The 72089-nt window shown below is 46.0% G+C and overlaps 1 protein-coding gene across 1 annotated transcript; it reads left to right on the top strand.

The window, feature by feature from the left end:
- Positions 1-33497: 33497 nt before the first annotated feature.
- Positions 33498-70624, top strand: LOC119448696 (dachshund homolog 1). The gene is made up of 11 exons (XM_037711920.2): positions 33498-33839; positions 38193-38401; positions 51031-51197; positions 52504-52708; positions 58367-58464; positions 60064-60180; positions 64045-64269; positions 66205-66288; positions 66498-66638; positions 67123-67188; positions 70321-70624. The coding sequence occupies exons 1-11, from the start codon at positions 33498-33500 to the stop codon at positions 70377-70379; spliced, it is 1713 nt and encodes a 570-aa protein (XP_037567848.1). The 3' UTR covers positions 70380-70624.
- Positions 70625-72089: the final 1465 nt, after the last annotated feature.

The raw sequence follows: 72089 nt of genomic DNA, 5'->3' as shown, positions 1-72089 counted from the left end.
ATTGATTAATTAGATAAGCAAGCAATTTTGAGACACTAGAACTAAAATCTGATAAGGCTGACTGAAGTCTAAAGAAAACACCCACATACTGACACATACTAGAAAAGCAATGTATAACTTGTCCTCCAGTCATAACGGATCAATTGCCAACGACTGCCGGACACAGTAGTTTTCTTTTTCAAGGTAGTCTTTTTTTTTTGGGGGGGGGGGGGGGGGGGCGAGTTATCTCCCCTTTTCCGAATCGGGTAGGTGTGTTTTAGCCTCTTTCGTGGGCCGATCCCGGTGACAATGCAGATTTAAAACGCGCTGATACCGAAGATTGATCTGGTTCCGGTGCTACCGGTGCTCGACCCCGGTGGTATCGGCACTGGTGGCACCTGTGCTACCATATTATTTGGCGGTATCAATGGTACCACCGTGCAGCAGTACCACCGCCAGGTGGAGGTACCGCCTTTCGGTGGTATCGGTAGCATGGGGAGCGTTTTCGCATTCCTAGTTCCCTCGTGACAGCGAGCGTTTTGAGGCAGCTGTCGTTGAGACGTTGCGCCTCTGGTACGTCGAAGATGCAGACGCTGTCGTTTGAAGGCGCTGCGAGGCGCTCAGAGTAACGTACATGATTCATAAGCTCCATTCTTACCCCCAACTCACTGAGGAAACCTTTGCCTCTCACCAACGTCAACTAGAGGGTGCGTAGCCTTCCAACTTTGTTTTAACAGTAATGCTAAAGAACACTGAATCAAGTTACACAACAAGCAGGAAAAAAATAAACATTAAGTATCTGTTAGAGTAAAAGGCGCCGCAGAAGAGCAAGCGTATAATGTGCCAGCTGCGAGGCTCAAGGGAAACGGAAAAAAAAATGTTACAAGCGGTAACATTTCTTAATTTTCTCACTCAATAACGAAAAAAAAAGGTGCATAATATGGATTCTTCAATCGAGAGGGCTTCAATACCAAACCTCTCGCACGTCGCGCTACACTCAGGGTGCGGCCAAGAAATATAAACAATGAAGAGATAGCAGAGAACAGCAACATTACGCCGATCCCAGGCGCCCGATCCATTGTGAAAGTTTTATTTTTCTTTCACGGGCACCGTGCTAGCGTGCGGTCCATTTAAAACAAAGGGACTCATAACTACCGGAACCGAACTTATCGCATTCACACGCGAACAATCAACTCGAGACGAGGGAACGAAACAGAAAAAAAAACAAAAAAAGAAACAAAAAGAAGGTATAAGAACGGACCGACCACGAGAGATCTTCTCGCGTCACTAAACTCGCCGGTGGGGTGAGCAGCGGCGGCAGGTGGAGACCCTCGTATTTACCTTTCCTCCCCCGCAGTTGTCGCGCTGTCTCTCGCGAAACAATTTGTTCTTCGAGCCAGGTTACTAGAAAAAACAGGGCCCGGCTCGACCACCGCATTCGGCTCTGAACCTGGTCCGAGAGCCGCCGTCTCTTTCGGCCGCAAAGCAAACACAAGACGCTATCTCTCGCCAGTGGGACTGAACATTTGAAAGAACCCACCGAAAAAGCACAAGACAAAAAAATGGAAAGAAGGGAAAGGCGAGGAGGCGAAGGGAAACATGGCGTTGCTGAGAACTATGGGTCGCGTAGGGAAGGGCTGTGAAGGGGACGACAGGTTTTCCGCCGACAGAAAACAAAGAACGAAAAAAGAAAACAGGGAGAACCGAAATAAAACAGCACCAATCTCGACGGTGTTTGAAATGTGAAAAGACAAAAGAGCGAAGGGGAGTGAGAAACAAAGGGGGGAGGGGGAGGGGGGGTTGCGATGAGAAAAAGCTCTCAGAAGTGGCAGGGTCGGGGGGGGGGGGGGGGGGGGGAGGGGGGAGGTATGGGAAGGCGCGCCGTCGGTGGTCGAGGGCGCTGCTTGGAGGACCGTTCAGTTGATTGTGAGAGGCGCATATCGTTCGAAATGTGAGCGCAGAAAAATCGGGGAGGAGGAGGAGGAGGAGCAGCAGAAAGAACACGGCAATAAGTATCGCGCCTATGGCCGCCGCTGCGGCGCGTATTCTTCGACTGGTCGCGAGATAACCGCCGCTGCCATAACAAACTGCCGCCGACGTCGAAGAAACACCACGAGTGTGCCAACTGCCGTGCTTTTGTTTCGACACGGGCCTTCTTCCGAGCGCGCGTGCTCTCCGCGCATTGCTATTTTTGTTTTTATTTTTATCGAATCATCATTTGTACATTAAACTCGATTATTTCTGTCTTCTCCCTGTTTATTTTACTCGACGCTTTTTTGCTTCGAACCTGTGGCGATAATGTTTGGGGGAACTGCACCGATGCGACGTACCAAACGTGTCGATCTTTCCATCACTATAAGGTTGAAGATTTATTCGAACAATGCACATAGACTATTTAGGGCGTTCGAATAAGAAAAACAGAGGAAACTTGTGCTATAATGATTGCAGCATTAATTTTACGATAAAACACCGCAAAGAAAGCAGGGTTCGCTCATTGGAGAAGCACCACGTCGACGCTAATGCTATACTATATTGTAGTACGTAAGAGCTACTAGGAACGAACAACAAATACGAGATCAACCTAGTCACGCACTAGACCACACTGCTCTTTCTTTATTCCAGATGTGTCCCCTCCGTTATTAAAGAAAGAAAGAAAGAAAGAAAGAAAGAAAGAAAGAAAGAAAGAAAGAAAGAAAGAAAGAAAGAAAGAAAGAAAGAAAGAAAGAAAGAAAGAAAGAAAGAAAGAAAGAAAGAAAGAAAGAAAGAAAGAAAGAACGAACGAACAGTAAGCATTATCTTCGTCCAGTATTTACGCGTTTCCTATTGCACTCTTAGAATGAGCCGCTTCGCTTTTGATGCGATCGGAGGTTTCATTTGCTGGCATAATGATTCGCATTCGCCATATTTTTTTCATTGATTGCCTTCTTTCTCACAGCAAACGATTACACGCGTTCTCGCGCTATGCACATAGGGTCTCCTTTTGGATATCGATGAACACGCGTGCACGCACCACATATACACGCACCACATATACACGCAAGAAAACGCACGCGCAATAAAAAGAAAGAAAAAAAAAGAAAAAAGAAAGTGATGCATCGAAGGGAATCAAGGTATAGCGGTGACAGGCGGAAAATAGAGGCAAAACGCGAGCTGGAGGTTTCCTTATCGCTCAGTAACTTACGCCAGCAATCCAGAGTTATTAATGAACTCCGAACAAACGACGGCAGCGATAGGAGGAGAGAGAGAGAAGGCCCTTCCCCCTCACCCCGCCCCCTCCCGCCAATCCGCCGCTTTATTTTATAACCCGACTGGAAACGAATAAAGAGAAAGCGGGGAAGAACTCGGAGGCGAACTCTCTTATCGGGCACCTCGTTGTCCGCTCGCATTATGATCGAAAGTGGCGCAGGTAAACAAGCTCTTCTCAGCAACCCCTGACACCACGTTCGCGATTTTTTTTTACCTGCAGCCGACACTGTTCGGTACAGCGGATCAAAGGTGAGCCGAAAATCCTGTAGTCTAAATTTTATTTTTTCGATCTTCTTTTCGTCTACCTCTTGCTCTCCTTCTAGAAAATCCGAACGGGAGCGCTGTTTCACGGCGGCGACCGACATCAACATAACCGGCCAAACCAGTCCGGCAGTATACGTTAAACGGGGTTGCCAGCCCCCGTCGGAAAGCATCAATAATCACCAATCTTTATATCCTTCGGGCGTGCCAACGCACCCGCGCGAACACGGCGATCATGGAAAACAAAGCAGAATCCGGCCTACTCCTCCTTCGGGAAGCGACCGTGCTGTAGGCGATAAGAAGATAACGCTCAACGAACACCCGTGTGTGTGTGTGTGCGTATGTGTGCGCGCGCGTTCGCGTGAGCGCCTGGAACGAGAGACACATTCGTTACAAAGTCACCTTAGATAACGGGGGTGAAAAACAAAAAAGCTGCGCTGAAAAAGCAACGCGCGCAAGAGCCCAGAGAGCAGGCTGCTTGCATCGCGTTCATGCAGCCGCACTGACTAACGAGAGACCGACAAGTAACAAGTCAAGCGCGAAGCGACGAACGCCAGCCGCTGTACGCGGAGTGGGCGTCTCGATAAAACTATGGGAGTCGCCCATAATCCCGCCAACTGCAATCAATAAAGTTTAACGGCTGCCTCGTCGCATCGCACGTGCTGGCGCATTGCAGCCGGGACGGAGCTTCGAGCGAGCAAGGACGAAGGGAAGCCCATACGCGAGACCCCGAAGCCTATGCACAACGCTAGGTGAATACGTTCAGCAAGCCAGAGGCGCCAACTTTTAAAGGAGCAAACATAACGATTAAGAAAGAAAAAGTGCGCGACAAGCGCTCGTGGCGCCACGTAGGGAAAGGAAAAGGAAGGAAGGAAGAGGGACGTGTATAGGTGGAGAGCGCTTGCAACATTTACTATTGTTGACCTATAGCCGACGCACAAGCTATAGCCCTCCCTCCCTACAGGACCGGACGGCCGGGGCTCTTTATCGGGGTGACAACAACGCGCACCATTTTTGCCAGCGCCGACTACGCACGCTGCTGGAGGGACGTTAGACAAATTAATTAAGTTCCGAACGTGTTAAATGGAGCGAAACTAAATGGTCCGTGCGCTCGCGCCCATAATAAACAGGAGGGACTGCGGCGGCCCCAGTTGCCTGTCTTCTTCACTTTCCCCTCTCTTTGCTGGCAGCCACACCGGCAGCACCGGCAGAGGCCGGTGCCGTTTTAGGAACGAACGAACATCGCGAACGACTGTTCGCTCCTGGCCAGGGAAGCAACAATTCCTTTGCGGTCGCGTCGCCGAGTCCGGGCAGCGTTTCCGAGAGACTGACTTCTTTGCCAGCGGCGTGATTTGACCCTTTCCGCCATTCCCTTTTGCATATTCGAGATGCGGCGTAAAAGAGCGCGGTCCGCGTCTGCGAGACGAAGTCATTTCGGCGTTCCGCTCGATTTTTTTTTTTGCGTTAATCTTTCGCGTTGGGGGCGGCGGAAAGCGACGCAGGTTTTGAGGACGGGGGAAACAAAGCGTGCGAATGCTTATCTGTTGGCGCGGGGACCCTGCAGCGGGGCGTGTACTAGAAAGATGATGGACGCTCGAGCTGGAAGGGGAGCAACAAAGTTGAAATGGCTTTTACGTCGACGTCCTACGCGTCCTCTTCGAGCCTGTAGCTACGTGTTTTAAGTTCGTGCCTTTGGTGCGAGTACCGACGTTAGGGTAAGGTGCGAGTACCCATGTTAGATAGAAGGAGATAGTTGTTTGCCCACGGTTGAACGACTGGCCTGACTAATTGAGCTTTCCTCAAGCAAATGAATTCGTGCAATGAAACATCGAGAATATATCAAATATAACCAATACGGTCGTTAAAAAGAGAACGAAAGGAAAAGGCTCGTGTGTGAGCGTTTATGAGTGTCTGCGGTTTCTCGTAATTTTTGCAACTGGATATTCCTGAGTAGAGCAACTGTTTCATTCAGCGTCTATTCAATATTTGTAATTTCTTATTTTCCGGTATTGTAACGGTAGCACCGCCTATATCACCACCACAAATAGCTCGTCAGCTTGGTGGATGGCCTCGATGCTGGTTTAGTTTTGTCTTTTGCATGCGCCTGCGTGCGGGTCGTAACTATCCTCTAGTCGGGTAACGCTGCGCGTAAATGTTGAACTTGATACGCTTTTCTTTCTTTTAATTTTTTTTGGCACAGTTACTCTCAGTGTGAATTATATAAAGTGAAGTAAAGGAGCTGCGTTCGATACCAACTAAGGCGCATTTCATCTTTTCATCATTTCAATCCCCGTGTGTACAATTTGTTCTGTTCTGTTCTTTTTTGTCAGTTCTGCCCAGTTGTGTAAAGAAAAAAGAAACCATGGACATAGAGCTTCGAGTAAATTGATCCCTCTGCGTACTCAACCTGTAACTGTTTCTCTTCAATGTGCTTAGCATTCCTGCACATGACCACTTTCCTGCAGATAATGTCATGTTTGCAGGTATACTCCACGTGCCACACTCCGTCAGTAATGGCAAAAAAAAATTTTTTTTTGTTTTTGGTTATGAATGAAGCATAGGCTTAACTTGTTCACTTGCTTGGAGCTGGTGATCTAATTATTAAAAAAAACAAAAATGCACGGCACATATTTGAGTGTACTATTATTATCATTGCTATTATTATCACTCTAACTATTAGGAATCACTACGTAATACACGAAGTATCACCCTATTACTTGGTTCTCTTTTGTTGCAGCCTTCTGCACTTTATGAAAAAATATCCGAGGACATCTAAGCACCTATAAGTTGTAAATGCGAAAGCATGAATGTCCAATTGAACGCAGCTGAGCGGTCCTTCGAGTTAAGAACTCCTCGCGGGCAAACGAGCGCGTTGAGACGCTTGGCTCACGCCTTGCTTTGGCATGCTTTAATTTGGCCTTACCGAGGCGCAGTTAGAACGCAGGCGAGCGCTTGCGCGGACAAGGAACGCTCGGATATCACAGGCTTCCGCGAGCAAGAGCGAGGATGCCCTCTCCCCTCAGGCAAAACCTGGCGCGCTATCACTCCAGCAGGTGTTCTCTTTTGGCCGCTCTCCTCGGTCTAGGCGTGCTTGTGACGTGGCGTCGCAGCCAATGGGAATTAAGGTGTCCGCTTTTCACTTGTCCAGACGACAGACGTCGGCTTTCATTGTCATGAGAAGATGACATGTTCGTGATCATTGTCAGAGAGCTAATGCAACAATTGCTCATAGCTGCTTCTCTACGTATTTAACATACGGCTACGCTGTCATTGTGCCTAATGAATTTTATATAGCAACTATCGGGTGCAAAATGAATATAAGAATAAATAGAAAAGAAATGAAGCCCTGGTATGAGAGGTAGGGCATACGCACGTGATGACCGTGATTAAAAACAAAACGCCCGCGGCACTTAGACAAAAATAAAAAGAAAAACAACAGAGGCGACGAGCAACACGGACAGTCAAGCGACAAGTCGGTATTGCAGGACGCCTGTATTGTTCCCTCTGCTTTCAAATCTAATATGCACTTGGGCAGCGGTCGGGTCTGTCACGACCGATAAAGGCTAACAAGCACCGCGCGTCTATATTGCGGCGCTGACAGTCGAGCGAAATAATTACGCTCAGCATCACACAGACAGGTCAATAAAGACCTTGGCAACATAAACAGTGCGCGCTGAAAATGATTTTTTTTTTACTACTTCTACGAGACCACCCCGCTTTCGTATTTCTGTTTTGAGACCTCACGCTCGTCTTATATGAGTATGCTCTCTTAATATTGCTTCCTCTGCTACTGTTTTCTGTGAAAGTTTTAATCACATTCTGGGCAAATAGAGATGGCCGATAGTTGACGTTTAAAAATCAGGTATCTCACTTCGGCTTGCACCTGCGCCCGTACGATCGTGTCCTCTGTGACAGGATGGTTTCGAAAATCGAAAACTTCCTTCGAACTAATTTTTTTGCGTTTTCGCATGAACCTATTTTTATTAATATCTACATACGTTTTTTTTTTTCTGTCTCACCCTGTATTGCTGCAGCGGCATGTCTTCGTTAGTTCAACAAATCAATTCCCGATAAGTTGCCGCCGTTTTCCTTCCCCGCAATACGAGGCATATTGCAGAGGTGCACCCTTTACAGGGTCAAAGCATCGTTCACGGCTCCCGACCAACTGATGCGTTTCAGTGGCTATCGCGTTTTCCTGCTGAGTACGAGGTTTTGGGTATGAATCCCTGCAACGACGACCGCGTACTGATGGGTGAGAAATTCCAAAGTGCTGCAATACTATACATTGGACGATCTTGAACGCCGCCATTGTACGCATTGGACGAACACCAGGTGGTCGGTGTTGAACGGGGGCCTTCCTCCACTGAGCCGTTTTTAATAGCCTGTAAATTTCTTTGGGACGTTAAACCGCATAATTTAATTTTAATGTTTTAGGAAGGATTTTTTTGGAAACTTTATCCAGTTTGCAGCATTTCTGTTTGTATCTAACCTCTATCACCCAGTGACCCACGTTGTCTACTAGCTTGGGCGACTAGGTACGTGCCGGCGGCTGTGTTTACGAGCAGACAACGTGGGTAATAACCCATGTTGTCCATGTAACCCATGTTTGTTATGCGGCTGAATAGACAACTTGCTGCTGGCTGCTGTCTGGCCTAGAAGATAACTTGGATAGCTGGATAGGTGCTGCTGGGCATGTGCCCGAACAGACAACTTAGCTACTGCGTATGTGATATTGGTATGTGTCCATTCCTGGCCGATCCCCCAGAATAGATGTGCCAAGATAACACAAGGTTTACGTAGTCTTCAATATAATTAAAGCGATAGCGCCCCATTCAGGAAAGGTACCTCAGCGTCGAGCGCGGCCGCTTGGTGTAGATTCGTTGCAACGAAGTTGCATTTAGGATATACGAGAGATACTACGGAGTTCCAACTGTGGTACAGTGCTTACAACAAGATACTATACTGTGTCGTGGTACCATGCGGCATTGTGGTTGGCAGCGAGATTGCCACTTGGTGTGTCTGCGGTGGAAATGAGGTGCGTCGCTGCTGGATGTTTTCGAAATGGTTTCCATGGCAGACATATCTGACTAATTGATACGACGCGATATATTGCGCAGCTTTGAGCGCTCGCTAATGGTACGAATTCAAAACGAAAACATAACGACGGCGACGTGTGGTGCTTCTCAAGACGCATCTACACAACCCCAATGTTCAAGCGGTCTCTGTCCAGGCGCGATAAGGCGTTCCATCTGACTCTCTCGCTCTCCACTCCCGATATTGCTCGTTTGCTAGGCAAATATATTTTGCTTAATCACAAGCAATTAGGTGGACGTCTGTTACACAAAAGCAAACGCATCCATAGGTGCGCTTCAAGTAACAGCGAGCGGGCATCAACTGCCAGCCAACACCGGCACTCCTGTGGCGTTTTCGGAAACGGAAACCCCTCCGAACAAAACGTCACACCACATCGCGCTTCTCATAGCTCACTGTGCTCATCAGTGCTGGCAGGTTGCGGGGGTGAGCTGTCCGCGCACACGCTACGGGCTCCGGCTTCGATCGGCACCCAAAGTAAAACGCGACAGACCAAGCGAGGCAGGAAATGCACGCACATGACATCGTCGTCATTTGCCTTGCGGTGGTCGGGCATCGCGGCGTATTTCATCGAGACGGAAGATACGAAGTTAGAATAATAGTAAAAGATGAGGGTATGATCCCACGTCACGTGCCCCATGCCGTTGCGGTTGGCAACGCTGCTAGTTGCGCTTCTCATTATCGTGACGAATATTTTTTTTTAGGGCGAGCTTTAGGTGTGCTCAAGAGAGTGTGTAGTAGTGAGACAAGCTTAGCATCAGAAAATCCCGGCAGGTTATTCTCTGATTCTTAACCAGAACCATCGGAGAACAACGAATTCGTCATTACATGACCTCGGCGAGCAGCCTATATATACGCACCTTGTACTTACACTCGCGCTGCCAGTATGCCGCTAGCGATACCAGAGGTAGTACAGTTGTCTGAACCTAAATTTTATAGAAGATACAGTGAATGTCGCCTAATATAAATAAATAAATAAATAAATAAATAAATAAATAAATAAATAAATAAATAAATAAATAAATAAATAAATAAATAAATAAATAAATAAATAAATAAATAAATAAATATTAATCCCGTCAAGGTCCACAGACATTAAGAGGGGAGTGGGGCAATTGAGAAATAGGGTAATAGGAGGAAATTACTGGTTATACTGTGCTCGCGAATATTTTCCGAAAACAAACAAATTCTTGAATGGAAGTGTCCTCAGTCCTGAGCTACGCTGACGAATCTCCTCGAGGTCGACTCGCCGAAACCCGCTACGTGCCCTTCATTTTTCGGTTTGGTGACTTGAGTCAGCCGCCCCACCCGGCGTTTGGGGTAGAGTCAGTTGTGTGGGAGTTTGGTATGGGTTTCATTATATGTGTTGCTGGTAGTTTTTCACCCTTTGCCTACGACGTTCGGCGTGTTTATGTGAGTCCACGTGTTTGGGAATGAGAAACGAAGAGCCTTCACGGCATCGCTTCAGGCTTATCACGGTCGATTAGGCCCCCATTGTACTGAGCAGCCGCAATATCACAAAGAAACCGGTGTGTTAGTGCTGGGCAATTCTTTCAGCCGTTTATGCGTACTAGATGCGGAATATCTCAGAAAAACAACTGTATACCGAAGATCATCCCTGTAGACTATGTGCCGGCGAATACAAACATACATACATACATACATACATACATACATACATACATACATACATACATACATACATACATACATACATACATACATACATACATACATACATACATACATACATACATACATACATACATACATACATACATACATACATACATACATACATACATACATACATACATACACACACACACACACACACACACATACATACATACATACATACATACATACATACATACATACATACATACATACATACATACATACATACATACATACATACATACATACATACATACATACATACATACATACATACATACATACATACATACATACATACATACATACATACATACATACATACATACATACATACATACATACATACATACATACATACATACATACATACATACACATACATACATACATACATATTCAGGGTTGCTCCAAGGAGGTCTTTCTGCCTCGCTCTTTCCTAAAGATGACTTCTTTCCCTGGAATATATTGCGCATGAAAGAGAGTGACGGCACTGGAAACGGGATCGCGAAGGCTAAGTCAAACTCGAGCTATTTCCGCATCACCGATTAAAACAATTACCGACGATCTTTTAGCTCCCGTCTTTATTGCTGCTCTTTCTCGACGGTTGCCCGCAGCTGTTTCTCTATTGGCGCAGTCACGAGTCTTAAGTACAACTTCGGTTTGATTACAGAGAGCCCCCGAGATGGGGCTATACACTGAGAGTTCAGCGTAGCTTGCCCATAGCACGAGAAAAACGGCGAAGCTGTTTTAATCGCTGTTCATTATTTCGAATAGAGACCCGAATGAAGCGAGCACTGGTCGTCCATGTGGCGCGGGTCTTTATTTTTCTTCTCAGTTATGACGGAAGGCAAACGTTGAGGGGTTGAGTGAATCGAAGTTTATATCGAGAACATATGGGGTCTTAATTACGGCTTACTGCGGAGCAAAGTCGAAAATCACGCCAGAATGACTCGATACGGACACTTTTTCGTCGTAAATGAAAAGAAATCTGTGATTACGCTGAACCTAGAGGGACGAAAAAAATGGAGCTTTAATTAACTTGAGCGGGATATTTGTGCAGCGGCAGTTCGGGGAGGGCGCAGCCATCTCGGTCCAGCACAGGACGATGGTGTGAGAAAATTTTGACAATGCGATATATAAACAGAGAGGGGCTATTCATCTGCGTGGTGACTAATGAGTTTTTCTGCTCCATATTTCCTAATGAACAACTTTTAGATATTACCATTTGTAACAAATTACAACTTGCATCTGTGACTGCAAGGCTGACGAAATACTGCTGAACGCTTGTTTATTGCTGCTCAGTGCTAATGAGTGTTTGTTGAATGGGATTCGTTTAGGCACCATTATATGATGTCGCCATGTCACGGTCGATACCACGTCAGTGTATCGGTCGTGACATCCCAGTGACCTTCCAGTGTCTGCGGTACCTTCAGTGAACGTAGCAGGTTAAGTTTTCTTCACATCCTTATCTCATCACAGCGAACCTGCTGGAGCACAGATAGATAAAATTTATTGCTGGGAAAGACAAAGAGGTCGACCTGAGCTAGTGTTCTCTAGTCTGATACTCTGTACTGGGGAAGAGGGAAGTGGAGTGAAAGTACTGGGATGGATGGATGATGATAAGAGGAGTGGTGAGTGCTTATGTACTATCGACCAAGAAGTTCACGGACCATGGGATCTCATAAAACGCTAAATATCCGAGCAGCCTTTAAAAGTAGTCAGTAAAACCGTACATCACAATGTTGTTCGCATATACCAGTAGAGGCTGGAAATGAGAATACCAGGCGGCGTTTTGAGGCTGCGGAGATATTCAACCTTTTGTCATTAGATCATTTGGTCCCTATACTTTTTTGGGCGATAGTACATTAGACGGTGGCCCTACTAGAGCCGCTCGTCTAGCTTCGCGTCCTGCGGAAACTTAAACCGCGCTTTAGTTGCCCGCATTGAAGCTCCAGTGTCAGGCCATGGGCCGAGGATAGCGTCCTCTGACAGTGGTTGCCTGCCAACGCTGGCTAGGGAACCTTCCAACGTCCTTCGCTCCATCATATAGGCTGGGCAATCACACAACATGTGTTCCAGCGTTTCAGACGTCTGGCACAAAATATTACACAAATAAAGGCGACATGACAAAGCTCTCACGAGTAGTACATTGTCGCTGTACAAGGATTACTTGGTGGATGCGCCTAAATTAATTGCGGTGATAAGTAACACCCAAGGGATGGTGATAGGGCTGAAGCTTGGAGTGCGTTTATAATTGAAAATTCCCGGGTGGCGAAAAGCAACACATCGTATGCGTTCTAACAGCTGGGTTTGCCCAAAAGCTATGACGTTGTGCTGCCGAGCACGAGGTCGTGGGTTCGATTTCCGGCGTTCGAAGTGCTTTTTCGTAGGCGTTCTGCGGTCAATCGTATACAACCTTCTCCTTTAGCTTTAGGATGGGGCCAACTGAGATGCCGCCTATTCAAATACATGTAAAACGCAGAAATTCGTGTATACGGGTCCCAGCTCTAGTTTGCCGACAGACGCTAGCGCCACTCCTTCAGCTGGTGGACAGTGGCGTCAACATGTATCGGTTCGCCGGCACAGTGAGGCGCTCGCGATGACCGCGATCTTTGTAAAACTGCTTCTCGCGTCGCCGTTGTTTGGCAATTGTTCGGTGATCGGGTAGCCAAGGTGCCCGGTACTGTTGCGTAGGGAGCTTCCACAACAGTGAAAAAAAAATACACCAGGGGCCTGCAGCCGCCTGTCGAGTTCTACAGTTTCATGGCCAAATGGTACGAAAATAAATGCAGGCAGCTATGGATAATCGCCGTCCGCAAATCAAGTAAGTCGGAATGCGAAAGTTCGCCGTTTTGCTCAATGCTTGCTATCATTCGAGCCAGCGTTGTTGCCATACATTGAAGCTAGGTCATGGCAGTTTGCTGGTGACGACGAGAATATCGCTACATCCCTACTTCAACGTGCTTTGAGCGACGCAATCAGCGTCAGTGGTGGTGGTGGGGAAAAACGTTTATTAACCATCAAATGGTTGCAGAGAGGTGATTGGGTTAGGAACCTATTGGCCTCTTCCAATCAGCGTCGGCATATTTGCGCGTGAGACGCACATTGTGATTTTCTCAGGTTTATTTGATAGCGCGCGCTTGATTGGTAACATTTCTGTAGTGGCAAGTTGCAAGCCGTTGACCGCTTTATCACAGCCCTATGATTAGATAGCCCATTTCTAAACGGAATGCTGACCGGACTGTGTGGCATCTTGACTTCGCGAGTTGCGTTGCGAGAGGAGAGCAGCGGCGGTCTGAATCGCTTTGGCTCTCTGTCGTTCTTTAATAACGATGCAACACGGCCACTTTCGATCGCAAAAAAAAAAACCTATACGAATCAAAATGTTTGGCCACGATCAAGAATGGTAGCTGTTGCGCGGTCCAACAAAACGGTTTGAGTTGATTGAACTCACTCAGCATTAGGGTGCGAAGACACCCTACGATCGCGATCTACTGGATCCGGATCGTGCAAAATCCTGGTCAAAAGTGCCCATGTAGATCCGGATTGGACTCGACAGCGCTCCAAAGTGCTTGCGTGGCAGGGGTGCAAGTTCATCAGGGGATTTGACGCCTTTGGGACGTCATAGACGTCGTGTCGTGTGACGCTATTGTGAAATCATCTCTCTTGGTACTTGTCAGGCGACTTTCCGCGCAAGTTTCTTCATGCTTTATATGGACACTCCAAGCGGATTTCTGCCGTCGGCGTCGCCGTTGCCGTGAGGTTCCGTATAGAGTCCAACGGCGATGAAATCGCCGCGCGCCATATACTGTATGTGCGTGTGGAAGCGCGCGAGGGACGCACGCTTCCGCGGGGAGCGAACGCATGGCGGAGAGCAAACACGACTTCTTCTTTCGCGCGAATGAATTAAAAAAATGTCACAGTTTCGCCCTAAGGGCGAAGCAATGAATGCGATAGCAACACAGCAATGTCATACGAAGTATGGTGAGCGGCCTTGGTAGCAATATGAATTGTAGTAAACATGAGCTGATTAAGTAAGCAGGTGTGCTGCGGCGTAAGTAGACCGACATGAAGAGACTCGATGACCACGAGAAGGCGCGTGTGAAACGGTGGTGTTGATGAGAAGCGCTTACCGTGGGCAGCGCGTGCGAAGGGACACACCTGTAGTGCTGCACTGCCGATCTGGGCAGCATTGCATGTGTAGCGTGCGTTGGAAAATGTGGCCCGACTATTACTAACTGAATGAACAAGCGTGGTGTGAGCGCGCACAAACAAACATGAATAGATCACACTGAATGACTGCAGCCAACGACTGTCAAAACGCTGGCAGCGAGCGCATACGCCGCGCAGCGGGCGGAAGGTACGTGCGGTCTATCGCTTCAACGGAAACTGAGCGGCGAATGCACGGCGCATAAAGGTCAGAGCCGTGTGGAGATAAGAGACGGTGCGGTCGAACGAACGATGAGCGCGGTTGTTGGCAGCGTAGAAGTGCGCCCCCCCCCCCCCCCCCCCCCGCTCCCTGCGGCGCTGGCTTCCCGCTTCCTTGCTTGCGCGTGGGAGAGATAAGAGACTGTGCGGACGAGCGACGAGCGCGTTTGTTGGCAGAGCAGTGCCCCCCCCCCCTGCTCACTCCGGCGCTGGCTTTCCGCTTCCTTGCTTGCGCGTGGGAGATATAGTGCGTTCGCTCTCCGTGATAGCGCGCGTCCCCGCACGCTTCCGCTGGGGCATACGGCGCGCGGCGAATATTTTATCTATACGGAACCTCACGGCGACGGCGACGGCGACGCCGACGGCAGAAATCCGGTTGAAGTGTCCATATAATTGCTATCGCAATAAAACTATTTATTGCGATAGCAATTAGATGGACACTCCAAAGCAGATTTCTGCCGTCGTGGTCGCCGTGAGGTTCCGTATGACGTCAACGGCGATGAAATCGTCGCCGCGCTCCAGACGCTGTATGTGCGAGTGAAAGGGTGCGAGGGACGCTCGCTTTCACGGGGCGCGAACGCACGTCGGAGAGCAAACGCGCGTTCTGCGCCGTGCTCCCTGAAGGGCTGCAGAATTAAGCGTCTCTTTCCTCCTTTCCACATATAGAGAGCAAACGCAACTTTTTCCGTCGCGCGAAAGGCTGTGGGGGGACGGGAGGGAGGGAGGGAGGGGAGGCGACGTTTAGCTGCGGCACCAAATCTGTATTTATATAAAAACGCCGCGCGTGTTCGGTGCGAACGCGGGCAAAACGCCGACGGCGTCGACAACAGTTCTTCGCTTTGCTGGTGCTGCTGCATGTCCAAGTTTATACCGCTGATAAAACTACTATCCTTACTCCGTATAGCTCTCTACTAATTTGCTATCGCAATTGGTGCTTCGCCTTTCGGGTAAAACTGCGACAAATTTTTTATCCCTCTTGCAAGGGAAGGGGGCAATGAGATAGAGGGTGGAAAGCCGTCGGGGGACGGGAGGGAGGGAGGGGAGGCGACGTTTAGCTGCGGCACCAAATGCGTATTTATATAAAAACGTTGCGAGGCGAGAATGTGGTAAAGACTTCCGACGCTGCTCGTCGAGTGTAAAAACCCAGGTACAAACCCAGAAAGCACATAGTTCCTTAAATCTGACCTTCAAGCTCAGCCAAGGTCAAACTGGGACTTAGCCTGCCCCTACCGGCGGCTGCTGCATACGCCGCGCGGGCGCCCATATCTTGAAAGCGATCTGCGATGTGGACAAAGTGCGCCGTGTGCTAGTAGCTTCGTATGAACTGTGCTTTCGACGCTTAGTTCGTGTTGAAGTGAGACGCAGCATGAAGGTCAATTCGCTCGCTACTGCTGCTGCGCCGAGCAGCGTCTGTACGTTGTCTTCTAGTGCAGTTGTAGATGCTGTAGTTGCTGACGGCGCCGAGCAGCGTCTGTGTCCTTCCCCAAAGGAAGCAAGAACAGGCTATCACTCGACAAACTTAGTTTAACCGCGTTCAACCCCGGCGAATTTTTAAGTGTGGAGTGCTTTAGGGGCCCGGGATGTCGCCCCTTGTCTGTGGGTGTCACGTACAACAAAAGGTGCGACCGCAAAGAACTGTCACTCTTAAGCCGCGCGAAAATAAAAATTCCCGGCTAGTTGCAGGATTCGAACCACCGATTTCAGGGTTTGCGAACCACCGATTTCTGGGTTTGATTTCAGAGTTGTGAGACCACCACGCTAACCGATTCAGCCACTGTCGGCTCGTCATGTGCTCCCCTAAATGCGGGGCTTTATATGCACAGGTGGTCGGCACGCGCTCGTGCTCGGCACGCGCTCGTGCCACTGCTCCCACGTTCGTCATCGTCGTTGCCGCTAATAATTCCAGCGTAAAATTTCAGTTCTCTTCTGTCGTCGTAACGGAGAGGCCTGTGTTTACGGGTGTATGAATTATTGCTTAAGGGAGTATGAGCCATTTAATTAATGTCTTATGTAACGGAAAGATTTAATTTTGTAGAAATTTTATGGAAATTTGTCCAGTATGAACGCGCTCGGAAAAGGCCTCGTCGTCGACATGCCGATTCTAGCGTGAGGGCTTTCGAAGTCCAGGCGAAATGTCATCGAAGAGCCGCGGACCCCGAGTTGAGGGAGAGCGATGTTGCAAGGCCAAACGTCAGCGAAGAGCCGCCGACCCTCAGTTGAGGGAACGCTATGCTGAGGCCACATGTCAGCGTCGTCTAGCCCTCCAGGGACCTGACAAAGGTGTTGCACGCATTGGCAAGCTAGCGCGAACTTCTACGGTGCGACGGCCAGGTTTCAACGCGAGTTTTTCAACCAGAACTTCGGAGCCAGCTGCAGTGCGTGTGACCGGTTGTGGTTCGAGCACAACGTGGTACTCGTCAGTGCAATTCGTTCGGAGGAACACCGAAGAAACCCACGACCAAGCTTCGCTTACTCCCATTTCCTCGAAAGGGGAAGCGCTACTACTTTTTTATCATACCAATTTTCTTAAACGTTTGTAAAGAAAACTCGAGCTGTCAAATCGAAATTTTGCTTACAGTTACTCGATTTTACCGTTTTCTCTGAAATGCAACAAATTTCATTCAAATCGGTCTAGGGGTTGTCTCATAAAAGCTTTTCTGCGTTTTACATGTATTTGAATAGGTGGCATCGGAGTTGGCCCCAAGCTAAAGCTTCCTCTTAATGGAGACGTCTTGATCGGCTTATTGTGCGGAAAGCCGAGAACAAGAGATGCAAATTCTGCTTTCACATATGAATTTACGTGTTTGCTGCGTGAATAATCTGTGTACTAAAACGCGTCATTGAAAAGAGCTAATTAGTGCATAACGGAATTCAGCGAAAGCGACGGTGCATTTTTTGATGTGCTTACATTCACTGACAACTGCACTTTTTTTTTTCTTTCTTTTTTCCCTTATACGCTGACGAACGCGTTGTCCTTATGATATTTTTTATGGCCTTCGCGAGCCGCTTAGCAGAAAGTTACAAAATGCAAAAAAAAAAAAAAAAAAAAGCCCTGCCGAGCTTTCCTCTCAAGCTGCTACAATGGACAGCGAGTCTGAATCCCGAACGACTTTCCGGTTTTGATGAAGTTGTTTTTCCTTCAATGCCACAGAACGCCCTCGGCAATCTCCGCAAACACTGTTTATATTGTTTACCCGAACACAATGCAGCTTTAATGAACGGCGTTGGCTTAATGCCAGTTGCATTCGCGGGGCACATTGTAGGACTCAGAGAGTTATAGGCCTTCATTTAAAAAGGGAAAGAAAAGAACGAGAAATTAATTAAAGCCTTGTCGCTGTCGAGTCACCAGTTGAAAAGAAGAACAAACAAACCTGTGTACCAAGTCGCCAACCTGCAGGGTTTTCTGTGCCGTCGCTGAGAAAATAGGACTAGAGGACCTCGCAGGATAAAAAGGACAAGAACAGAAAGACAGCAGGTTCTGTAGGGTTGAAAGGACGAAGATGAGTGAAAACAGAAAAATCCCCCCCCCTCCCAATCTTCCCTTTCTTCTTTCTTTCCTTCACTCTTTCTCTGCCTCTCACTGAAACAGAAACGAGAGAAAAACAAATTTTCTTTCAAATATTGGCGGGAAGGGGGGGGGGGGGGTTAAAAAATTGCAAGAGAAGTCAACAGAAGAGAGCACGAAAAAAAGCAAAGCAGACGTCCATCCCTTTTGGGAGCTCAACAAAAGAAGTGTTGCCAACGGCTCGCGAGCATTTCCAAACAAAAGGGAGCCGAGCGCTATAGCTCCCCGAGCGTATCAGTCGCCTGCCTAAAGGGTCGCCAGAACAACGAAATATTTTAACTAATTAACGAGGAGTGTTGAAAACTAATTAGTTCTCTGAGACGACGTAAAGCTGCCTTTGCCTCCGCGCACCTTACTTACTTCCCGTTGCCCTCTTACCTCCCGCCCTCCCCTTCTATTGCCAGAAGGGTGCGCGCGAACTACATAGGCAGCGAGACTGGGTCACTCCTTCCATCTCCGCCTGTAAAATCGAAACGGAAAACACATCAGGAACACAGGCAGAGCTGTGGCTCCCGGTGGAAGGAAGCGGTGATCGAGGCTGGTGTGTTTATGTGTATGTGTGGCGGGAATCGGATCAGGGAGGGGTAGGCGCGGGAGGGGGAAGTCAAAGAAACAGCAGCAACTTAGGTTGGTGCGGCAGACACCAGGGGGCATGCACTCAGCGACGAAATGTTTGGAACAATTGAGTGAGCGAAGAGAACGCCGCCGTTCTTCAAGCCGAGGCGGAATGACCCCTGCGGTCTCGTCTTGTTGGCGTCTTGCCCCACAGCGGATTCGCCCAGTGTTGGGTCCAGGTGAAACTTCCTTTGATGGTAAACTATGTATGAAGGAGAAGACTAACACAAGATAAGATTCAGGGCTGGAACAGACACAGTCACTTGACCTTCTTTTGTTTTCATCCGCACGAGAGTAGGCCGGCTGTGCGTACACGCACAGTGCTGCATGCGCGGATTTCTTACGACTAAGTAAGCCTTGAGGCAGTTAGATTATGTCTTGAATTTGAAGATGAACTAAAGTGGAGTTGCTGGGAGAAGGTAAAGGACAGTCTACAGAAATGAAATAAAAGGACAGAACACTGTGAGAACGATCGGCGTCGACAACCTCGGTATGCGTAAAACCTATATAAGTTTCCGTTGTAGCTGTGCTACTGTCAGGTGCATGCCAATTTGTTTTCCCTTTAATAACAGGTCTTCCACATTGCGAGTTTACGCAGAGCTGATTTGCCAAATCTTGGGATAGCTGCCGTATTTATTGTGGGGTTGGCCAGAACATCAAAGCCCAGTACAGTAAAACTTAGGCAGGACTGCAACGCAAAGCTGAGACGCCTGTAACTTACTTAACTAGGCAGAGGTTCAGCAAGATTAAAAGGTTACTTTTTGTTCAAGTGACCTGATTTTTGTTTCGCTGAGTTTGTCACACTTTAGGACGTACATTTTCTCCGATGCGGCACTCGAGCAACAGTTCGGAAAACATTTCGCGGTATTTAGGCTGACGCTGCCAAGATGGTAGCACCCGCAGTACGCCTCATTAAACTTGAAAACAAAATATTCCTCTGATGCCGTCAGAAACATCAAAGCAGACAATTTTTTTTTTACAATGAAAGTTTTACTCTGGTCTAGTTGGTTCATAGCGCTAACGAATATGTCAACGGTACGAAACAAAAAAGAGGCTAGGGCAAGTGTAAAAGCCCATATAACAAAATTCCGACGCAACTCGTCTCGCAATGAATGTAGAGATTATTGCGATTATCTTCGAAGCATTGTAGCAATACACTGCATTGTCGCCACCGACACGCTCCCTGCATTGCAGCCGAACTCGTAGCTCTCTCGCGACTCCCTCTGTAGACGCTACGCCTGAATACATGTGACGTGGATTCGATTCCACACAACAACAGATAAATTTTAAGGATTGGTTTATTGCATTGAAGAGGAGCACATATTCAGTGCCACAGACCAAGCGACCCAAATTGGCGTCAAATAGATCCATTGAAGAGCCGCACGCATCCACTGTGACACACCCAGTGACACACGTTGATCCGACGGTTGGTTTCGAACTCGGTTCACTCAGCAGAACAGTCCGATGCTCTACCCATTGAACCATGGACTTACCAGTGGTCCAAGTTGGCTGAAAGAGGTGAGGCGAGGACAAACGGACAGACGTATACCACAATGTGGGCGAAGTTCCCAAACAATGCTAATCGCATTTAAAACACGCACACGGGCTCCAGCTGCCAGCTCTTCTTTCGTTTCTTCAAGACTGCAATCATACCTGTACCCTGCCGCCGCTGCAAGCATGCCAAGATGAGCTTCAGTGATTTGGCGTTTTCGTTGTCTTTTTATTGCGACCGCAATAAAGTGCTCGAAACTGGGTTTGCCTTGTCTCTCTCCGTCCGTTCTTTCCGTTACTCCGAGGGCGACCGTCAGTCACTTATTGTCTCATCGTCAGGCCACCTCGTTCATCCCTAGACTGCCAACCGCCAAAAGGAATGATTGTCCACAATCAATGGATTCGAACCCTTGTAGCAATGTGCATTTGAAAGTCGGCCGCGCTCACCAATGCAATATCACGCAAGCTTTTTTTGTTGCAGTGAAGCAATGAAGCACATTTCGTAAACGTGCTTAAACAGTCAGTATATATGTAAAAAAAGCAAGAAAATAGCACATTCTGCATTTTCTGCAATTAATTCGAATTAATCAATAAGGTCAACATAATAATACAAAATAAATAAATAAATAAATAAATAAATAATAAATAAATAAATAAATAAATAAATAAATAAATAAATAAATAAATAAATGCACAAGGATATGCTAATTGTCACATAGATACAATATCGCTTTCAGTTAAGGTTATTAAAGCTTGCAGAGCTGATCGCTGTGGTGACGCGTTATATTAGCTTTATACAGAAAACTAAATCATACGCAGAAGACTAATCTTACGGCCGACACCTGGAGCAGTTTGGAACGTTCAAGAATGTTAAAGGTGGAGCCACACTCATCACGCAACCAGCCCCCTGTAACGAGGACGCGCCGATTCTATGTCACAAGAACTGTACATCTCCAAAGTTAGCTCCCTGTACGGCTTGTACAGGGAGCTAACTAATTATTTTTTTATTACTTGAGTCTGCTTCAAATTATGCATACTAAGATTGGCACATCAACAGGCTAGCTGATCTGTGAATTAATTGAATGTCTTGTTGCGACATTGTCTCGCTAGCCCACGTCTCATCGTTATCCAATCACTGGACTCTGTGAAACAAGATCTAAAATTATTTCATTCCTATGAGTAAGTCCCGCTTTTTCTATCTAAACGCACGCAGAGAAATTCTGAACTCTAATAAAAAAATAAGCAGGGCAGAAGTATGCCACGTGCACAAGACGGGAAAAACATAAAGGAACATACAGCGCTAAAACAAACGGAAACAAAACGCGAGCTGAAATTTAGAAACTCATATCGAGTAAAACTATTGAAACTGCGACTAGACTAGCGCATCTGCTAATCACTGCAAAACAGCCACGTCGAGACATTCACCTCCAACAAAGCTATCGGTAAGACGGCTCAGGAAAGATTGGTAAACGACGTTGCTCCATTATCGACAGGCGGTGCTCTCATGGACGGTACACGTCAAAGGGGCGCTTAGCGCTTGGTCGAGCAAGCACAAACCATCGCGTATACCCTCGCCGACGGGAGCCTGACGCCTACACTATAGCGCTCCGAAAAGTTGCGTGCAGTACATGAGAGACTGCAGTAGTGGCTTGTCCAATCAGGAGAGATAAGTAGCGAGCAGATTTGATCATCATCTTACGGTGGGCTGCCTTTTTTTTTGTTTTCTTAAGTTATCTTTATGAAGTTTGAATGTGTATGATAAGAAGGCGACACCGAATGTTTCATTTCGCTTGGGTTTCCGAAAATAAGCGCGGTTTAAGCTACTAATAAATGACAAAAAAAAAGATCCTGTCGAAAATCAATGCATTCCTACACTGCGTCTTATAAAGTCCGCACAACGCTCACTTGAGAACGCACATCCTCAAATGGGAAAACGCAAAATCCATAACACGATCGTCGAGACTCGTACAGCCAGCGTCGCCACACGTACGAGATACGAACTCGTGCTCAAGCAAGAGCCGGGATAAAGCAAACCCAGTGGACCTATCTGTTACTTACGTCGTATCTAAAGATTGGGCTGACGCCGCGTAAGCACCTCAGGCTAATCTCCATTCCCTGCAAGAAAATATTAAAAACAGAAAAAAAAAGAACGCTGCTAGGCAGGGGCATCGAAGAGGTGAGTTTTGTGATCCCCGAGTCTGTATCTGCATATACAAATGATCATATAGTTGTTATTAGGATGCCCAAGAGCAGAAATATTTTAACTGGCGCGTAAGTTGATGGACGAAGCAAGCTCGCACCACAGGCTTGGGGCAGCACTGCATCGAATTAATGAGAGGCAGCTCAAAAGAGCACTTTGAGCCACCAGGTGCTGACTGAAACAGAGGCAGTAAAAAATAAAATAAAGGAAAACCCACTTGGCGTAGGAAGAGAAAGAAAAAGCTACACATATAACAAGGCGCTCAATCATAAGGCTGTGCTGAGTGTGATCATAGGGGCGCGGCGGAGAACGTTACCTTTGCGCAGTCTGTAGGGACACGAACAACGAACGTGTCAATAAGAGGGACTCGAGGAGGGGAACATACCTTAATCTAGCGGCCTCATTCACAGTAATTTCCGGTTGAAGAGCAGAGAGAAAGACCCGAGAGACCTCGAGCAGATTGATTTCCAAAAGCTGGAGTTCGGATAACGGGGATAATTAACGTTACAGTTGCACCGTCTATAGAATTCGTTAGGCCGCACTTGTTTGACGGCAAGAAACGAAGTTCGGGACGATGTTCACATCTCGGGCGCTGGCTTGACACATGCGCCTGTCTTCCGAGATCTCGTTGGTCAAACACGATACCTCATCTCCGGACGATGTGAGGATGGGAAAACGGCGAAAGAGCTCGGCTTCATTCGCTTTAAAGATGTGTTTGAAATTTCAGAAGCGTTTACTTTAGGGCGCAGTGTATTCGTTTTGTTGGTCAAGCAGTTAGTTTTATACACGCCGGCATTGAAACCGTCATTCTTGTGACTCGAGCACTACCTGATTTTCGTGTTACTTAAGCATTAAGCATAGCAGTGTCAACCTCTTTAGAGTTTGTCTCTTTAATGAAGTGGTGAGGGATGACTGATGGCTAGCTATAGCTCCATGATGGAACGGTCGTTGCAGCATTTTTTTTTGTGTGTGTGCGAAACTCAGGGGGCCGGTTAAATGTATTGCTAAGAAAAGGCATATTTGGCCTACAAATCGAACTGCCTGTGTGATGCGTCCGCGATGTGACTTCAACCTTTATTTGCTAAGACCAGAGTAATTATTATAAAGAACTATATCTGGCATTAGTGATTTATGTTTTACATCGTTACAATGAAAGAGATGACTACATAGAAACGTATCAGTTTTCGATTTCAGTTTAGTATGTTTAGTTATTTCTTTCACAAAAACAAAGGAGCAAGTGCTTAAGATTGTGAGGCCTGATAGAGTATCTCGCTTCTGTGGACGTTCTACATGCAGGTGCACATACATTTGATATACGTCGTTTGATAGACATTTTGCACACATTCCGCGACATACATTTTACATTCACGTTGCACACGAAGAACATTCATAGGAAGTTGCACGTTGATTTTATGGACTTCAAGCGCCGCACAAAACGATATACAGGGTTAACTGTATATCGTTTACTTGGGCCAAACTTTTTAAATATGCAAATGCTTCGTAACTGGACAGAACCAAGGTAATGTTGTTTGCCTTCGCTCAGAGACTCAGATCATTTCTTGCATTCTGCCTAATTAGATGATTACTCTTAAAAATTAATCAACTTCTCAATTAATATAATCAGATGAAAAGTGTTAATGAGAAAATTGTAGCACAACATGAAAAAACTACCGATACACTTTTTTTGTTGTTCCATACGTGATACATAAAAGTGTTTTTCCGAGCGTGAAAGAAGCCCGTGAATAACGCAAGATTGCCGCGCGACTGGCCGCTCTAGGCAGGAGCTTGATGTGGGCGAGTTGGTGTAACATATTTGCACATACACGCACTTTGCGTGTATTCGCGGGCATCTTTCATGCTCGGAAAAACACTTTTATGCAGCAGGTATTGAGCAACAGAAAGCTGTATCGGGAGCTTTTTATGTTGCTCTATAATTTTCTCATTGACACTTTTTATCTAATTATAATAATAGAGGAGTTGACTAATTTATTAAGACTAATTATCCAATTAAGCGGAATGCAAGAAATTATCTGAGTACCCCCAAGCGATGGAAAACAACATTACACCTTGGTTCTGTCGAGCTACGCGGCATTAGCATATTTTTAAAGTTTGGCCCAAGTTAACGGAAACACCCTTTATACATTTCATAGCTGCAACGAGAGTTCTCTTTCTTTTCTTTTTTTCTACCAAAAAAGTTCAGATAGCATTGTTACTTGCAGGGAATGTTGTTATTTAGCAGAAATACGGTTGTAGTGTATAAATTGAGGTGCGCAAAAAACAATTTTCAGCTCAACAATATTTAATAACCAATATATGTCATAGCCCAAGTCTTGAAGTCAATGTATTTGTTGTGATGAATGGTTTTCGTATATGTCATTTGCGAAATAGACACTGTGATAAGTAACGGGGCGCGTTAATATGAAGCATATTGTTTTTATACGTAACGGCAATCTATAACGGTATATCTGACTGGCTCGGAACAATGAGTGTGTTTTGAAGAGGTTGTATGTCGATGGGTGTTTTGGTTTACTACGATAGCTTTCAAATATTCGTATTGCCTTTTTTTATTTTTGCAAAGTGATATTTCTGTAATTATTTGTGGCAGTTGTTCCTCAAATTATTATACAACCATAGTTTTCCGCTAAAAATAGCCTTAAATTGCTTTTCAGTGCCTTAGGGGAACACTGTTATTGTTTGTGTTCACACAGCCTACAATTTTACTAAGTTTATTTACTAATCTTTTGCTTTGAGTATTTATTTATTTATTTATTATTTATTATTATTTATTTATTTATTATTTATTTATTATTTATTTATTTATTTATTATTATTTATTTATTTATTTATTTATTTATTTATTTATTTAGAAAACACCTTACGTGTTCTGCATAGGGCATTGAGTAAGGCGGCATCACAATAATAAGCAGTAAACGATCAATAGGGGCAAAAGTACCAAACGAGAACTTCAGTACCTACATACGTTTGTACAAAAGAAAAAAGAGGAAAAAAAACATCGAAGCACATGCGTGGACGTGGATATGCACCACAGAAGAGTAATTGCAACAAATTATTTACAAAACAAAAAAGGACACCCCCACATGCAAAGCTACAAATAATAAACACACAAAATGAAAAGCACGCTAAGGTGAAAAGCACGCATACGTGATCGCGGAACGTTTCACGATCTGTTGCGGAAACAACTTCCTCGGGAAGACCATTCCAATTACATATGGCACGAGGCAGAGTATATAAATTTAACTCGCGTGTCTTTCGGGAAAATGCGCTTGAAGCTCAGATCATTATGTAATAGCGATGACATGCATGCAGAAGTTTCAAGGGTAGCGTGCATGGTCTATATCAACGTGTTTGTTAAGTACAGACACAGCACAGCGATTGTACGACGAGTTTCCAAACATTGCAAAGAGGTATATTAAGGTTAATTGTGTTATGGTTAATTTGTAATTAAGGTTAATTTGTGTTATGCCAGAGTTGACATTATAGTTTCGGGAAATATACCGGGCAGCTGTATTCTGTATGCATTCAACCATGCTAGTTAAGTCACTTTCATATGGTTACCATGCAGACGACGCCAATTACACCTGTGGGTGCACAAATGTTCAGGTATGCTAACGAACCAAGCGTTTTCGATGCAGTAGCGCAGATGGGGGCGATACGTAAAGACCAAGAAAGGTTAGCTGTAAGATTGACGGCCAAGGTATTTGTAGGATGTGGCATGGCGCGCAGCCATGTTATTTAAGCTGTAGGAAAATATGGAACTGGTATGCTTACGAAAGAACGAGAGTATTTTGCATTCGGATCAATTGAGAAACATTTTCCAGGCATTACACCAATTGTCAAATTTGTCAAGGTCATGTTGGAGGGCTGTTTGGTCCTTAGTGCGATTAATTTCGGGATAAACAATGCAGTCGTCAGCAAAAGTTTGCATGCTAGAGGAAAGTTTGGCAGGTAAATTGTTCATGTATATTAGGAAAAGTAGAGGTCCTAAGACACCCCCCTGGGGTGCACCAGATGTGACACCAGAAGTAGAAGAGGAACAGTTGTTAAGCGCAGTAAATTGACGGCGAAGTGATAAAATGTTCCGAAGCCATGATAGTGTTAGTAAGTCAATACTTAGAGAAGATCATTTAGAAATAAGACGGCAATAAGCAAAACGATCAAATGATTTTCAAATGCCAAGAAAAACGGCATCCATTTGTTGACTGTTATTCATATTAAAATTTACATCAATGGCGAATTCTTGTAATTGTGTTTCGCAAGGGAGGCCCTTCCTAAAGCCATGTTGTTTCGTAAGGAAATGATTCGTTTCAAGGTGCCCATCAATGTGCTAGGCGATTATGTGCTCGGGTCTTTTGCATGAAACGCATGTCGATGATATTGGGCGGTGGTTTTCATAGGTAGCTTTCAGGCGCGTGTTTATTTCCATTTTCAAAATGAGGACAAAGTTCGCGATGTTCCAGTTAACGGGTAACACACCAGACAATAAAGACTGCTTGAAGATCTGATACAAAAGTGTACTCAAAGTAGACACAGTATTTTTTAAAGACTATGTGTTAATACTATCAATACCACAGGTGGGTGATAGTTTTAGGTTAATAATGAGTAGGGTTCTGCGTTTTCGGATAAATTTGCAAAACTGCAAAAAACACTAACCAGTAAAATCTTACCGTGTTACCTTGACCAAGTTTAGCACGTGGTCAAGGTCCGTCTGTAAAGCTGGTTGGTCAGAGGCGTTTGTAACGATGCGATAGATACTCGTAATGCAGTCCTCAGCAAAAGTGCAGATGCGGGAGGATACGTGTTGAGGCAGATCGTTTATATACAGGGCGTTTCAGCGAACATGTTCAAAACATTTTGAAGGTTGCCTGTGGCAGATTGCACAATTCTTGTTGATGAGCTGGTCTGCTCGAAGAAGCGGACATTACTTGCACAACAAACGAAAATTCCTAATCAACCAATTAAGCAAAATTCTCTCATTCAGTTTTTGACTAATTAACTTATGGCCCATATTGCAAAAAGTCGTTTTATGCATTGAAGCACAAAAGTAACTGGAACGCCAATGCATTTCTCCGCAAAGTTCGGGAATTAATATATCGAAATTGCTGTCATCCTAAGAATTCGTTCTAAGTGGATCCTTGCGAATTCCACGGCTAGAATTTGTAAATTGCAATAAGGGCCATAAGGTAGTTAGTTAAAAATTTAATTAGTGAATTTTTGGCAATTAGTCGATTATGCATTTCAGTTTTTTGTGCAAGTAATGTCCACCTCTTCGAGTAGACCAGCTCATGAACTAGAATTGTGCTGTTTGCCACAGCCAACTTCTCAAAATTTTTGGAAGTGTTTGCTGAAACACCTTGTATATAAAGAATAAAAGGGGCTTGAGTACGGGTCCTTGAGAAACACCTGACGTTACTGAGAAGGAATCAGAGCTGTTGTTGTTAATACAACGATTGTGGACGGTCATGAATTCTTTGGCCCATGCAAGAATGTCAGAATGTATGTTCAACTGACTAAGCTCTAGTATTGGTCGTTGGAGTGGAATTTTATCAAACTCTCGCAAAATCTAAAAAGATGGCGTCCGTCTGCAGATAACTATCGATATTAGCATGTACAACGTGCAGAAAGGTGGCCACTTGTGTTTCGCACGACAACCCCTTTTGAAATCCTTGCTGTGAAGAACTAAAGAAGTGGATCGAGTCCAGCAAGTTCGTGATGTGGGAGCAAATGACGTGGTCCATGTTAAAGAGATAGGACGGTAATTTGTAGGTGAGTCATTGTCACCTGTTTTGTAGATAGAAACTAGCTTTCCTATTCGCTTTTTTTTAATTTCTCAGGTATGCAGGCGGTAGCAAGGGACTGTGGGTATAACAAAAATAGGTAAGCAGCTTAAATGAATTTGGTATAGTTCTAAATTTTGAGTTAATATTGTCTATACCAGGTGAGGACGACAGCTTAATATTTTTAATCTGGGATTATATAGTGCAAATATAGAGTACAATTGACGACATTGTTGGACGAATGAGAGGAAACAGAAAAATAAAACCTCGTCGGATTCGTTAGTGAGATTTACACTGCGCGTGCTGTGAGGATTAATTACCCCCCTCCCTAAAAAAACTTCCTAGGATTGTTTTCTAATAGTTTAGGCATATGAACATGAAATAATGTATATCTTGCGCAACAAATTGCTGCTAAGCAAGCTCTCTCATCGGCATAGTATTTTAGTATTTCTCCCACGCGTGCGCCTAGGTTTTAAAGTTTGCTGCGCGAAAAAGACGTTTTTTTTTATTTTCTAATCTATTAGGGACTTGGTAAACTATGGCTTTTGAATGCTCGCACGAAAGGTAATTTTATGAAAGCACTTACTTGTTAGCTCGTTTATCTTGCTTTTGTATAGAATCAAATTATCATTAATGAATTAGTATGTTGAAGTTTGCTTCAAAAATTGGAAGGAACCTAATAATTTGTTCTAACTACATAATCATCTATCTCTTAGAGACGAGTAGCCTTTTTGAGTTCTGGCGTGGCGCCGTCATGAACACAAATACAGCGTGAATAACCTTATGGTCATTGATTTCTTCGAGGTAAGTAATTGACGAGAGGCTTTCGGGATTGTTTGTTAGTATTAAATTCAACGTGTTTGCCGATTCCTGTGTGATGCGTGGTGGTTCTGACGCTGTTTGCGTGAGGTTAGAATTAAGGAAAACGTCAACAAAATTAGTTGCTGGTGCTTATTTGTTTCTTCATTTAGATGTGAAAACATGGGAAGGTAGGTGACGTCAGAGCCGGCTATCCCAAAATCCCAAATTCGTTACTCAAGCAACAATAAAAAAGTAAAAGAAAGAAGAAAGCACAAAACAAAAATCACGATATTCGCACGATTACAAGCCCACAAGTATTGTCTCGTCTAAGGGAACTAGCACCGAAAGCACAGTCCAGTAACTATAGGATGGTCACTCGTTACACAGGAGCGTAGGAGACAACCCAAGTCTCTTCATATATACGTGAGGATACCACGACCGGGATATCAGCTCGTTAAAGAAGAAGCACAATGTAGCAGACTAAACAGTAATGTCGCTTATGTAATGTAAACAGTAACGGCCTGAATAATCGTGAAGGGCACTCACGGCACGCCTTTGGTTATCAGGCCATGACCACTGGCCAAGCACTTTGCTTACTGTAATAGTACGTACATACACCTGTCAAAGATGTTCAAACGGTGGCGCAGATGAAACCGCTGTTGGTCATATCGAGGACATTATACGATAATGTGCTCCTCTGAAGCATCGCAGTAATCACAGTAACTACATTATATTTTACAGTGTAAGCTGTTATGGGCTCATTCCAATAGCCGTTTCTTGTCGCGATGATGCCGCCGCCGCCCCGTAGCCGCTATCGCCGGAAATGCGAAAAAAAGTACCCGCTCTCCGCCGGGATCGAAGCCAGGCCCGCAGCGTGGGAGTCGGATACTTCACCACTGAGCACATTATCAGTGGTGGAGTATAGGCACGCAGTGCATAGGCACGCAGCTGCCTATGCACTGCGTGCATAGGCAGCTGCGCGCCGACGACCCGAGCCTCCGCCAGTATGGTGGTGCCATCTAGTTAACGTTCCTGCAACCACCGCGTGCGACGAGATGCGATTCAGGCGCGATGCGATTCAGACGAGGCGCGCAATCAACGCTATCCCGATGTTAGATGTGCGCCACGTATTCTGGGTACCTCTTCGGTACACGTTATGGCGTCTCCTCGCAAGGTACGAACCGCTGCTCAAGAAGCGAATCGTAGAGCTACGTGCGCGGCTACAACCAGGCATCATCGGGCTCAGCAGACTGCTGTGCAGAGAGCATTAGAAGCCGCAGCTCGCCGTCGACGCCGACGGCGGGCGGACAGTTCACATCGTTCTCGTCAAAACCGAGGCGAAGACACTTTGCCGCGAAGACCTTGTTGTGCGTGGTGCCGAAATTGGAGCTACTCTTGCGCCGCTCAACCAGCTTACGCTGTGACTGTGCTGCGTGTGCCGCGCAGGGATGTGACTTTTTCTCATCACAAGATGAACGTCGCCACATTGCAGTTACTTCTGCGTTACTTACTAAGAAAACCTGGAAACCTGGATGCACTGTAGCAAGCTAGCTTAGGATGTTAATAAGTTTATATGGAAAGTCTGGGGTTATGATGGGGTAGTCTACATCAAACGTCCCACATGACTGCTTCTAGTGTTGAGCGAAATAATAGCCATAACCAGACTCAACGTTAATAATGCAACATGACAGTTGTTGGTGCGCAGCGATGAGAGCGCCCCTCCCCCCCCCCTCCCCCTCCCGCCTCGCGAGCCTTTGAAAAGGTCGTACCGATACATAGGTTGTCCCAGCTAACGTTAGCGTAGCTGTACGACGACAAAAATAGAAAATTTTAAGAAAACACTACTGTGTTCGGTTGTCAGAACTTTGGTGACCGAACACTGTAGGTCTTATAGCTGTATCTTGCACGGTCCTTTATAAAAAAAATCGGGGTAGCTTACACTAGTGGCGCAAGGCTAAAGACACAGCGGAGCTGATCGGTATCGTTCGTTCTCGGCTTCTCTCACGTCGGGATCTTCTCGAAGCCGACGCTTTCTCTCCCGTTCCCTAGCATTCTCTCGCTGGACGTACTTGGGGTCTTCGGCTCGCCGTCGTCGTTTTGCAGCGGCTTCTTCGGCTAAGCGTGCTGGGTCCTATCGGCGTCGACGCAGGCAGTTTCGCTTAAGGCTGATTCACACTAACCCGACACGGCACCAATTTTAGGTCTGCCGACTGTCGGCGACAGCGTTTTCCTTCCTTTAAACCGTTGGTCACAGCGTTTTCCGTCCTGTAAACTGTTTGTGTCATCAGTCGGCAGACCAAAGTCGCTCTCATGTCGGCGTAATGTGGATCAGCCTTTAGTAGCGCGCCGCGATTCTTGGTAAGCGGCTTCTTCCTCGGCAGTTCGAACCTTCCTTGGTCTCCCCATGTCTACGTCTGGCGCGCCGCCACCGCGCACCGGCCTTCATACGGAACGAAGGAGCGCATTCACAGTTGGCCGTGACGTCACGTCTGACTCGCGGCGCATGCGCAGTAGTGCGCAGCTGGTGGCGAAGTTGTTTAGCGAAGTGGGGCGAAAGCTATGCACAGTGTACGAGCGGCGAGCGCAGACGCACCGGGATGACGTCACGACGCATGCGCTTTAGCGCGCAGCTAGCGGGAGCTCGGCGGAGCCGTGTCTGTGTCGGGCGAAGCGAGCGCGCACCTGCGCCGGCGGCTACTAGGCAACGCGAGGTGACGTCATAGCTCGGCACAGTTTTTTCGCGGACGACTAACGGAATTACGGATAGCTTAGACAGCTTCGCTGTTAATATTTTTTTTTTTCGTTGAACAGCTTGGCTAACGTTAGCCGGGACATACGGTAGATTAAAGTTCGGCGAGACAGCTAAAACTTCCGCGTCGCTGACGGCATTAGTCAGCCATGTTTCTGTCAATATCCAAAGAATACTTGTGGATCACAAGACAAGGTTAGACACGACCTCTCGCTTGGGCATTAAGCGGCGTATATTCGAAAAGATGACGGAAAGAGAGAGTTGATTTTGAGGGATGGTACTGGTACGACGAGGTGTTTTCGGATTACGACGGGATTGTTAGGCGATATACTCTACTCTTTGCCCCAATGCGTAAAATGCATAATATTTTGATCACATGAAAGGCATTTTTAACGTCAAGGAAAGTGGTACAAATTTGCTTTATGCAAACGCAAGAAGCTGTTTTCGATCATTCCGGACCGATCGAAAAATATTCACCCACAATAAACTCGGCTCCCCTGAATGTACGACCACTTGAAAGCATTGCGTTTTAGTTTTATGAAAAGCGAACTTAACTATGATGGGTCGGCGTTTGATGTCACTGTATTTACTAAGAGGAAAGAAAATGGGAAAGGGGAAGAAAGAGGAGACAGGGTAAATGTAATTTAGAACATAGTCAATGCCACGCTGAATTTTGAGCGTGAATACGCGATAGCCTGAGCGAAATCTCTTTGGTCCGACGTGCAAGCCGTTAAACGCTTCAAGTTTGACACCAGCTGCCTGTTGCTGCCGTTTGCCTGTTGGACTAACTCTAATCTACAGTAATTTTTCGTTGCAGGCAACCACGTCAGTGTGATCGAAACAAACGTGGCCCCGACACCACACGTGCATCATGGTAATTTCGGCCCCGAGCGTCCTTACTCAAACTTCCGCTTCCCCTTTTTGTTTCCATCTTAGAGCACACGAACGGCTAAGACGGGCAATTCAGCCGCCCTCTTTTCCGGGAGCATCCGCCTCCTATCCAGCTCCTCGATACGGCCGCCCCGAATGAGAAAGATAAGAAGGGGAGAGAGAGAGAAGAGGCACGCTCCAGCATCTCGCCATCATTCCGTGGCGGGACAGCCGCCCCTCAACTTTGCCGACGCTCTTCGAGAGAGAAAGGGTGGCAGATAGAAGAACCCCCGACTGCGAGCGCGAATGACGACTGGTCGCTTTCCTTCTCTCCCAATGGACGGCGCTCGAACGGGACGGACTGCGCCTCTACCACGGTACGACAACATCGGATTTCGTCTCTCCCTCTGCACCGGCGGAGCTCGAACTCTTGGACGCGGAGCATCCCTGTGAGAGCGTCTCCCTCCTTCCCTAACGAAGGCCCGCGCGGGACGGCGAACATCCCTACCGGGAGGAGAAGGAAAGGAAACGGTGGGGGGGATCCCGCGCGCCCCGCCCCTGGGCCGGCCCCACCGCCACGCGCACACACGCGCGCAGCCAAGCCGCGGCTCCGAACCCCGGGCCCGCCGCCGCCACCACACGTGCCGCCCGCCCGCCCGCCTCGAAGTTTTCGCCGCCGTTGCCGCTGCTGCTGTTGCTGTGAGTGTCGAGCGCTCGGCGCCGATGGAACCCACGGGCCACGCCGCCGTCGCCGCTCCTGTGGACCTGTCGCGCTCTGCCGCGCCGGCGGGTCTGAGCGCACCCGGTCTGAACGGCTCGGTTCCCGCGGGGACGCTAAACGCGCCGGCACTGAGCGCGGCGGGGCTGACGACGCCTCCCGGTTTGGCCGGCGCCGGACTGAGCCTGCTGCCGAGCCTGTACGGCCGTGCCGGAGGCGCCGGTGACTACGGTGTGCCGGCGAGCAGCGGAGGGGACGCGACCGAGTGCCGCCTGGTCGAGTACCGCGGCGAGCGAGTGGCGGCCTTCGTCCAGCGGAGCGGGGAGCTGCTCCTGTGCCTGCCACAGGCAAGCGAGACGAATGTCACGTGACAATCGCGTCAGCAGTCGGAGTAGATAACGAAAGAGCTAGCCACCCACTTAAAGGGACTCTATACAACACAACGATCACCCAATTCCTACTTTCGAAATATCCCTAATGTTTCGTTGGCATACGTGCGTCGGTGCCCAGAAAGTGTAATTGACGATAAAAACAACGGCAAGGTTTTCTTGAACAGGGGTACGCAAGATTCATGCTGGTACTTGGGGAAAAAAGAAGGGAAACCAGCCTGTTTCGCCCACGAATTGCAGAGTTTGGCGGCCATTGTGCTTACAGCACGAAAACGGCTGTTAAATTGTTAAATACCATCATCATCATCATAATCACCATCATCATCATCCTATATTTATGTCCACTGCAGGATGAAGACCTTTCCCTGCGATCTCCAATGACCCCTGTCTTGCGCTAGCCAATTTAAACTCGAGCCTCAAAATTTCCTAATTACATCACCCCACCTAGTTCTCTGCCGTCCACGACTACGCTTCCCTTCTCTTGGTATCCATTCTGTAACTCTAATGGTCCACCGGTTATCCATCTTACGCATTACATGGCCTACCCAGCTCCACTTTTTTCTCTTAATGTCAGTTAGAATATCGGCTGCCCCCGTTTGCTCTCTGATCCACACCGCTCTCTTCCGGTCTCTTAACGCTAGGCCTAACATTTTTCGTTCGATCGCTCTTTGTGCGGTCCTTAACTTGTACTAGAACTTCTTTGTTAACATCCAACTTTCTGCCCCTTATGTTAGCACCGGTAGAATGCAATGATAGTACATTTCTCTTTTCAACAACAGTGGTAACCTCCCAGTCAAGATTTGGCGATGCCTGTCGTATGCACTCCAACCCATTTTTTATTCTTCTGTCAATTTCCTTCACATGATCAGGGTCCCCTATCAGTAATTGACTTAGATAAACGTACTCTTTTACAGACTATAGAGGCTGACTGGCGATCCTCAATTCTTGTTCCCTTGCAAGGTTATTGAACATTATGTTTGTCTTCTGCATATTAATCTTCAACCCCACTCTTACACTTTCTAGCTTAAGGTCCTCAATCATTTGTTGTAATTCGTCCCTCATTGTTGCTGAATAGAACAATGTCATGTGCAAACCGAAGGTTACTGAGCTATTCGCCGTTGATCCCCACTCCTAAGCCTTTCCTGTCTAAGAGCTTGAATACTTCTTCTAAGCATGCAGTGAATAGCATTGGAGAGATTGTGTCTCCTTGCCTAGCCCATTTCTTGATAAGTAACTTTCTGCTCTTCTTCTGGAGAACCAATGTACTGTGGAATCCTTGTAGATATTTGCCAAGATATTCACGTATGCCTCCTGAACTCCTTGATTACGCAATGCCTCATGACTGCTAGTGTCTCTACTGAATCAAATGTTCTTTTGTCATAATCAATGACAGCCATAAAAACAGGTTGATTGTACTCCGCAGATATCTCGATTACCTGATTGATGACATGCATATGATCCATCGGAGAATATCCCTTCCTGAAGCCAGCCTGTTCTCTTGGTTGACTGAAGTCAAGCGTTGCCCTGATTCTATTGAAAATTATCTTGGTGAGTATTTTATACAATACTGAAAGCAAGCTAATGGGTCTATAATTCTTCAATTCTTTAACGTCTCCCTTCTTATGGATTAGTATAATGTTGGCGTTCTTCCAGCTCTCTGGTACACTTGAACTTGTGAGGCATTGCGTATAAAGGGCCGCAAGCTTTTCAAGCATGATATCTCCTCCATCTTTGATTAAATCAACTGTTATTCCACCTTCTCCAGCAGCTTTTCCCCTGGTCATGTCTTTCAAGGCCCTTCTAACTTCATCGCTAGTTATAGCAGGAGCTTCTGTATCCGGTTCCTCACTATTTCGAATGAAAGTAGCTTGGCTGTTTTGGGAACTGTAGAGGTCAGTATAGAATTCTTCCGCTGCTTTTACTATGTCGTCGAAATTGCTGATGATATTACCATGCTTATCTTTCAGTGCATACATCTTGCCTTGTCCTATGCCAAGCTTTCTTCTTACTGATTTCATGCTGCGTCCATATTTTACGGCTTCCTCAATCTTTCCCACGTTATAATTTCGAATATCCCTTACTTTCTTTTTGTTGATCACTTTTGACAGTTCAGCGAATTCTATCTGATCTCTTGAGTTTGACACTTTCATGCTTTGTCGTTTCTTTATTAGGTCCTTTGTTACTTGGGAGAGATTACCTACTGGTTGCCTTGGTGCCTTACCTCCCACTTCAATTGCTGCCTCTGAGATCAGCCTAGTTAAATAGCATAACGAGCTTCAAATGATGAGAGCGAGCGTAGCCGCAGACGCTTCTGTGTGCCCGATTGGCACAGCATCAGATATTTTTTTTTTAATTCTCGGAAGTGGTCAACGTCATGAGGTGCCGACAATGAAGAAAACCATAGTGGTGGAGACGGCGAAGTGGCCCTACTGAAGGTGGTGCACGTCGTGCGCTAGTAAATGCTAGAGTGCAAGCCTGGTTCCACCGTGTGGTGTAGCACAGCTCGTCCAACTAAGGGTATGGAGTGATGATGGAAGGAGGGCAAGAACAGGGGCATAGGAATGATTTCGCTCAAGAACTGATCTAATAGGTATGTAGGGTGTAAGTATGGCCTCAACGCCAGGTACGACTTGACAAACCCGTGTTTTGTTTTTGTTTTTTTTCTCCCATAACTACCACTTTCACAAGTCAATATAACTGAATATAAAGTGATATTACTTTAAATTTCTCACTACCTTCACATCCGTGTTGTAAAGCGAATGCTGTTGTGGCCCGAACCGTGTTTTGCCGCAGTCAAGCAAAGCTCAAGATGCAGGTGTTAATAGACTTGCGAGAGACCACCGGCACAGTGAAATCAAAAGCCGACGTGTGACCGTGTGGTCTATTCAGCAGCTTCGATCAAGGGAACTTGACAAAATCAGAGTGTACGTCGCGTTCTGCAAGAAATACTGTATGAAAATCTGTCCTTAAAAGGCTATAATGGGTGAACGAAAACATAGGTGAACAGATAAATAAATAATACTGCGCTTACTCCTAACACGCTCGTTCTCATTGAATATGAAGCGGAAATGGCCCACCTTAAAAACATCGCCATAATATTTGTAGGTTGTTACTCTCTGCGATAAACTTTCTTTCTTTTGCGGAGATTTATAGTGCGCAGAAATCCACATACACCACTGTAACAAAATAATTTCATAATTATGTAACATTGAGCAAGTCATAGTCTATTTTACACGCAGAATGGCCGCAACTGATGCTGAAAGCCACGTGAAACAATCTCATTCGCAACTTCACACGTTTTCTCTTCTGTTCGGACTCGTTCAGTTAACGCTAAAGCGTGAAGTGAAATAAACTGTTTCTTTTCATAGGTTTAGGTTTCCACCAAATGACAATACCACCAGGGCTGCAATCAATCAATCAATCAATCAAGTAATCAATCAACCAATCAATCAACTTTACTCAGCGGCGAATATACCATCGAACTTCTCGCCTGATAGAACAATAACCAGATTTTTCTTCCAGTATTCGAACACACAATTCAGTAGCTATCTTTATTGGAAACACACCATTCAGTAGCTCTCTTTATTGGAAACGACACGGGTCGTACTTCCCACGCGGACAAGCAGATACTCATTTCACACTGGCGATCTTGCAAGCGATTGAGGTTAAAGCAAAAACCACGTAGAATGCATTAACAGGCCCGTGATTCCAGGGCTGGCATGGTCAGACGCGGTGATTCCGCGCATGGGTGCGTCGTAAAGTGTTCCACGCGGTTTCCAGTTTTAATTTCTATTCCGTTCTTATTGCTTATTCTTACCGTGTTATAATGGTCGATAAATCAACGTGCGACGCTTGTGGATCTGAAGAAATCATCGAGCACTAGATTGCTGCACATCTGCCCTCAGTACTACGTCTAGTGCATGCCTCTACAGACGGCACTAAACCGGCTATACTTCGGAACCTTTACCGAGACGAAAATGCTTAGACCGTGGCCGCATCCATCCCTGGCGTAGAAAGATATTCGTGCGCTGCTGCAGTTTTTGACGTACACTGACTTCAATGATTGTTTATAGTCCTGTGCATCCTTCCACGTGTACGCCGTGTTCACTCTCTCCCCTTCTTCATCTGTCCTTAACCCTTACCACCAATGAAGGGTAGAAAACCGAGTGATCGTCAAGTTGACCTTTCCTCTCCTTGCTTTCTTTCGCTCTCTCTTGTTTGTTCAATCTACCGTTGAGCAAGTGCAGGGCTCTGATGACGCAAAATCCCTCTCATAAGTGCTGCTGCAAATCCTCTTCTACCGTGCTGCAGGCATTCGAGCTGTTCCTGAAGCACTTGGTGGGCGGCCTGCACACCGTGTATACCAAGCTCAAGAGGCTCGGCATCAGCCCCATCGTGTGCAACGTGGAGCAGGTGCGCATACTACGGGGACTGGGTGCAATACAGCCCGGCGTAAACCGCTGCAAGCTGCTCGCGTGCAGGGACTTCGACGCCCTCTACCGTGACTGCACCACTGCCAGGTAGGCACGGCACATCGTTTAAGGTTGTCCTGATGCATGCCAGAGCCTTCACGCCGAGTGAGCAGGAATCGAATTCACATAGTTTTTTTTTTTTTTTTTTTGCGTAAGAGCTGTTTGCCATTGACTGGCCGCGTTCACTAAAAACATATCTGACGTCATGATTGGCTGGAATCTCCTCTCACGAACAGTCCTAGCGTAAGAAAATTTTTAGCATTACATGCCCAAATTCATGCCCTCGAAAGCGCCAAAAAGGCGCTGTGATATATGAGTCAACTTCCAACTCAGCACATCTACATCTGAATATTCGACTTGACAACATTAGTGTATGAATAAGAAGACATTAAATTTTAAAGTGAAGCTTGTTTTGCTTCGCTTTTTGCTGATTCTGTATCAATTGCCGCTTATGTATCTGTCGAAAATCCAGCTTAAGCACTTGGAAATCGTCCGCAGGAAGGCTCATATCGTTTGGCTTTGGATGTCCTCCAACTGGCTTCAAACACGAAAGTGCCACACGAAGCCGAATGTTCACCGCTGCATTTTCTAGCTTCTCAAGCGTTGCTGACTCAAATCCTTCGTCTCAGAGAGCCTGCCTCCAGAAACGCCTTTCTCTGAAGATTATGCGGCAGCCTTTGATCTCCTCTTCACGATGCCTTAAGTGGTCTACGCATCCGCGTCTTCAAATGTCTCAAGAGAAGACGTCAAGTTGGTAAACCGTGGTCCTTCACTGATATCACTCGGACTTCAACATTCGCTAGCTCCACCACAACCGCTCGGTTCCCTCTGCAGAACGCCAGTCCTTGATGTTGGAGCACTTGGACACTGCTTACGGATGCCGCCTAGAAGTCTACAGTGACACATCAGTAAATACAGACGCTGGCCAAACCATAGCTGCACACTGGATTCCTTGGTGCTACATGGTTCGATTGTCCAGTCTACCCAGTCTTATTATCAAATGCAGTATGTACCGCCATATTCAAAGCCCCGCAAACTTAGAATTCGACCTCCTCGGGACGTTGTCGCTAACGAATTTTAAATCTGTGCTTCCAGAAACTATGTCATAGACTTTGTTCCAACAAGTTTTGTCGGCAGTCGCTGGTGCTGATTAATTAGCTCGGCTGGAGAAGTTCTTTAATATCACATTCCTGCGAGGACCTCTCGAGGTTCTAATACCAACCGTCTATCCTATCCTGACGGCCAGATGAGGCAACACCGAGGAATGGACTCCAGAATGCAGCAGAACAGTGCACCTTCTCTGACCAGTATACGTCCGAGTAAATCTGCAGGTAGGTGCCGGTATGCCGCGTCGAAATGGTCATGAAACAATGCGCAAGTTTCCACTGGTGGAACGGGCCATGCATTCACGATACTTCTATTCCGGAGACTGTTTCTTTATTGGCTTGAGCCCGTGCGCTCTCCCACACATGATAGCGATCCGTGAGATGACGAGACAATGCACCATCGCGGTAATGACCAAATGCAGACTACAACAGAAGGTGCTTAACTGGGCTGTAACGGGGGAGCAGTGAGATTAGGACTTCTTTCGCCCGCAGTGGTCACTCGGTGGCTATGGCGCTCATGCTGACCACGAGGTCACGAGTTCAATTCCTGACCGCGGCGGGGCCTCATTACAAAGAGACTTCTTCAAGCAGCTAGGGTGGGCCAACTAGTTGTCAAACATTTGTATGTAGAAAGCCGAGCACCTGCTAGGTAATGAGCGCAGAATCGAAAGGGAAGTGAGAATGGGCGCTGACTTTCAGGGGTGGGATCGCTGAGCCGAAAGGAGCTGTACAAGTAGGCCGGAACGCCTAGGTGATGGAGAATAAAATGTTCCGTTTGGTTCATCACTTTTCTGCTTACACTGATTTGAGAAAAATCCAAAGCCTGAGCGAAGACCCTTTGCAATGTTTTTGTCTTTCCGACAATGACACCAGCGGCAATTTCTCTAGCACAAGGAAAAGTTCCATTAGAGTACAGTTTGTACTCATTCGGTGTTTTCATTTCGTCGCATACACATGTCAAAAGTCTTAGCTGCCTCTCGAGCACGTATTTAATTACTGTTTTTCAAAGATACATGCTTTGTATATACGCTTGTGTATTACGTTCTTAAATAACGCGTAAAAATTTACGTATTTATGTGAACACGGGCCTAGAAGCTCACAAAACATTTCTATTGCAAAACCTCTTGCTCGTTTGCCGACGTTTGTGCGCCTGCCGCTTATGATAGCGATAAACCACATAACTAGACGATTGCTGCGGCGTCAGCCAATCGCCGAATGCGCTCATGTATAAACTTTTGAGAACGTGAGCCTTGGTTTCCGTCGCTACTATTCAAGCAGTATCCCAGACAAGTTTTGTTGAAAATGTTCTCCGGCAGCGGGAACTAAACCGCTAACCTGGTTGTCTCACAGTATTTCGCTGGGCCTGTTGGGGCATATCGACCAGTTCGGCCGGCATAATGTTACACGTCTAAGGCAAGGTTCTTGTTTTCTTTATGGCGTGCTGTCATTAATGTGTAACGTTATGCTACAGAACGTGACTGTCTGCGCCGGTTATAACCCATTCGGCATGCTAACCACTGCGACACTACCGCATGTTGATTGCTGCATTCATAACGTGCACGATTACCTAACAGAAAATTTCCTACTCACAAAGTTTCTCTTATGCAAAATCATTTCTTTATTGATCGAAAACAAGATGGTCAATGTGGCGAAAGCCAATCGCAGACGACACTTACGTATATTAAGTTTCAAGAATACGCGAGCCCATGGGATGGTAGGAGTTTCTATACAAAAAACTCTCGTGCAAATACCAGCCGTGATTGGCCATGACCGCAATGGTCGTCTCGTTATGAAACCTATATAGCTGTTATGAGCAGCGGGTGCCCGAACACTGGCCAATGAAGAAATGCTTTTGCATAAGAGACGTTTTGTGAGTATGAAATTTTCTTTTAAATAATCATGAGAATACCTTATGGATGGGGCAATCGACATATTGTGGTAAGTTAATGGTAGGTAGGTGAACGCCTGGCAAGCTGAGTGAGCAAGCCGATCGGAAACATCTTTTCCGTACCCCACTACAACTGCTGCCGCGCTTCAAGGTAAAACGTTCACAAACTAACTTTTCAAGTATTCACTTTGTGGCACTTGTTTCACTTGCGAGGTTGCAGTCAAGCAGCAGTGAAGTTACGGCTGCTTAGCGGAAATCCCAGGACTAGCGACACTTAAGAAATATCCACCTCGAAAGTTTGTTAAAAGTACAAAGGCGTTATAGTTAAATCATCCCAAAACTCCTTGATGCACGCTTTTGGGAAACTGCTAGCTGACACTGTGTTCTTTAGCATCATTTTAGCATCTTTAGCGTTGCTGACACTGTTGATCTCACGCATGAAGGTTTGCGTAAAACATGTTGTTCATGCTGCCGGTTGGTAGCAGCCTCTCGGCAGTTAAGGCAGGAGCAGCCTCAGCAGGCCTCAATACAGGACAAATAGTGAGGACTCGGCTATTTTGATAAAATTTGAGGAGATTGGCCAACCAACGTTCGCGTGCTAGTAGACTTTGGGTAAATACAGAAAAATTAAAGACAAATGTCACCAGAAATTGGTGCACCGGAAATGCCCGACATAAAACATGCGCAGTGGTCGTGTTGTGCACGAAATTGGATCAGATATATCTCACAGAAAATTGCGTGCCACCTCCAATGACACGAAGGACGATGGTGTTCGGCTGTCTCCTCTAGAATTGCCCCTCAAGAATACATCGGCTAGCCCGAAGACCAAATGGCAATTGCCTGATTTCCTAAGGGCCAAACCTGCAAAATCATATTGCGCCCTCCTCTACAGCGGTAATAATTAACAAGTTGTCCGTAGATTACTATAACCTCACAAGGCAAAGTGCATGTCCACCGTCATTTAATTAGCTCTCTGTTCAGTGGTGACTATTCAAAACGCATCTATGCTTCCGGAAAAAAACGCTGCACACCGTGTGACCGTACACGAGGTCGGTCCAAGTTGCAAATGTTTTCAACGCGCATAGGAATCCGTCACCGCGACACGGCGTATGGAACGCCACTGTGTAATCAAGTAAAACACACGCGCGAGGTTAGCGCTACAACTGTTTTCTTGCGGTTACGCTAGCAATATAAAGCGAGAAAAAAAATGCAATAGGTTTATTACAATATAAGTGCTGTAGTTTTCTCTGCGACGAGATCGTTTAGCCTCGACAGCATTCGTTCGCGCAACAGACGAGGGAACAAGTGAAAGGAAAAGAAAAGAAGGAACTGCAGAAAGGTGTTGGGTGAACAAGACGTATTCGATTAGCGACCTGGCAATTAGCGGTTGCGACAGCGTTGGTTCCCGTGTACAGCAGAACGAATGTTGTTTCCAACCGCTGCTCTGTTACAACGGTTCCTCTTAGTGAGTCGTGCGCGGTTTCCTGCCAACAGACCGCACGTGTAGTAACGTGTCTCAAAAAAAAAAAAAAGAAACAGTGAGAATGAGCCCGAAGTTTAACGGATGGTGCGCAGTGTATGTTGAGATTACTTGGCATAACAGTAGCATTTTAATGCTATGATTCCTAAGTTATGAGAGAACAGCCGTTTTGTCATGCATTCACGAAAAAGCTGCGTGAGTCATTTGTAACGCGTATTGCCTATTGTACTTTGTTTGCCGTCGTTGTTTGTTCCTTCCAAATATGGAATCGAGTATTTTAATTATCTTACAGGACTTCAGTAATTGCACTGAGCTGAATAAGTTTTCCGTCCTTTTGTTCGTACGGCGCGGTTCGTACATGAGCTGGCGTGGTTTCTCTCAAGCCGTAACCACAGCTTTATTTGCCTGGTATTTCTATAACCTCCTTGTTTGAATTTGTTCAGTTCAACATGACTGTGCGCTTGCGCAATTGAAATCAGCGAATTTACTCCCCCGACTTCTTCGCCTCGCCTTTTTATGAAACTTACCTCTAAATGAGGGTTAATCAATCAATCAATCAATCAATCAATCAACCAATCAATCAATCAATCAATCAATCAATGCACCAACATTGTGCCTCATTCGCTGGTATCAACATGATCTGGTCGTATACAAAGCTAACTCTGGCGTTACCATTTGTGCTCGCAATACTCGTTGATGTCCTTTGTTCTTCAATAAGTTATCCTAAGGTCACGTCTCGTGCTTTGCCAGAACACTGTACCTAGGTACACCAGTTTCGCCTAGCGTGGAATTCAGTCCTTTACTTTGAGAAAAGCTTTCTCACGGGACAACGCAGATCCCCCAATTGTCACAAGAATGGGGATGTTCTCCGAAAGTGGGCGAGATACGATAATAACAGAGATATTTGCATATCGTCTTTCAGAACCTGAAGACTGTGTGTCGCCGGTGCCGTTTACTGAAACTAAAGTGTGAAGTGCTTACTTGTATATTCGCCGTGATAGCTTGGCGGTTAAGGCGGTGTGCTGCTGAGCACGAGATCGCCGGTTCGAATGCCTGTGGCCACATTCCTATTCAAAAGCGCGTGTATACTTAGGTGATCAAAATTTTTTCCGGAGCCCACCTCATCGGCAACTCTCGTAGCCCTGGAGTTGGCTTGGGATGTTAAATCCCATAATTTTTAATTATGTCCTTACCTCTTTTTGTCGTGTTCAGATCACCCAGCTACAGTTGACCGATGAGGACAACGACGACATAGGTTTTGCGCATATAACGGCGACAAAGTAGTGCTCGGTGTCCCGAGCAATGATCTCTTTATCCTGACTACTGCCATCGGGCTTTTTTTTGTTTTTTTTTTTTGCCCGTGACTTATCACGAAGCAGGTTCTCATTTATCTCCTTCGTCGTTACGTTATGTCTCCGCTGATCGCGGTCATCGAATGAACCGGCGTTATCAGGCAAACTTCGCCCAGTTTAACGTGAAGCTCGAAACAAGCCTCTGACAAAACAGTTCCCCCACAAGGCAATGAAAGATGCTACCTCACGTCGCCCGATCTCCTTACAGATTGACTAATGAGAAAGGAGACAGGCGCAATTTAGCCGCCGACAATTTATAACTCGGGACTCTCTCGATCGTCTTCAGCGAATCCCGCATACCGCCAGCCTCCGCCGTTCATCCCCTTATTAATATCTTTCTTACTTCTTGTTCCTTTCCGTTCGCCATCATCCTTCGTCGCGGCTGTCTTTTCAAGTCGGGTTTTTCAAGTCAGAGCGGGACGCCGTAAAGCGCAAGCAGCGCCAAGCATGGTCGCCGCCCGAGAGCCTCCACCTACGCGCGCAGCTTCGTATAGAGTGGAGACGACAAGCAATTCTCATTTTAATCGGAAGGCGAACCAAAGTGCGCGAAAAGTAAAATAACCGAGAACGGGCTTGGCATACGAGTAAAATACTGCCCTGACAAGGCAACAAAATAAGTTAAAAGTCAGGGAGGACTTTCAACGACTTGGGAGGACAATTATGAGAAGAGAGCGCGACAATTCTCTCTTGCTATTTTTTTTTTTTTATCTATTGCCGGCAGCTGCACTTGCGCCACAGAGAGGATGGATTCGCCACGCCCCACTTCCCCTTATAAATGCCTTCGCTGCCCTTTTTAACTCAACGACTGGAGGAACCCCAGACTATAGCTCTGACGTGCTGGTTCGCGCTGCATCGGAAGGGCCAGCAAGACAAAGGCCACACAGGAGGCCCCTACATGCCAGCCCGTGGGAGCGCGAAACGCGCTCCTTGACGGTTGCCTCGACTTTTCGTGGGTGCCTTCTCGCCGCGCGACAGCACGAATAAAACGATCCGATCATTAGAGAGGGGGGAACCACCGCGCTCTAATGAGACGGCGGCTTCCCAGTAGGCCAGATCAAACAGCCGGCGCCGTCGTGCGCCCCTAGAAAGGATTGGAATAAGAAACAGCGAAAAGAAGGGGGATGGCGACGCTGATGAACGTGCACGACACTGGCGGCGCTAAGAGCGGTGACGGCCGCGGGGACACTCTGCGCTGGATTGCCAGGTCTGACCAGATTGCTTCAATTCGTTCGGCAATGAAACAATGACGGTTATGTGGCATACAGCGGATTCCCGCACGACTGGGGCCGTATTCACGACGTCCTTCGTTCGTAAATGCGTTTTCGCCATTGGTTGACCGCAGTTTGTTGTTATTGTATCCAACGTCAGGATTGGCTGGAATTCGCTTCCAACCACATTTTTAGCGTAAGAGGTTCTTACGAATATGGGCCCAGATTTTTTGGCGTGAAACGTCTTTAAACTCGGTCCGAGAGTATTCTCTGCTAAAAGCAGATGTAACGATAACATGTCGATTAATAATTATTAATTATATCTTTGCAACCGCACTATCCACACACCATAACTAAGTATCGTTGTGTAGGGGAAGGAAGCCATTACTCGCTCATGCATGTGTCGCGTACGCAGATGGCGCCGTTGTCGCGCCGCGCATGACGCAATCTGAGCTAAATAACCCCCTCGCTCAGCGTTCAGAGAACACGCCAGTACGTTTGTCGACGCTAGCGGGAGTGATCTCGTTTGAGAGATCTCAATAGGCCATAAATATGATAAATTGTGCCTACCGGTATCATTTATCAAGAGAGAGAACCGGGGTGGGAAAGGCAGGGAGGTTAACTAGAAAAGAGTCTGGTTTGCTACCCTGCACTGGGGGAAGGGTAAGGGGAAACGAAAGACGGAAAGAATAGCGGAGAGAAAAAGCAAAGTCACGAAAAAAAATACATAAAAAGAATACTAAAAACTAGAGGCGGTTGGAAACATCCGTGAAAACTATAGTCAGTCAGGTAGTCCAGTCGAGCGCAAAAACTTCAAGAATTGACTTGTGTGACGACTGTACAGGCGGGCGTACCAGGACTGCTTGCTCCGAAAGCGGCCGGTCGTCAAGACGCGCCAGCGCGGTCTCGAGTGACTGCCTTTGTGTGCTGTATCGGCGACAATGACAAAGAATGTGTTCGATAGTTTCCTCGTCTCCACAGTTATCACACGCAGCACTATCTTAGTATCTTCCCATCCGATGCGGAAAGCACACGACTTCGTAAATGCGACGACATTCGGGTCGGGATAGTCCAGGTGGAGGTCGAAGTCGAAGACAGGGGTCCAGTCGATGCAGACGTGTGTGCTGCAAACTAATTGTGTTCCACAACGATGGTGTGGCATCGTTTGCAAGCACGCGAAGTCTCGCTGCTGCATCCATTCTTGACATCGGGATTGGTTCCTGCACGCCGTCTTCATGAGCAAATCGAGCAGCTTCATCGGCCTATTCGTTGCTCATTACGCCACAGTGGCTAGGGATCCACTAAAAGGTTACATCGTACCCTTACTCGACGAGGCGATGAAGGAGCTCTCGGATTTCTAGGACTAGTTGTTCGTAGGCTCCACAGCGTAAGACGGAAAGCAAGAAATGTAGAGCTACCTTGGAGTCGCTGAAAACACTACATTTTTGAGCTGGTTCCTCACGAATTAAGCGAAGTGCGCTACGAAGAACAGCAAGGTCCGCGGCTGTCGATGTCGTCCGGTGTGATGTCTTGAACTTCAAGGTGGGGACTTTCACAGGAAATGTCACTTATCCTGCAGAACCGTTGACGGTGGTTGAACCATAAGTGTATATATGGGTATGATCATTTATCAAACTCAAACTGGGGGTGCTTATTAGGAGTAACAAGGCCTAAAAGTGCGTAATTTGTTGTAAAAATGTCACGCTTGCACGGCTACGGTCCCGCCGCGCTCGACACGTATGGTCCAGAAACGACGTGAAGGGACACGGGCAGCAAGACAACAGGGATATCCGACCCTCTTGGCCCCGGCGAAACGTGTCAGTCAGGGAGCGCAAGCGCAGGAACATGAGGCATGAGCCCAACCATCTAAGATTACGGCTGGCTCGAGTGATGCAGGACCAGTAGGGATGTCATTTCTTTACCCCCTTGTACCCAAGCACACCCTGCAAAATAAGCAGGCCCACTACAAATAGGGAGCTAGCAGGACTGCAACATTAGACCGTGAGAAACCCCCTAGCTTAAACATAACTTAGGCATGTAAGCTTTCTAATAAGTGTCACTTATGCATTTGGTTACGTCTGTTCAGTACCTTATAGTGCCCATAAACCCTCTGTAGCACGCACAAGAGGTTTCTCATGCTCCACTGCAGCTGCGTCCCTGTTACAGCCTACCCGATTTTTTTTATCATCGCATGGCACTCACGTGATAATAACTGTATGAAAACCTTAGGTGATGACATGTTTTTCAGCTGAAGCAAGATTCCAGGAGCCCGGGAGGACGCAGAAAAGAAGGCTCCTGACTTCCTTTGTGATACTGGGCCCATATTCACAAAAAAAATGTTCTTACGCTAGAACTGCTGTAAGGGGTGATGCTAACGAATCATGACGTCTGCCATATTATTGGCAGACGTCACGTCATGGGCAATGGCAGACAGTACTTTCCAAGCAAAAACTTTTGTTGATGCAACCTCTGGCCTTGACTCAAAGCTTCGACACAGCTTTCGATACCAGTATGGGCGATAATGACATATTCTAAGCTACGCAGATTATAAACTTCGGACGGGACGTAAAGAAGGCACGAGGAGCCTAGCATGCAAAGCTTTTCGTTCACAAGTGCTGCTTGACTTTGCCTGGTCACCTTCACTAATAGTATGTTGCTCATCATGATTACCTGGAATTTGTTCTTACGAGCAGATTTAGCGTTAAGAACTCTTTTGCAAATACAAGCCGAGTTGTATAGCAATTATGTTTGGTGTACATTTTGTGTCTTCCTTGAGCCTTGTACGAAGTCCTTGGTTAGCTCCACTCATAATGTTTGGTTAGAAAAAAAATGGTTTATTGTCTGTACGATGGCACCGATTAGCAAAATGGACCGGCGTACATATAGTATAATAAGAAAAAGAGCACTAAAACGTAACAAAATATTCAGTTAACGGAAGACAAGGGCGGTCCCTTAATTTTGCAGTACACATCACACATATCGTGTGCATAATGGGGACCGAATTTCTCTACAGCTGGTGCCGAAGCCGAAGGCGTTTGAAGCTTCATACAGGGAAACAAATGAAAAAGGATTCAGGCCATAAGAAATGAAGGGTGCCTTTTTTTATAAGAACATTCCCTCACAAGAATGGTAGGTAAAGTGAATTCGATGAATGATATTGTGAACTTCACAATGAAGTCATTCTACTGTCAGCATTAGTGGCGTCGAAGGCTATGGTCGTACATGCAAGCAGCGAAAAACTACGCAGGTGTATGTAAGTAGTTGACTGAGGCAAAAACCTTGACAGTTAGCTTTGCGTTACATCAGTTGAGCTTTCCACAAACTGTTCTTTATGCTCTTCTAAGCTCTCCCTCTGACATGTGGCGTAGCCACAATTTTTTAAATTTTTTTCTTGGGTAGTGGGGCACGCACTTGACTGGAGACGGACAGGGTAAGGGTAATTTCGTAGGGGAAGGTAAGGTAGGGGGAATTTCGGGGGGGGGGGGGGGGGGTAAGGGGAGGGGGAGCGAGTCTTTGAAAAGCGGACACACCGAGGCCAAGTTTACCGCTGCAGATGGTCGGAGGGAGTGGTGTTCACAGAGCCTTCGGGAAGTTGAGAATAAGTCAGTCAGGTAGCGAAGAAGTTCTGCGGGACTCCATAAGTTTAAGGAAGTTTCACGAAAGGGTAATATATGCAGACCCAACGCATATGATGAAACTATGTGAAGCGAAGCTTTAGTAAGAGAGAGAAATTTATTTACAGAAAGGCAGAGAGGTCGGCCTGAGCTATAACTTGCTCTGGCCTGCTGCTCTACACTGGGAAAAGGGACGGGGAGGAAAAGGGCTGATGAATAATGATGATGACATGAGGCGGAGGTGCGTATATACAAGTTCACAACGTTGTAGCATTTCTAAAGCCGTGCGTCCAGCCCAGTGGCTTGTAGAAAAGCTATAGCGGCACTTGTTATCAGGGCTGCGCTGTTTGCATTAAGCCAAGGACCTAAAAGAAGCTCGTCTGATAGTGGCCTCTTATAGACATTTGCAATGGAAGAGACCAGTTTCTGTCGTTCTTGCGCGTACGCGGGACATCCGCAAAATACATGATCAAGTGTTTCTGATACCAGGCAGTATTCACAATTTGGGCATGCCCCTAGAGGCACATATGAGTGGCTAAATAAAAGAAAATAAAGTATATCAAGGAATCCACGAAATATAAGTCACCATTCTATTACCAAACCTGTGTTCTTTAGAGACTCCCGGGAGCCGACGTTACAGGTTCAGGTTTATTTTGCAGGAAGTTAATATCAGAAATAATATAATTAGCACATGCATACTTGGTCAGCATACAAGGGTTGTATAAGTCACTTCGCATATATAAATCCACAAATATATCCGCCGAGATATCGACCGACCCAACAGCACCCAACAGCCAGACATCCCCAGGCGAAACCCGGGACAGTATAGGCAAAAGAAAGCTTCGCTTTAAAAATAAAAGCGCGCACACACACGCTAACACATGCATGCGCGACAATGCACTCATACAAAAGTTATTTACAGAGCCCTATTGAGGCATGTATCCTGCAAGAATACCAAGCGCGCTTTAGTAGGGCGTAGTTCAGATCCTGGATATTGCCATGGTCCACGGACGTCCTGCAGCTGTAGTCGCGGTTGTGTCGCATATTCAGCTTATTCGTAAGGCTTACGCAGAGGCAAGTGGATTACAAGAGACTAAAAAAAAATAAAATCCTTCGCGCAGAAACACATCTGAGAGTTATCTGAAACATGCGTAAGCATTTGCTACTAATCAGCCTGCTTTTCATCGTCGTATGCTGCTGTGTTTGGTATAATAGCTAGGAACACCGCGAAAGTGGTATAGAGAAACGCGGTCGCAACGCCATGGTGTTAATTAGACCAGCATAAGAAGACGGCGTCATCTTGCCCGACAGCGACGCTACGGGCAGCATGAGCTTCTTTCTTCTTCTGTTGTTGCTGTAGCTCTTGGTCGCCATCATCATCCATCAACTCGTGTTGCTGTTGTTCCCGCTCGTCCCAGGCGCCCCCTTAAGTTGTTTCTGCCGTAACCTATACTGCCGCTGAGTTTGCTACGGTTGCGAAACACCATAGACATGTGGTTTTGCGCCGCTTTGCGGGAACGAATGGGTATCGCAATGACTAAGTTCCCGGATATTTGAAACAAGAAGTAGCAGTTTCGGAACTGATTGTTGCTCATTTACGTTTATAAGTATCTGATTTCTTTATGTTTCGTTGATTTATTTTTATTAATACGACATTTTCTTTATTCGATGAAAGCGCCACGCGTCAGTGACGGTTGTCTTCAGTGAGTCGACAAAGAAATGCTTACGCATTTAATGAAATACCCCGGAATTCGAGTGTAGCCTACTATTAAAGCTGAAAACGGGGTGAACACAATACTGTGCGCTTCGACTATAGAGGGCCCTCGTTAATTTGGTATGTATCATTTGGTATGTACACGCTGGCAGTCCGGGCCAGCATGCGCGCGGTTCGATGTACAGTTGTCTTCGCCTCATCACTACTAACATTTCAAAAACACGTTGCACCTCCTCAATTGTTCATTCGTCAAAGTTCAAAAAAGTAAGTACACCCACAGCTCAATCTCGATGACGACTGCCTGTATACTTTCAGTTCGCGGCCGGGGCGCCCGCCTAAGCGGTCTGGCATCCTGCTGGGCCTGGCGGGCGCAGCGCAGCACCACCAGGTGGGATCGGCGATGCCTGTCTTGCAGGCCATCAAGAAGATGCGGCCAGACGGGGACTTCGCGTCCACCTACGCCAACGGAGAGGCCGTCTACGGTGAGAGAGAGAAAGAGACCACGTGACTAGCGTCGCGATTGTTCTTCATTCAACCTTCTGCGGATGGCTGTATGTTCGCCCTGTTATTGACTGTCAGAGTTACAGTCGTATGAAGCAAATGGATAATGAAGCCAGAAAAAGCGTAGGGGAAAATAACTGTTGTGTTATACTGAAAGCTAGTATTAATAAAGGGAAGGAGAAGAAATGAATGTAGACGAAAAGTCAACTTGCTGCAGGTGGGAGTTGAACGCACACCTTCCGCATGACCTTTACTCCCCCCACTCGTTTATTCGGTTTCGTCTCGTGTTATTCGATTCCTTCTTCGCATTCTTGACCTCTCATACCACCTTATTTGTGCCATACCCGTGTTATGGTCAACGCTGTCTTACTTGGACACAACCAAACATTCTTTCACCTTAAACATTTCTGCCTAGATTTCATAGTTTTAATTTTTTTATTTCTTGATTTAAGAGCTCGATGAATAATATTAAAATTTTACAGCGTCTGGTTCAGCTTAGCGACACCTGTTATTACTTCATTTCATCAACAAGGCTTCATTTCTGTCAAATAAATTGCAAAGAAAAATTGTTAATTGAATATCAAAATGAGCTGAAGTTGAATATCGCGCGGAGCAAGAATTATGGCGACTGGTGTAGACCTTCCGCGGCGTGGACAGAAATCCAGCGGCGTGAGACGAATAAAAAATAGGAAAAGCAACAAATAGTGACAGGCGTTTTGAGCAATCGATAATACAGCCGACAAACGCTATCACAAAATTTAGGGCGTCCTTTCGCAAGTCTTGCGAAACAGGGTACAAACTCACGAAACTCTTCGTTCGTAAGCCCACCATGGTTCTGAGTGGCGATGGCTAACACTCCTAGGACTATATCTAGTAAACATAAATACCCAAGTTAGTGGACGAATTGATGGCTGTCGCTGTAGCACAATTGGTAGTGCAACGCAGGCGTAATGCGGAGGTTGCGGGTTCGGCTCCCGCCGACGACAACTTATCTTTTCGTACACTTTCATTTCCCCTTTCTTCATTACTTTCTACATTCCAATTTCAACTACACTTAATTTCCCCGATGCTTTCCTCGGCTTCGTTGTCTGTTGGCTTTATGTGATTATGACTAATAAAATCGAGCCCCTCGGTTCCCATTCTTCTTTCGTTCGTAAGTGCCGCTTGACGGCCGCCTTCTCAAATATTGTGCTCAACACCATGATTCGCTGTCATTTGGTCTTGCAACCAATTCTAGTGTAAGAACTTCCCTTTATTGTGTGCGTGTGTGTCTGAATATGGGCCCAGACGACTCGGTGGACAAGACCACCCTGCTGCTGAACTGCCTGCGGCAACAGATGGCCGATCCGCTGGGCCGTGGCCAGGGCCAGCCGGGCGTCCAACCGCTGCTCGCAAACGGGAGGCCGGAGAGCGCGGGCAGTCGCAACGACACCGCCTCGACGCCGTCGCTCGAGCACCAGCGGCCGACGACCGTCCCTGTGTCGCACAAAACGTGAGTTGCACGGGACCGTCGCTGTCACGTGTTGAACGTCGCGTTTTTTATACGCTTTCGTCTGCAGTGAGTTCTTTCGGCTCTCGACAACGTCACTTCTTCCCGCCCGTATATATACCGAACTCTCACAGTTGGACGAAGGAGAGAGAGAGAGAGAAAATGATTAATGAAAGGCAGGGAGGTTAACCAGGACAGAGTCCGGTTGGCTACCCTACACTGGGGAAAGGGAAAAGGGGAGAGAGAGATTAAGAGAAGAATATAAAGTCGGTTGTGGATATCGTCGACGTAGCAACAGGTCTCTTCTCTATCACTGACGATCAATCAGTCCGTATCACAGACGGTCACTCGGTCCGGTAGTTTTCAAAAATCGCAGCAGCGCTTTTGTGGCCTTTGTAGCTGCGATATTCGAGGCCATGGTCCCAAGATCTTGTTCAAGGTGACTGGTATTTTATCCAGCTGATTGAGAGCTGTGCGAAGGAGAAATAAATGAATGGGACATGCGTTGACTCTCAGCTGCCCTTTGTTTGGAATGACCGGAAGATAAAAAACTAACGGCACAAGGTTTTAAAAAAACACACATAAAAACACGTGGCACAAACCGGAACGTTTGCAAACTTGTGAGCACATGATCAATAACCATGCGCACCACTGGCAATCTTAGGCTGCCGTAAGGGCTGACCAAATATTCAAGTTCTTTATCCCAGAGCCGTATTGATGAACGCCTCACAAGCATCCCACTTTTCGTCTGAGAGTCAGCGCACGTCTTGTGTACTTCCTTGTCCTTCGTTCAACTGTGAAGGGAAGCACAAACTTCAACATGAACGCCAACCAAGTCACTTAGTTTTCCATCTTAATCAAAGCGCCTACCCCCTTGGAGGGGAGATCAAGTCCCAAAATTGAAACCGGACCGTCGCCATCTTACAATAAGCACAAAATACGTTAGCGTATAGCGGAGAACATAGGAAGCGCTTTCTCACCATTTCTTACGGGTTTAAGATGGCCCCTTGCTGATTCTACTCGACGTGTACCTTTGTCTCACTAATTCTAGGTCGACACTTGAACGTCTTGACAAATTCATGGGATATCATGATATCTATACTCAGTTTAAAGTAATATTTTAGCCAGAAATAACAAGCTTTTACTTTTCAATTATTCTATAGCGTGTATACTAAAGGAGCAAGAACCTTTGAGCTGTAAGCGCGCTCCAGCTAGCGTGGCTCTCTTCTACATAGATGACGTAGAGGCAAGAACATGGCATCACCTCTGAAGCTGCAGAGCCTACCACTCCCGCAATTTTAGCTTAAAACCTCCTAGGACACCTCTTTTTTGCGACTGCATAGAGCGACAGACGCGCGTTGGGGCTGAACATTTCTTTCAGCAACTCACGTACCTCTCAGACGGCATGTGAAAGCATGCGAGTGCCGTGGAGCGAGAAGAGGGCTTCCCGCAGCGCACATTTATTAACGTCGCCCTAGCATAAGTGCACGCTCATGCTCAAGGTAATCCTGACGGGAAAGTGTCGGCTTTGGTCAGTAGCCTGCGCAAAGCCGCTGTGGCGTAGTATTAAAATGCTAGGCTTGATAACCGTAAAGAAAGTTGTTACGTTAATTTGCCTTGTGCCTGAACGGAACCTGCGTTGTATGGAGAGAATAGGCCAAGTGATGACGTGCCTTATCGCATCGATTAGATTTGATTGTTATTAATTAATCCCTTGACATGTCTTTGTATGCCGCTGTTAAGCTCCTGTCATGTCTGTAGGTGCTGTAAACTGTTTTATTTTGCGTTGTGTCATGCAGAGTGCACAGGGACTAGATATATATATATATATATATATATATATATATATATATATATCATAAGAAGCCAACAAACAATGACGTCAAGGACAACATAGGGGAAATTACTTGTACTTACTAATTAAATTAATGGCAATGAAAATGGATGAAAAAACAACTGTCCGCAGGTGGGGAACGATCCCACGTCTTCGCGTTACGCTTGCGATGCTCTTACCATTGAGCTACCGCGGCGACGTTTTCCCATCCACTTTCTGGGGTATTTATGTCTTACAACTAGAACTAACCCTGGGAGTGTTAGCCAGCGCCACCACTCACAAATTATAGCGGCGGATGTGGAACATCCTTTCTGCCGCAGGCGTCACGTGCACGTAATCTTTTTGGGTGATGACAACTGGTCAATAAACCTACATATGCTACCTGAAGGCATCAATGTTGCCGGATTCGAGCCCTCGTTATGTAATTAACGAGAAGAAAGGGAACCGAGCGGTCCGATTATTATTAATCATACCATAAGAAGCGAACAAACAATGACACCAAGGACAAAATAGGGGAAATTAGTTGTACTTACTAAGTGAAATAAAGAAATGATAAATTAATGGAAATGAAAATGGATGAAAAAACAACTGTCCGCAGGTGGGGAACGATTCCAAGTCTTCGCATAACGCGTGTGATGCTCTTACCATTGAGCTACCGCGGAGCGCAGAAATAACAAATGTTGGCATTGTTTGCGAGTGGTGGCGCTGGCTAACACTCCCAGGGTTAGTTCTAGTTGTAAAACATAAATACCGCAGAAAGTGGATGGGAAAACGGCTCCGCTGTAGCTCAATGGTAAGAGCATCGCATGCGTAATGCGAAGACGTGGGATCGTTCCCCACCTGCGGACAGTTGTTTTTTCATCCATTTTCATTTCCATTAATTTATCATTTCTTTAATTCAATTAGTATGTACAAGCATGAGGTAACCGATCCGTCTGTGTATATGTGCACAGAGCCGTCGTAAAGCCCAGCCAAATGGGCCAAGGTTAGTTGTTTAAGGCCAGTGGAAGGGATACGCGACTTCTTCGAAATTACAGGTATGTGAAGGGGCACCTTGGGTCTATGCAGTGTCCACGGTGGCACTTCATAGATGATGGTAGGTGCGAAGTCTGAGGGTATGATATGCCTGTGAGTAGTGAGACATCTTGAGTAGGTGCAGCTTGGGCGGTTTTCTTGATTTTGAAGACAAGACATGGTATGTGTGTCGACTCAGCAGTCGGAGGTGAACTCTAAGTGGCTCACAGGACATGTAGACTTCAATTGGATAGGCCCGTGATTACTCTATAGTGCCGGAAGTCGATGCACACCGCGGCAGGCCTAGGCATCTTCCTAGAGCTTGGGCCTGAAGGCTTTCTAGTGAGCGAAGACAAGTAATACCTATATTGGAAAGCACAGGCACGCTGTATCGTAGGTAGCCCACAAACAACGCCTGATATAGCTGCACAATACTTTTTTCAGAGGGGCCCCACCTAAGTCCAGCTACAACACGAAGAACGTGTATAAAACTGGATAGTTTCGTGCAGTGCACTTACATGCTTCGACCAATATAGGCTGCGGTCAATGACGACACCTAAGTATCTATAGTGCATGACAGCAGGGATCACGGCTCCTTCAACGAATATCGGATACCGTGCCATTGACTTCCTTGTATAACCGGAGAGGTAAGTCAGAGATCTGGATTTTGCGAAGGGAACACTGAAGCAACAGATGATGACACATTTTAGTGTTTAGGATAAAGGCGCATTGTAGTCATAAGTAATGAGTGATTAAGTCATTATTCTTGATTTTTAAGGCAATATCTGGGATTCTTGTCCATTTGTGAATATCTGGCAGCCACATCCAATTTTATATTTCACATTAACGTCATCTTGAATAAACAACGCCATTTGAACAATCTGGCGAAAAAACAAGAAATATTTTTTTTATCGTAGCCATATAAAATTCGGTCCGGCGGCACGGCCCTTCGAAAAGAAGTTTGTGCTCGCCAACCAAGAAATCAATACAATTCCAGTTGCATTCAATGTATTGTGCATGCTCAGATGCATACGAAAAATGTTAGAGCAGCCGAGAAACGAGATGTCCAGACCACGCGTTGCTCGACGAGGTTGGGCTACTTTAAACACTGCAAAACAAAATCAGAACGAAGCAGTTTTAAACGCGGCAACATGTCCGCAAGGGAAAAAAAGTATATATACTCCTGTCAAAGCAATTCGTATAAGGCTATATTTACGAGTCAGCGGGTAAAAATTGCGTGACATTTCACTGGCGTTTTGTGCCACGGAGGGAAATTTGGCATGCTGCACGCTTCAGTAGCCGTTTGGCTATAACGCTGACGGCGAAGAAGAGAAATTTGTTAACGTTTAAAAGAATGAAATTATAACGACCAATGGTCAGCAAGGTCGTCCTCTAGGCATCTGTATCCCACAGCCATACGGAGAAAATAGATCGTCCTTTAATAGAACACATTCGTGGGCTAGTTGATAAGCTGCAGAATGATTGCTCTAACACCTGTGTATACCTCTTGTGTCTATCTTGTGCCTTGTCTATTCACGCTGGAACGCTTTTTAAAAAAGTAGCTTTTAACAGAGAAATTAAAGAGGGTGTAATCAGTGTGCTAAATTACAAGTAACGTATGCTTCTTACATTGGTAATATCGGTCCCGAAAAAAATACGATTCACTAAACAGTGTTGCGATGTAACTTACTAGGACCTTTTAAGAGGAGCCCGACCACGATTTATCTCTCCTATTACACGGGAAACGCCGAACTGCTTTAAATATAAAGGCTGTTTAAGTATTCGCAACAAATTTTGTGCATATAGAAGAAACCATAATGTCCAAATATGTTATTAAAAAAGGACAGTTATGAGAAAAAAATTCTTGACGTACAAAACGAGACATGGCATACAATCTTCAGATAGTAACTTGCAGCATATGGAATACATCGGGCCTTTGCAGCATGAAAAAAAAATGTAGTAAAAGGGTTTCTTCGCTGAAGCAGCTAGCAGCCGACAGTCAGTACACCCGTGGAAGCATTCAAGTGCGGGCGGGGCTGTCTCCCAACGAAAACGTGCTCCTAATTTTTCGCGTTTAGCATGCATCATGAGCTACAGAATGAAGATCATTAAGAATTCAACTGCCTGTCGTTAGAGATATCGGTGAGTTCCCAGAGGGACGTAATGAGCGAGAAGAAAGAGGAGATTCGAGGGGATGGATTTTTTTGTTAGTCAGAACCATATGAAGAAAACAGACAACGAAGCCGGAGAAAGCATAGGAGATAATAACAGTTACGTTTAATCGAAATGTACAAATAATGAGGTAACGGGAAATGAAAGTGGACGAAAAGTTAACTTGCCACCGGTGGGACCCGCACTCGCATCTTGCGTGCGGCGCTTTACCAAGTAGGCTGAGGCGACGCGCATGTCCGCATTGCTCAAAATTTATGTATGTGTACACGACGTCACCCTGGGAGTGTCAGCCAGTGCCGCTCACGGTTATAAGGCGGCGGATGTGAACCACCCTTTTAACCGCAGGCTTCACGTAGTGCGTGAGGCGAAGTTACACTTACTATTATGTCTCCGGTGCTTCCCATTTGTTCCCGCTTCCATACTCAGATAAGATTGCTACGCTCACCCATACTCGCTTTTAGCTTTATTTTTACTCGTGTGAATGGTCAGAAAACGCACAGAAAGCGCGTTCAATGGAGATTGTCTTCAGGGCCTCGGTGCTGTTTGCCCGTCTCTCGCCTGCCGGCAGTAGTTCTGCCGCCGGATACGTAGCAGTACAAACTTTTCGCGTCAATTTTTTTATCCGTGTTTTCTTTTGGCAGCGCTGCGGGACCACCAGAGCTTGTCATGGACGACAGCTGCTACATGGCCATGGAACAAGGACACGCCGAGGCCAAGTCTGCCGGGGCAGATGGTCGGAGTGAGTGGGGGTCGCAGGGCTTTCGGGAAGTTGACAGTCAGTCAGTCAGTCAACCTGCTGGTCCCGACGTGGGACTAGCCGGGTGCGCGACGAGTTCGCGTCCTCGCCGGACCTCCAATAAAAGTTATTTCACTCACTCACTCATTCACTCAGTCATTAATTAATTAATTTAATTAATTATGGGGTTTTACGTGCCAAAACCACGATCTGATTATGAGGCACGCCGTAGTGGGGGACTCCGGAAATTTGGACCACCTGGGGTTCTTTAACGTGCACATAAATCTAAGTACACGGGTGTTTTCGCATTTCGCCCCCATCGAAATGCGGCCGCCGTGGCCGGGATTCGATCCCGCGACCTCGTGCTCAGCAGCCCAACACCATAGCCACTGAGCAACCACGGCGGGTCGGTCGGTCGGTTGGTCGGTCGGTCAGTTAGTTAGTTAGTTAGTTCTGCGGGACCCCGCAATCAGCAGGAATTTTCATGAGACAGAAAAATAATCATCCGCTCGAAGGCTGCACGAAGCTACAAAAGTCTACATACAGATTCCACAGAAATAAACTTCGCGAGTAAATAGAAAATAAAAAGAAACTGTCATAATGTTCCATTGATAAATCAGCCGCATTGATGTCTCTACAGAGCAACATTACCAGAAAATGCCCTTGAACTCTGTGACCACCCCTCGCTGTCCCTCGCCCGTCTCGCACTGCGTCCTCTGATTGAGATAGCACTACTGCATCAGTAAGATAGCACGCTATGACTGCTTGAATACAGTGAATATTCGTGCGGTGAATTAAACAACGTTTACTTTATTTCACACTCGAATGTCTTAGTCAATGTTCACTTGCCACACGATTGTGTCTTTATCACGTGAATGAAGAAAGTTGAAGTATAAGGAGAGACTGTCCGACCTCCAACCTACATTGTCGGTTTCACCTTTAAGTATTTCACTTTACAAATATCTCGTATTGAAGGCTGGGTTGTTGAATGCAGTTAAAAAGGACAGCCAGCAATGCCCCGAACAATTTGACCCACACAAATTCAGTGGAGCAGAGGCGAAATTTTTATTCAATTAACATTTCGTCCTTACGGAACGATACGGAAATTTTTTCGTTAAATTACAACTAAGTGTTTATTGATCCTTGATTTTTGCTGGCAACATATCTGTTAGCTTCCTTTTCTGCGCTGCAAATCATTATGATGGCCGAGCAGTGTCTCATAACATCTTCGGTTGGTCATTTCATAGCAATGCGGCAGAGCTCCAAGGGCCACGTAATACAACGCTAAAGCTTTACCAGGCTCAGCGCGCTTTCGTTGCTATAGCCAGATATTAGTACTGCTATTACAACCCGCTTATTTTCTGGAGAAGAAAAAAGAAAGGCTTAATGATGCCCTAAGCGACATTTTTAGTGCTACCATCAGCGTTCTGAAACATCCCAAAATTCCATCAGTCCTTTTGTATCAAGCTCCGAGAGGCAAAGCTCAATACAGCCTCGCATACCGTGTAATCATATTCCTGAAAGATCTGCTTGTTGTGATGAAGTAAATCACGTTTGCACTTAATTACTGGGATGCTGAGAAAGAACCGCCATGTGTTCCAGCCGGTTACGCGTTCGAGGTGACCGCACAGCACGCTAACCTGCCGCCGCAAGACCGTGGGGCCACCAGCGACGAGTCCGGAAGAACCGGACCGCAAGGTGACGACAGTCCTGACGAAGGTACGTTTACGAATTTCCACAGCTGTGTCTCACAAGCTTTCATCTGTGGTGATCTCCCGGAGTTCCTCGAGAGAGTCCAGGGGCTCTCTCTTCTCTCTCTCTCTCTCGCTATATATATATATATATATATATATATATATATATATATATATATATATATATATATATATATATATATATGTGTGTGTGTGTGTGTGTGTGTGTGTGTGCGTGTGCGTGTGCGTGTGTGTGTGTGTGTGTGTGTGTGTGTGTGTGTGTGTGTGTGTGTGTGTGTGTGTGTGTGTGTTCAATTTTAAGTTTTGCGGAATTTTTAAACATCACCTGTGGCAGGTAGCATAATTCTTATTGTTCAGCTGGGTTATTCGAAGAGGCGGACATTAGTAGCACGAGCAATCGAAATACATATTCAATTAATTAACAAAAATGACTAATTACTTGTTAGTTAATTACTTTACGACACATATTGCAACTTACGTTTGCAAGACGCATCCAATGAATTTCCAGGATTACACCAGTTTCGAGACATTATTTCCCAAAGTGTAGGACAAAGTGTGGTTCCAGTTACTTTTGTGCTTCAATGTATAAAACGGCATTTTGGCAAAAAAAGTTGTCGCAGTTTCACCTGAAAGGCGAAGCATCAATTGCGATAGCAAACTTGTAGAGAGCTATACGGAGTAATGATATTAGCTTTATCAGCTGTATAAACTTGGACATGCAGCAGCATCGGCAACACGCAGAACTGTTGTCGACGCAATCGGCGTTTTGCCCGCGTTCGCTCAAAATGCGTGCGGCGTTGGTGACTGTTGCCGAAGCCTCTGATATAAATATATGCACTTGGTGCCGCAGCTAAACGTCGCCTCCCTTCCCTCCCCCTCCCCCCCCTCCCCAACGGCCGGAAGAAGGCGCGTTTGCTCTACATATATGGTGATTGTAAAGGAGGAAAGAGACGCCTACTTCTGCAGCCCTTAAGCGAGCACGGCGCAGAACGCGCGTTTGTTGTCCGCCGTGCGTTCACTCCCCGTGAAAGACGCGTCCCTCGCGCCCTTTCACTCGCACATACAGCGTTCGGCGCGCGGCGACGATTTCATCTCCAAATGACGTCATACGGAACCTCACGGCGACGGCGACGGCGACGCCGACGGCAGAAATCTGCTTTTGAGTGTCCATATAATTGCTATCGCAATAAAAGTAAGTGGAACAACAGTGCATTTTTACGGCGAGTTTGATGGCGCATATCTCGAAACTGGTGTCATTCTGGAAATTAATTCCTAGTGGATACGCCTGACAAGCTCACCGGCTACAATTCGTACATTGCAATATGTGTCGTAAAGTAATTAGCTAAGAAACTAATTAGCGAATTTTGTCAATTAGTTGAATATGTGCTTCGATTTCTCGTGCTACTATAATGTCTGCCTCATCGAATAATCCAGTTCAATAATAAGAATTATGCTACCTGCCGCAGGCGATTTCTAAAAATTCTGTAAAACTTAAAAATGAACCTTCTGCATATATATCAATATATATACAATCCTTTTGGTCAGCCCACTTACGTCCCCTGGTAAAATTACGCAATCAACCGCGCTTTGCCTGTAAAGCGTGCATCACTGCATTATGTATAATTCTACAGCAGAGCCACCTTTACAAGCACTAAAGAGCACCATTTAAGGGTCAAGCTACAGCTATACACATGTCTTACGGTCCAATAATTATATATATATATATATATATATATATATATATATATATATATATATATATATATATATATATATACGATGGCCTCTTCCTGTGTTAAGAGTGTATATATATACACACACTCTTAACACAGGGAGAGGCCTTCGTCCTGCAGTGGACATAAAATATAGGCTGATGATGATGATACTCGTATATTCGGGAAAACGGCTATGTTGCAGATCAGGTTCTATTGAGAGCACTTGAATCTCTCCAGTCTGCCTCAAAATCAACTCCATTTCTTGCTTCTGATATAATTTCGATCAATGTGAACAATTAGCGTCACATTTTTAAATGCCTCACCGGACGTTTCGCTTGCATATAGCTGGTGCGGCACATACATGAGCGGCCGTTTTTCTTTTTGAACTGCTTTTATATTTACAAAAAAATTATGTCACTCGAAGGCGTCCCTAAGTTAAGCTGACAACGAATTGACAAAATATGAGAAGCCCTTCCATGTAGACCATCTTCATTTTAAGTTCTATGTAGTTGCTATGTAGTTGGCGCTAAGACTATCTATATAGTGGACAATTGCACAATTATCGTACACTCGAGTGTTGACAAATACTATTGCAGTTGTCAATTAGAGTTTTTCGGGCAATATTATTTCTTTTCATTTCTTTCTTTTTTTCTCCACGCCAAATCGACGTAATTTAGTCTAAGTGGAAATCATTCGATATCAAAGAAAAAACATGACAATAGATCTAACAGTGCCGAAGGCAGTCAATATTGACACGTATACATGTTTATCTTTCACCGGTGGCTGCTTTCCACCGGCTAACAAATGTTAAACGTTATCGCTCGGCGCAGGACGCGCCTGTATCGGAAGTTTCTAGAACGTTATCGATGCTTCTTTTCGTTGCCTGTTTTCACCGACGCTTATGTTATCTGATTGTGTGACCGACGCGAATTGTCTAGAACTTTATGGAAGACACGCGGGCATCAGGGATTAATCTGGAACCTTCGATGACTCAGGTATAAAAGCCGACGCGTCTCGCCGCTGATCAGATTTCGACGACCGCCGACTGTGTTCGCCGCATTCGTTGTGCTTCGAGTGTAGCTTGCTTTTGTGGGCACAGGTTCGCCCAATAAACAACCAGTTTCGTCATACACAGTTTTACTATTGTTTACTTCAGCGTCACTACTACGTGACAATATCATGCGCACAAGAAAAAAAAGAAACCTTCGGGTAATCGATCAAGGTAGGCTTTCATATTACAGACGAGCGAGATGCGGTAACAAACCGCGCCGCGGCCAGCTATTCTAGATAGCATCCTTGTACCCGTGTGTGCAGTGCGATGACTGAGCTGCGTCATGCTCGTCCACGGAGTGAAATAGGAATTGAATATGTCGTGTCAATCGAGCTTAAGAAGTCAGCGCGTGCTTAGGTGGGTTAACCTCTTTACGCTTTCTCGGAGAAAGCTGCTGCTCTTATTGAAGTGCTAAAGGCGTATTTGCGTTCGAACTCCTACACACTTCGCATGCAAAGGTTGGTGCGGCAAAATTTGTACGGTACGGGAGCGCGACAATGTTACAGAAAAAGTATGATAAGAGTAATATGAGCGCATAATAATATATCCCAATATGAGCACATAACGCTCATACCGGAATATTAGTGCAGTCGCACCATTTGTGAAGCGACACAAACAAGATCAACAACCACTGTGGTACACTGTCAGCGTGGTCTACAGTCATTGCTTGCCGATGAGCATACCGGGACCATGGGCGCTTTATGTTTCAGCAACCACTTGTCACAGGCTGGCAGTTTGATTGATGAGTTTATTGACCGCCAGCCAGCCGTAGCTTTTCAATGCACCAATGGCAACTACCAAGAGCACTTCAGTTTAGACGGTTGCGCTAACATTCGTCAGCTTTAGTCACATTTATTTTATTTCAGTTGTACCTACTTTGTGTTGCTGAGGCCTAAGGCATATGATTAGCGCGAAGTGTCGTTTTTATAAGGTTCCATTTGATGCGTAAATTCGTCATGCCGCTTCATTACTGAAGTTACTTTCATCTCGTTCATATCTATTTGCCATAATTTGACAAATGAAGCATTGGCGGATAGCTTTACCGGTGTTTTAAGTGTCAACAAAGTCGGTCGCCGACTCTCGCTTTTGGTGCACGTCGCAGGCGACTCTAGCAAGGGTAGCTGCTGCCGCGACGAGCTCTTGGGCCCCGGCGAGGCGGCGGCCACTCCACCGATCACGGGGTTTCCGGAGTCTCTGCAGGAGGCGGCTCTACTGCGCGCCTACGACGTGTACTCCATGGAGGCCCTGCTGAGGAACATACAGGCGCTGCTGCGTGTAGCCGCCGACGGCGCCAGGCATCACGACCGACAGGTGTCCCTAGAAAAAGGTGTGCCCTCTCTTTTTCACGTTCTATCTATCTATCTATCTATCTATCTATCTATCTATCTATCTATCTATCTATCTATCTATCTATCTATCTATCTATCTATCTATCTATCTATCTATCTATCAGAAACATCTCTCTTTGCTTACAAGCTTTAGATTGTCACCTGTTTTTTACTAAACTCCATACTGGAGGTGAGCGTAAGTCTTTGTACTACCGTTACCGATCGTATCATTGGCTGAACTAACGCTTTCCTCGGTACCTGAATATTGAACCGCCATATGGATAGGACGCCTGTACTAACCACCCGGCTCTTGCGTGCACTTGTCATAATCCTACCTGCTCAATGCGGCTGAACAGGCAGACTTAACACGGCGTCCGGTCTACACATAGCTTGACGGGCCACAAAATTTCGCCTTGGTTTGGTAGGTTTGTCTACACTACGATACTTAGTTCATCAAAAGAACTGTAGGACCGCCATCTCCCGGGTGCACTTTGATGCGTAGCGGTCATCGACAGAGGTTCCTGTAGGCGCTTGAGTTTCGTAGCTCTCCATCCCATAGAATACTGCGCCGCGCTATGCTTGAGGCATGAGGGAAGTACACCTAAATTTTGCTAAAGGAGTTCTAGTAAATGCGAATGCATCAGAAGCTTTCCGCTTTTGAAAATGTACCAAGGGTTTCCGGGTTGACACACAAGCGAAAGCAGTGACCTCAACGTTTCACTTCATAATTATGAGAGGCAACTCAAAACTCGGATTTTGGTTATTGCTGAATGCATGCCTCTCTTTATTATACAGATGACCTGTACCGCATATAAACCATTTTTGTTTAAATATAAGGCTCAAGTAACGTAAAATGCTCAAAATATAAGCAATCTCAGTAATTAATAAAATACAATTTTGCAAATTTGATGGTCAGGGTGTACGCGTGCCGTTGTGCACGAGCTTTGCATCGCAGCGTTCAGGGTGCGAACGGCAGATGAATCGTGATAGTAATTTGAATGTGAAATTACAAATACGTGTAGATAATACATAAATAAATAGTTCATTATTACTTATTAATCATTTCATTAATAAAACTGCCTAATATGCAATAACATTGTGGTTCTGGCGCGTAAAGCCCCAGAAATTATTTTTAATTATTTACTAACACCACATATGGAAGGCATCAGCATAATACGTGTAAATCCGAAGAACTAGAGGTACTTATGCCTCCAATCCAAAGCATGCGACGCGCGCTCGCACAGCGTGCTGAACGGCGAATGCTACAACGGTACCATGTGACTAACGGGCTGCGGATCACCTGTTGAAGAAAACACACGCAAATACAAGCAAAGCTATCGTCTGCAGTACCTTTGTTTTTCCTAATTTAAAGCAACGAAACCAATATTTTTTTAGCGGAGTCGGAATTTCCGGGTTTTTTGGATAATGAGTTAATCACTAGTGGCACCCACCTAAAGAATTCAGTATTGCTCCAGAACCGTCCTCTTTTACAATAACTTGGTGGTTCAGTGATTACTTTAGTAATTGTCTCACTAGAATCAGTAAGAGCTCGCAGGCGCTGCACGAACCTTATTACAACGCACGCTGTGCAACCCTTCTCTCAACACGCAGCTTCAGCGTTCATTTCAGTGCACTAATAGTGCATACAGGGTTGCACAGTGCTTCTAAGTTAGCTAATGAACAAACTTATTTTTCTTTTGTTAAACCCGCTTACGTCCCCTGGTTGAATTACGCAACCAACCACGGTTTGCCTGTAAAGCGTGCTTCACTATATTGTTTACCATTATACAGCAGAGCCACCTTTACAGGCACTAACGATCATCATTTAAGGGTAAAGATAAAACACAAACTATTTTAAGGGCCGATAAGAACAAGCTGTTTCAAATGCAAGTAATTTCATTTCTTGTTGTTGTTGTTGTTTATTGTACATACAGCCGAGCTTGGAATGGAAATTCTGCGTGAGCGAGAGTTGCGAGAAAAGGTGGAGAAGCAACTTGCTGAGGAACAGAAATTTCGAGGTGAGGCGATCATTCTACATTTACCGCTACACTACCACTTTAATATTTGCTTTTAGTAATAAGCGTTTGTGTGCGTGTGTGTACGCGTGCACGTGCGTGCGTGCGTTATACGTTTTTGTACGTACCAAGAGGACCACTGCCCCCCTCGAAATAGTGTTGAGCACGCACTCTCCTCAAGTTAAGCACCCGCTTTCCACCCGCTTTTCCAGTGCTGTACCAGCGGCGTCTGCGGAGAGAGCGGCGGTCACGACGCAAGGTTCAGGAGCAGCTCCAGAACGAGATCAAGCGCAGGCTCAAAGTGGAGGAAAGCCTGCGCGAGTCCTCGGCCGACACCGTGCGCTTTGCGGCCGGTCAGTGGACGGTTTGCCTTCTCGATGACTACCTGCGCTTCAAAATCGCTTTGTGGTGCAAGCACTTCGCTATCACCTTCCATCGCTTACATTTTAGTATTGTCGCTGCGAAATTTCCCGTATCGTATTTGCAGTATTTACATCTAATAGTTCCCAAAAACAATCCTACATGCGGGCGCATTAAACATGGTGGAAAAAAAGAAACAATCAGCATCAACATTTTTTTTTCGTTTTCAATACGCAACCGCAGTACCGTTTTCAACAATATAATTAGTTTCCAAAATAAAAAAAGTATTACATCAATCGTATCAAAAGATGAGTTTCCATCAAACGCAATACATAAATTTACTACACTCCAAGTTCCCCTTTGTACATTCGAGACTGACACACACTGGCTTGCTATTTGCTATGGCTTGCTATTTGTTCAATGGTTATCAGACTAAAGAATTGAAGTGTTGTCCCGTTTCTCGCCATTCTCGCTCAGAATCCATGGAGTCAAAGGACGGTTCGGACCAGGAATTCAGACTAGACACTGAACAAAAGATGCACGGTAAGTAAATGCCTCAAAAACCTTCATCGCGACGCTTGTAGCACGAACGACACATCCAAATATGCATATCTTGCGCATTTAAGCTCGTATGATTCAGCCTTGACGTATGCCCACAGAAACTTAATTTTATATCATAATCTGCGCAACACAATCCGCCAAACAATATTATCTATCATACAGTTCTGTGCAGTAATATCACCTCGGTATTTGCTGAGGAAATAAGCATGGAACGGCACGTCTCGGAATATACAGGGTGTTTCAGCGAACACTTTCAAAATTTTTTAAAAGGTTGCCTGTGGCAGATGGCCCAATTCTAGTTCATGAGCTGGCCTACTCGAAGAGGCGGACATTACTTGCACAAAAAATTGAAATGCATAATCGACTAATTAACGAAAATTCACTAATTCAGTTTTTAACTAATTGTCTTATGGTCCATACTGCAATTTAAAAACTCTAGCTGTGGAGTTCGCAAGGCGGATCCACTTGGAACGAATTCTCAGGATGACACCAGTTTCGAGATATAAATTCCCGAACATTGCGGAGAAATTCATTGGCGTTCCAGTTACTTTAGTGCTTCAATGCATAAAACGACGTTTTGTAAAGAAAGTAGCTGGAACGCCAATGCATTTCTCCGCAAAATTCGGGAATTAATAATGTTACGTGTAGCCGATGCAGAAACCTATTTACAGTATATTTACACGCAGGCTAACGTTGGTCAAGATGGCGACCATATATCTGTCGTAAACACGTCGTCTTCCTCCTCTTCAGTGCATCCACACTGTGACGGCTGTTCCGTAACAATATCTCGAAACTGGCGTCATCCTGAGAATTCGTTCCTAGTAGATCGGCCTTGCGAACTCTACGGCTAAAATTTGTAAATTGCAACGTGGACCATATGGTAATTAGTTAAAAACTTTATTAGTGGAATGTTGTTAATTAGTCGATGGTGCGTTTCTATTTTTTGTGCAAGCAATGTCCGCCCCTTCGAGTAGACCTGCTCGTGATCTAGAATTGTGCTAGCTGCGACAGGCAACTTTTCAAAATTTTGAAAGTGTTCGCTGAAACACCCTAACAGCGGTTTCGCTCAGCAAAGGTATGCATCCAGGGCAAGTGACATCCCTACTGCTCGTTTTAAAAATTGGTGTTTGATAGCATTGATTTACTTGACGGGTAAGGAAACGTGTTCGTGATAGGGCGAGGAAAGAAGGCGCCCGGCTCGTGTCTTACATAAGCATTGCGTATAATGAAAGAAGAGAAAGAAAGAAAGCAATGACACTTGACACAATCCATCTGTCCAAAGATCACTTGCTACGTCTTGAATAGCACGGTTGCCGTCTTAACTGTTTTTGTTTTTCTACGAAACATTATGCTAGTGACCATTTTATACGTGGCATACCCCTCCCCTTCCTTTTCTTCTCTTTCTTCCTATTTTTCTCCCTGCTCATGTTACTCCACTTTTCCTTTTTTATCCCTTCTCCTTTTCTTCCCCCTCCTCATCTTTTCCTACTCTTTATCGTCTTCTTCCTGCTCTTGTTTCTCTTGTTCATCCTCCGCCTCTTATTCTTCTTTTTGATCTTTGATCCCATTCTTGTGTTATTGCTGCTCTTCCTTCTCCCCTCTCGCTCTGCTTCCTTCTCCGCATCATCTTCTGCCTGCTCTCTTTTTCTAATTCATCATTTTCGGCTTCCTCTTTCTGCTCCTCCTTATGCTCGTCTTGTTCTTCCTGCTCTTACACCTCCTGTTTTTCCTGTTCCTCCTCCTATATCATCTTCTTTCTCCTCCTTATCGTCTTCTTCTTGCTCGTATTTTTTTCTAATTTGTCTTCCTCTTCCTACTCTACTTCTTCTCATTGTTTTTTTCTAATTCGTCCGCCTCATTTTCTTCTTGCTCTTCCTCCACCTCACTTCTTCTTGTTCCTCCTCCTCGTCGGCTTCTTCCTGCTCTTCTCCCACCCCCCCCCCCCCCTTCTTCCCGCTCCTCTTCCTGCCCGCCTTCCTTCTGTTCTTCTTTCTCTAGTTTATCCTCCGCCTCCTCCGCGGCAAAAAGTGGTACAGTGGGGAGACGCACAACGGACGTGATATAAAAACACAAACAACATTGTCTTTAGCAAATCAGTTGTGCCGAATCCCACAAGTTGGAGGGAGTATCATGAAAGGGAAGAATTGGCATCCACCCAAATGTAGCACGAATCTACAAAGGAAACCCATACGGGTTTCTCATTGAATTTTTTTCCCTTTCATGATACTTGCCCCACCTTGCCGGATTCCGCAGAACTGATTTGCCATATTCTGCGTCCCTGTGCTTCGAGTTGTCGATTAATTCGCCCTCGCGCTGCGATCTACTAGCCTCCTGGTTAGCTCAGATGGTAGAGCGAACGCCCGGAAAGGCGTTGGGCCCGGGTTCGAATCCCGGACCAGGACGAATTTTTCCTTAACTGCGAAACGTTCTGAGAAACCCGCAAGGGGGTTTCCTTTGTAAACTCGTGCTACACTCGGATGGATGACAATTTTTTTCCCTTTCAACATTGTCTTTGATCGCGTATCAGTTGTCTACGTTAGCGCTACACTGCTTGCTATCACGAATCTGCGCTTATATAAAAGGCTATATCGGCCCATTTACGCAAGGACCGGAGTGGCATATCACACTTAATAGTTACCTTAATTGTAAAATTCATACTATGGGCACAGCGCACAGTGTGCACTTACGGAACGCTCTTCTCAATAAATCAAGCCTTGTATGTCGTGTTGCACGCCCTTGCGCATGGTAGCAGGCTTGAGACTCTGCTCCTCTATTTAATCTTGCCACGCTCCTTTCGCTGGACAATCAATCAAGCAATCAATCAATTTATTTCATCTTATAAGAAATATAATCCTTATTATCCTTTGATAAGGATATCTGTCTGTCTGTCTGTCTGTCTGTCTGTCTGTCTGTCTGTCTGTCTGTCTGTCTGTCTGTCTGTCTGTCTGTCTGTCTGTCTGTCTGTCTGTCTGTCTGTCTGTCTGTCTGTCTGTCTGTCTGTCTTGTGCATCTAGAATGCCTCTTTATTTCGTACTTATTATACCATTTGTTATCTAATCATCCATCTTATCTCTCTTCCACCAAACATCCCACACTCTCCCTACCTGTGCTCAGATTGCGCCATGTCTGTCTACGCTCCGGAACCACCTCGGTGCGGCAGCCCCGGGAGGTAGCGCGGTCGCGACGCCGAGCGGTTTTCGCCGCTGGACGGCGGTGGCGGCGCCTCCTCCTCCACTTAACGGGACGGGAGCGGCCATTGCTTCCGTGGTCAGCTAGGAACGACGCCTTGCGGCAAGCAGCTAAGTTCGTACATAGCGGAGGAACTGGAAGAGTGACGTGGACGTGTGCACGAGTGATCTCTCGTTGTTGTACGCCAGAAAGAACGGCAAGTCCTCGCTTCTGTTCTCTCGTAGTTTGTCAATAAAATGGCATAGCCTTCGATGCAGATTCAAATATTCTCACTTCGTAACTCCCGTGACTTGGGTCATGATCGTCCGATCGCAACTTCTTTTTTTTCTTTTTTGCGTACTTGGCCGCTTAGCGCGCCTGGTCACAATATCCTTGACTTCGCAATGTGCATTCATGGTTAATAGTTTCCAGGCCACAGCAAGAGCACAACCGTGGATTTAGAACGTGTGATAGGGCTCCCGGGGGTGTTGGCGCTTACAATACAAGCTCTGCTACATGGCACGTCAATTCTACTTACACTGAAGTGGATTGCTCGACAACTATTGATCGAGAATCTGTTTGGCGTTAGCCTTCTTAAGTTTGTACGCCATGTCAGTCCGCGTCACGTGTGTGAGCGAGTGAGTATAACTTTATTAGGGTCCAGTGCAGACGCGGAGGTGTACTGTAGACACAGAATGAAGCGCGACAGAGAAACTTTTAGGCAGAAAACTTCATATATCCAATTACTTGAGACTGCCCCATCATGTCGCAACAAATCTTGTCTAGTCCAGAATTACCGGATACATTTGTGTACAGCAGTCAACAAACCATCACTACCGACGTGCGAATTGGAATCATATTTCAGGATATCTACAGCACCGTTTTTCTCATGATCAAACTGCACCGGGGCAATCGTTCACCTCGACCACAAAAGGAGCGTTAGCTTTATATACAAGATTACGCAGAAATTACGTGTTCTATTTCTCTTTAGACTACGTTGTACAGTCTGAGGTGGGATGAGGCGATGCAGGTGGCGCCAACCTTACTAGGTCAGACTGTCTTCTCCATGAGACAACGGTGATTTATTATTTACAGCGAAAATGACTGTACGGAATGGATAATCCAAACACTGTGCTCTACGTACATCGCTTCGTCACTACCTTATGAACAATGCATCGAAGAAAGTGTCTTAATTGTGGCGCAGATCACGTACATATCATTTAGGACTGTATGAAGTCCAACACCATTGCTCGGGCGTTTCAACTTGCCGGCGTACAAACCTTATATAAAAGGCTATATCGACCCATTTACGCAAGAACCGGAGTGGCATATCACACTTAATAGTTACATTAATTGTAAAATTTATACTATGGGCACAGCGCACAGTGTACACTTACGGAACGCTCTTCTCAATAAAATTTAATCTAGACCTTTTTTTTATATAAAGGGCTTGGATAAGGTAAGACACTAGAAGCGCACAAACCTAGCAAAAGCGGTCGCCTCCGAGAACAACGTGTGATTCGTTAAGCGTCAAGTGATCCGAGATTTGAGCTGTTTTATTGCAATAGAAATCATATGGACACTCCAGGCGAACTTTCACTGTCGTCATGAGGTTCCGTATAACGCCCAAGTGCACTAAGATTCCTTCACGCCCCGCGCGCCGTATGCTGCGGGTACAGGAGAAAGCTTGCGAGGGTGATCCGAGAAGGATGATA

The sequence above is a fragment of the Dermacentor silvarum genome, chromosome 4 (assembly GCF_013339745.2).
Source record: "Dermacentor silvarum isolate Dsil-2018 chromosome 4, BIME_Dsil_1.4, whole genome shotgun sequence".
Classification (NCBI taxonomy): Eukaryota; Metazoa; Arthropoda; class Arachnida; order Ixodida; family Ixodidae; genus Dermacentor; species Dermacentor silvarum.
This window is presented reverse-complemented; position numbering and strand designations above follow the sequence as displayed.

Coding starts and splice junctions, on each gene's coding strand:
- LOC119448696 (XM_037711920.2), top strand. CDS start 33,498: ATGGAACCCACGGGCCACGCCGCCGTCGCCGCTCCTGTGGACCTGTCG. Junction 64,270..66,204: donor ACAGGTGTCCCTAGAAAAAG/GTGTGCCCTCTC, acceptor TTGTACATACAG/CCGAGCTTGGAATGGAAATT. Junction 66,639..67,122: donor CACCGTGCGCTTTGCGGCCG/GTCAGTGGACGG, acceptor ATTCTCGCTCAG/AATCCATGGAGTCAAAGGAC.